General features: G+C 36.5%; 7 protein-coding genes and 2 pseudogenes across 9 annotated transcripts; 5 read left to right on the top strand and 4 right to left on the bottom strand.

Annotated features, from left to right (window-relative positions):
- Window positions 1–19,214: 19,214 nt before the first annotated feature.
- LOC125186766 (alpha/beta-Hydrolases superfamily protein) lies at window positions 19,215–21,827 on the top strand. 2 transcript variants are annotated; one of them, XM_089058362.1, is made up of 5 exons: window positions 19,215–19,591; window positions 20,022–20,218; window positions 20,318–20,351; window positions 20,425–21,056; window positions 21,352–21,827. In XM_089058362.1, exons 1-5 carry the CDS (start codon window positions 19,261–19,263, stop codon window positions 21,601–21,603), a joined length of 1,446 nt encoding a protein of 481 aa, XP_088914488.1. In that variant the 5' UTR covers window positions 19,215–19,260; the 3' UTR covers window positions 21,604–21,827. The 2 variants fall into 2 exon arrangements, with proteins under 2 accessions (XP_088914488.1, XP_047939168.1); XM_048083211.1 differs by having other exon boundaries at window positions 20,004–20,218.
- Window positions 21,828–25,646: 3,819 nt separating this feature from the next.
- Window positions 25,647–26,192, top strand: LOC125186412 (small polypeptide DEVIL 22 pseudogene; annotated as a pseudogene).
- Window positions 26,193–26,215: 23 nt separating this feature from the next.
- LOC125186411 (Calcineurin-like metallo-phosphoesterase superfamily protein) lies at window positions 26,216–29,582 on the bottom strand. Its single transcript, XM_048082771.2, has 13 exons — window positions 29,289–29,582; window positions 28,987–29,046; window positions 28,718–28,896; window positions 28,213–28,348; window positions 28,023–28,119; window positions 27,789–27,848; window positions 27,608–27,708; window positions 27,477–27,511; window positions 27,329–27,386; window positions 27,177–27,251; window positions 26,942–27,099; window positions 26,601–26,855; window positions 26,216–26,538 (listed from the first exon to the last, which is right to left on the bottom strand). Exons 1-13 carry the CDS (start codon window positions 29,418–29,420, stop codon window positions 26,319–26,321), a joined length of 1,566 nt encoding a protein of 521 aa, XP_047938728.2. The 5' UTR covers window positions 29,421–29,582; the 3' UTR covers window positions 26,216–26,318.
- A 9,214-nt stretch (window positions 29,583–38,796) lies between these two features.
- On the top strand, window positions 38,797–40,090 carry LOC148926376 (protein FAR1-RELATED SEQUENCE 5-like). Its single transcript, XM_089059106.1, has 3 exons — window positions 38,797–38,854; window positions 38,897–39,641; window positions 39,769–40,090. The coding sequence occupies exons 1-3, from the start codon at window positions 38,797–38,799 to the stop codon at window positions 40,088–40,090; spliced, it is 1,125 nt and encodes a 374-aa protein (XP_088915232.1).
- Window positions 40,091–40,226: 136 nt separating this feature from the next.
- Window positions 40,227–41,065, top strand: LOC148926375 (protein FAR1-RELATED SEQUENCE 9-like). The gene is made up of 2 exons (XM_089059105.1): window positions 40,227–40,787; window positions 40,961–41,065. Exons 1-2 carry the CDS (start codon window positions 40,227–40,229, stop codon window positions 41,063–41,065), a joined length of 666 nt encoding a protein of 221 aa, XP_088915231.1.
- Window positions 41,066–41,873: 808 nt separating this feature from the next.
- Window positions 41,874–53,918, bottom strand: LOC125187718 (uncharacterized). Its single transcript, XM_089057909.1, has 11 exons — window positions 51,775–53,918; window positions 44,979–45,693; window positions 44,216–44,791; window positions 44,047–44,112; window positions 43,843–43,972; window positions 43,735–43,805; window positions 43,299–43,600; window positions 43,052–43,232; window positions 42,860–42,982; window positions 42,642–42,785; window positions 41,874–42,465 (listed from the first exon to the last, which is right to left on the bottom strand). Exons 2-11 carry the CDS (start codon window positions 45,168–45,170, stop codon window positions 42,037–42,039), a joined length of 2,214 nt encoding a protein of 737 aa, XP_088914035.1. The 5' UTR covers window positions 45,171–45,693; window positions 51,775–53,918; the 3' UTR covers window positions 41,874–42,036.
- A 3,787-nt stretch (window positions 53,919–57,705) lies between these two features.
- LOC125187451 (tyrosine-sulfated glycopeptide receptor 1 pseudogene) lies at window positions 57,706–61,442 on the bottom strand (annotated as a pseudogene).
- A 3,075-nt stretch (window positions 61,443–64,517) lies between these two features.
- LOC125191370 (mitogen-activated protein kinase kinase 5-like) lies at window positions 64,518–65,941 on the bottom strand. Its single transcript, XM_048088917.2, has one exon. It carries the CDS (start codon window positions 65,735–65,737, stop codon window positions 64,772–64,774), a length of 966 nt encoding a protein of 321 aa, XP_047944874.2. The 5' UTR covers window positions 65,738–65,941; the 3' UTR covers window positions 64,518–64,771.
- A 1,431-nt stretch (window positions 65,942–67,372) lies between these two features.
- LOC125187800 ((R)-mandelonitrile lyase-like) lies at window positions 67,373–69,566 on the top strand. Of its 2 annotated transcripts, XM_048084440.2 has the most exons (3): window positions 67,373–67,644; window positions 67,720–69,223; window positions 69,305–69,566. In XM_048084440.2, exons 1-3 carry the CDS (start codon window positions 67,566–67,568, stop codon window positions 69,363–69,365), a joined length of 1,644 nt encoding a protein of 547 aa, XP_047940397.1. In that variant the 5' UTR covers window positions 67,373–67,565; the 3' UTR covers window positions 69,366–69,566. The 2 variants fall into 2 exon arrangements, with proteins under 2 accessions (XP_047940397.1, XP_047940396.1); XM_048084439.2 differs by having other exon boundaries at window positions 67,373–69,223.
- The last annotated feature ends 1,585 nt before the right edge of the window (window positions 69,567–71,151 follow it).

Raw genomic sequence — 71,151 nt, 5'->3', positions numbered from 1 at the left:
AGGACCATTTTCGAGATAAATCCCTAGTCCATGGATGTTTGACGATATTTTTAAAATACAGGGACTATGAGCGAGATAAACCCATAGTCCAGAAATCATTTTTATAGTTCACTCAAACTTTAAAGTTTCGTAGTAGTACTAGATTAACTTTAGAGGTTAATTTGTAGTTTATCCTCTTTTATCTTTTCTCAACGCAAGTCTAATATGTATGGGATAATTTGACCTAAACAGATTCGTCTTGTCCTAGTTAATTAATGTTCTTGATGTATATTAATAATATTAAAAGAAAACCGTTCAAGGAAAAATCTTGTATGATTTTCGAATTTCAAGTCACCCACTCTTCTAAAGATGATTAGGAATGATTTCGCAATAGAAGGATGTATTGGAAGCACGTTACAAATGAAAGCAAATTAGACATAAATTATTCGCAATAGTATTAGTAATTTTTTAAGTATATGCAGATGCAATATGCAAAGCCTGGGAAATATCAAGGATTTGACCAAGTAGCATTTGGGGCTGTACTTCACTAGCTATACAAAGATTAGTGGGTAGCACATTGAATTCAAATGAGAAAGAAAAAGAGAATGATCCAAATCCCCAGCTGTATCGATAGATAAAGATAGGATTGTGATTCCTTCACCAATGTATAGTCGAACGCGTCAAGAGATACACTTCGACATGTCCATTTCAAACTGCCCAGTGCTATCTTTCTCTCCTTTTTACATTTCCTTTTTATGTTATTTTTCTTTGCCATGCTATAGCCTATATACACTCAATGTTGCTTAGTATTTTACTTTTAACTGAAGATTCGTTTTATAAAGAGAAATTGATCTCTAAAATCATGAACTTTATCTAAAATTTGGTATTTTTCATAAACTTTGAAATTGGTATATAATATCACGAACTTTGCATTTTGTTTGGTATTTCTCAAACTCATTCAAATAAGATATTTTCATCAAAATCTTATTTAACGTAGGCAACCGTGATATATTTTATAATATTTTGAACCACTTTTTAAGTTCATAACATGTAGGATAAAAAGTTACGTTGAAAATCACGTTGATTTAATTGTGTGAAGTATGATGAAAAGCCTCGTAAGTTAGTCAAATATAGTAATAGACATGCCGTGGAAAATACCAAACAAAATGCAAAGTTCGTGATATTATATACTCCCTCCGTCCCGGAGTATTAGACTCACTTCTTTTGGGCACATGATTTAAGGAATTGATATTTAAATAGTTAAAGTGGAGAGAGTAATGTATTAGAGAGTGAAAAAGTAGGGGAGAGAAGAGAGAAAAAAGTAGGTGGAGAATAAAATAAGATAGATGTTTTTTGCTAAAAAAGGAAATGAGTCTAATATGTTGGGACATCCCAAAAAGGAAAGTTGGTCTAATACCTTGGGACGGAGGGAGTACCAATTTCAAAGTTCATAGGAAATATCAAATTTTAGGCAAAGTTCATGGTTTTATAGACCAATTTTCCTTTTAAAAATGGTTTGTACAAAATATTATTGTACTACTAATCCTAGTTAGTGAAATGAGTTATTGAAATATGAGATATATTTTCGAAAATAACAAAATTAAGTGGGCATTTAATAATTACATTTCAAATTGGAAAAGTGGGAGGAGGATGAACGAAATAATAAATAGCCGTTTAATGGTTTGATTGCTAGTAAAAATGTTATCTCGCTCCGTCCAAACAATGGTCTATTTTACGGTAGAGTGTACTAAAAGTGTATAAAGAAAAACATGTTTTTAGTTGCGTTGTATTATAAATTTCTTAATTCTCCAATGTATATGAAAATTTTTATTCATCACATAATTTGTCATTTATTTTAATACATAATGAAATAAACAATCTTTTATCAACATCTTTTAGACTGCTCGATAGACTTATGGTTCCAGAAAATTTTCAAATCAGTGTCATGTAGAAGTAAGTAATTAGTGTTCTCAGCCTAGATTAATATGGACAACCTTGTCGCGAACAGTTGCTAGTGTTGATCTGAAGTCATTTTTTATATTAGATGATTGACGACATTAGAGCATGGTATACTTCTTGTTTGATTAAAAGACAGAGATCTAAGTGATGATTTATTTCTTAATACAATAACATTGAACATACAATGTTAGTTATACTCTAATTTGTTTTGGCAATATGTGCACGTCTTTCATAATCCAATACCATATCATCATGAGTAGTGGCGATGAACATATGAGAAGGGCTTGTATTGTTACTTTATAGACTAAAGTCCATTTTTGGTCCTTAACATATGACGATTTTTTGATTTTGGTCCGTAACATTATCTTTTGAATTTTTCGGTCCTTAACAAATAAAAATCGATCACATTTGGTCCGAAATGGATGGAGCTGTTAAAAATTAACAGTCAACTAAGTTTAAATCAATTTTGACCGGATTAAGACTTTTGATTATATTTAATTAATGTATAATATCTAATTAGAAAAAATCTGAAAAATAACACAATTTTAAGTAAATAATAATAATAACTATTACAATATAAAATTAAACATAAATTGATATAAGAAAAGAAAGAGGAATCGCGAAATCGAAATCTCCCCCTTCTCTCTGAATCGCGACTTCGCTCCAGCTCACAATCTATCTCACTTTGCAAACCAGCGAAATAAGCCTAGTTTCGCCGGCGAATCGGAGTGAGGTTCTCGCCGGCGAATCGGAGTGATTCGCGGTGGCGATTTACATACAAATCAACCCTCGATTAAACCCTAGCTCTCGCGAAATCGGAGTGAGGTCCTCGATTGATGACAAAATCAAACTAAAACTCTCACATTCGGTCTCCGGCAGCGGCATTGAAGAAGTCACGGCGTCGTCTTCGTCGATTGGCTCACACCACTTGAAAAATTGGCAATCATTTCTCTCACAAACAAAGTATAGCTTCCCCCTTGTTGGTTTTCCATAGGTGGTGACGATTCGGAGTAAAGCCCGATTCTTGCAATGACAAAATTCGAACCGGAATCGGAGGTCACGTCCACCGCCACTCCCACCGGTCTCTCTGCTGTAGTTCGAACGGTCCATGGTTGGTGAGTTGAGCTTACTTGATGGAAGATGAAGAAGATGGAAGATGAAGAAGGAGGATGAAATGAAACGATGAAGAAGATGGGAGATGAAAAGGGAATTCTAGGGTTTTTAAATGATAGCATTAAATGATAGAAGCAAATAATTTAATAAAATTAATTTTTAATAAATAATTTATTTGAAAAAGAAAAAGAAATCTAATTTTAAAAGTCTTAATCGGGTCAAAATAAACTTAAGTTTCGTTGACCGTTATGTTTTAACGGCTCCGTCCATTTCGGACTAAATGTGATCGATTTTTATTTGTTAAGGACAAAAAAATTCAAAAGATAATGTTACGGACCAAAATCAAAAAATCGTCATATGTTAAGGACCAAAAAGGACCTCTACTCTACTTTATATAATTGTGTCTCGCTTAGTGGTGATCAACATATTGTGTTTTTTTTGGGGGATGGTTAAATAACTTTTAAATTTAAAGGTCGCGTCACGGAGGACTCGAAGCTGAGACCGTTGACCTTAGATATTAACCTCTCTACCGCTTGACCAACTCACACACACCTCTGTCCCTTAAAAATAGAAACTATTTTCATTTTGGTCTATCCCTATAAAGTAGAAATTTTCTAAACTTTGTATTTTTGGAAGTGTACCATACACTTTCCACTAACACTACTTCCACTTAGAGGTACCCACGGTTCCGGAACCGCCTGTTACGGTTCGGAACCACCGGTTACGGTTTTGGAAATTACCGAACTGCGAGGGTGATTCACGGTTACGGTTTCGGTTCCAAAACTGTCGGTTTCAGTTTTGGTTCCGAACTGGTGGTTTTCCGACGGTTTTTTTTTAAGTTTTTCACGGTTCTGAACTGCTGGTTTTTGCGGTTCTGGCTTGGTTTTACGGTTTTCCGGCGATTTTTCGCGGTTCCGGCACGGTTTCGGTTCGAAATTTTTTGAACCTGAACCGAACCACGGTGCGAAAATCGACGGTTTCGGTTCGAGTAAATTCCCACGGTTTTGGTTCGGAATCGTAACCGGCAGTCACGGTTTTGATTTTAACAGCCGTTTCGGTAAACCTTGGGTGAGTCTACTTCCACTACCTTCTCTTCCCCTTTCTTACTTTACCTAATTTTCTTATTAATTGTGCATTAAAACTCGTGTTATTTCTAAAACTTCTACTTTTAAAAAACTGAGATAGTATTATAATATCTCAAATCAGTGTAATTAGAGGTGCCCACGGTTCAGGAACCGGTGGTTACGGTTCGGAACCACCGGTTCCGGTTTTAGAAATTGTTGAACCGGAACCGAACCGCGAGGGTGTTTCGCGGTTACGGTTTCGGTTCCAAAACCGTTGGTTTCGGTTTCGGTTCCGAATCGGCGGTTTTTTTAAGGATTTTTACGGTTCCAAACCGCCGATTTTTTTGCGGTTCCGGCTTGATTTCACTGTTTTCCGATGGTTTTTCGCGGTGCCGGTTTGGAACCGCCTAAACCGGCTGTTCCGACACGGTTTCGGTTTGAAAATTTTTGAACCTGAATCGAACCACGGTTCAAAAATAGACGGTTACGGTTCGGGTAAATTCTCATAGTTTCGGTTCGAAACCGTAACCGGCGGTTACGGTTTCGGTTTTGACCATCGGTTCGGTAAACCTTGGATAGGTCTAAGTGTAATAAGAGAACTGAAACCACAAAAGAAATTTAATATGTCATTCCAATTACTCCTGCTAATTAATTTTATGAAGAAAGAATCCTATAAATATCTTTCATGGTACCAGAGGAATCTCCTATTGTAGACTAAATTTATTAACTTGGTATTGTATTTTTGGATTGCAAAGAGAGACCGAGTAGTATATTAAAGCTTTAAATTTGAGCCATTTTAATATGGTGTTGGTAATATGATTAAAATGTCTAATCTCTCCAAAATCAACCTTGAAGTGGAAGATGTTGACAAATTAACCAAAAATAATTACGTTCAGTATAATAAATATTTATCAAATATACACATTTGTTTTAATTGAGAATGCCCTTAGATATAGTGTAAGAAAAATAAAATTATTTTTTCTCCATACAAAATAAAAATTTATTTATCATCCATATAGTACTAGTAGACATTCAGATGGACTTCTTTTTCAAAGAGCAGACCGTAATGTCTGTCCAATCTAACAAATTTAAGAACAAATGAACGGAAATTACTATGTGCTATTTGAATATTGATGGTGGAATGAGGGATTTGTGACAGATACTATTGATATTATGGTTTCAACTTTCAACAAGTTTGAAGATTATGAATTACTACGTCGAATGCCATTCTCACTTTCTTCGTGGGTCCCATAATGATTAACCTGCAGTCATTAACATTCCCCACAAATCGTGTAAAATGTCAACGGTTACCTCACCTCATGGACTTGCGTCAACGGTGAACCCTTTTTGAATTAGTCAATTCGGATTCACACGAGTTCTGTATATAATTACACTTACTTTTCGAAACTAAGTTGATAGAACTACATTACATTTCATTTTAGCATGAGATTTAAAGAATTAGATCTTAAAATTAAATAAAGTGGAAGATGAAAAGAAAATTAAAAAAAAGAGAGAGAATAAAGGAAAGGATGAGATACAATTTTTTGCTAGAAAAGAAAATGAAGCAGGCTGCTTGAAATAATTCAATACTCCCTCCGTCCTATAAGAGTATACAATTTAGGTTGGTCAAACGTTTTAATACACCATTGGTCAAGTAAGAAAGAAATAGAATGAAAAAATAATTAAAATAATATTAGTGGAAAATTGATCTCACCTCATTAGAGAGCAAAAAATTTCTAAAATTAGAAAGTGCATACTTTTGTTGGACGGAATAAAAAAAAAAGAGTACATGCTCTTGTGGAACGGGAAGAGTATGAAATGTGGAGCTTGAGACAAAGTGAAAACCAATGTTTTAAAAACCGGACCTGACCGGCCGGTTTGACCGGTCGGACCGCGAACTAGCAACTGGTCCTGTCCGGTTCGGCCCCTAAAACCGTTGGCATGTTGAGCCGCCCTGAACCGCCGGAACCGGCCGGTCGGACCGAAAACCGGTTTTTATATTTAAAAGCTTGTTTAAAATATGAGACTAGAGGGAATAGGTAAGAAACTAACACCTCTACCACTCCACCACATGGTCTTGAATGAAATATTGTGAACATTAATTATTGTTATATATTAACTCCATAATTTTTTGTCAACACAAATTAATAATTTGTGTTTAGTTTTATACTTTAAAATAATTTTTAGTTATGATATGTTTAATTTTAATTATAAGCCACTAAATTTTATTTTTATTGATGTAATATGGAGTATATATTATTAATATAGTTTATTACTCCATATTTACTAATAATTCAAGTTTAATTTTATGTAATAACTAATAATACTATTATAGTATATATTTATCCAAATTAACTAAAAATTGATATTTAGTTTTATATATTGTCTATAATATTATTTCACCATATAAATGTTTTGAGATAATATGAATTTTATCTATTTATTATATGTAAAATATGTACTTTTTTTGGCTACATTAATTAAAAATTTATATATTTAATAAATATTTAAATTTTACCATTCACTTACTTTAAATACTCTTAATATTCAATTTACTTAAAATGTTTAATATATGTTTTTGTTATATGAAAATATTAATTGTAATATATTACTCACTAAATTTAATATATTTTGTAAGAACATATTTAATTTTATATTTGCAAGGTAAAACGGTTCGACCAGTGATTGAACCGGTCGGATCGGTTGAACCGTGAACCAGTAGCCTCACCGGTTCACCGGCCGATCCGATTTTTAAAACATTGGTGAAAACTAGTAATTTATATCTATAATAATATAAAACTAGAGAGGTTTAGAAGATCATAAATGCAATTGTACTCAGTTTTGGAGGGAAATAAAATTTCTTGAAAAACCTTGACTATTATATTTGAAATATATTGTATAAATTTATTTTGAAGTCTAAATAAATTTGTCAAAAATAGGAGTAGCATCTAATTATTTAGCACACATTTGCGGATCTCTGTGGATTGTAGAAATGTATTGTTATATAATATTAGTAGTCTAATGGTTTGGTTCTTGGGATTTTAACTAAAACGTCATGCGTTTGACCCTCAACAAAAACATATTTTTTCCATTTGTTACTTTTTAGTTTTATCAATTCATATTTATTCTTATTATCAAAATAATTTCTTACTTTATGAAATCTAAACTTTTACTAATTTGCACTATGTTCTTATATTTATTCTTTAGTTAAATCATTTTTAATCTAGTATTACTGTCTTTTTGTCCTAAAGTACTTATAATTTGTAATCCATGCATCTTAATTATTCTCTATGTAACAAAATAAACATTTTAAATATTTTTGAAATCTAAATATTTACTACAGTACTCTGCTTGTATCAAATTTGTATATAATATTTACAATGATTTTGAATGTATAAAATATGTACAATAATTTTATACTTTTAAATGAATAATACACATTTGCAAGCTAAAGCATGTTTATATTTTATTAATGAAGCTAGTGCTACTTAAATATTAATATAAAATTATTTATTTTATTATTAAAAATAATATTAAATTAAATATTTAATACTTAGATATTAAATTCTGCCTCTGCCATTTTCGGGGTCTGGATCCGCCACTGATTTAGCATAAGTTGTACATAAGAAATATGTAAAAAACTATTGGGCAAAATCACTATTCAATAGTACTATAGAGAGGTAATGCCATCTCAATCAAGTTTTAAACCTCTATAAATATTATTTACAGATTGCATCAAAAAAACTAAAAACAAATGAGAGATCAGAAACAAAATCAGTACAAACAAAAACACAACAGACCAAAAACTTGAATTGAAGGAGCGTTGGCTAGGCAATGCGGTGGAGCGATGAGGTTAGCGATGCAGGCGGGTGACAAAGCAGGGAGCAAGGAGAGTCGATGAGGCAAGGCGATGGAGTATTGAGGCATGTTGTTGGCAACAAAAGGGTGAGGTAGGTGGGTGGCGAATATCAAAGGGGGTCTATTCAATTTATCATTCACAGTTTAAATTCGTATCAAGAAGATTATTCAACTTAATATTAATATTTTAGATCTTGTACGAAATGAGTTATTTCAGTTTTTTTTGACAATTTTGACCAGTAACAAACACGTTTTCAATTTTCCATTGACAATTTAAATATGTGTGAAAAAACTAATCTAGACAATTATACTCAACTTTAGGATTCACTTTAATTTATCTTTAATGATTTTTTCTAATGTGTAAGAATCATTTACTCCCTCCGTCCCAGATTTATAGTCACATTTAGTTATGGCACGAGTTTTAAGAAATTGGTGGAGTGTGTAATTAATGAACTGAGATGGTAGAGTGTGTAATAAATGAAGTGAGATGAAATGTGTTATAAATGAAGTGAGTTGGTTGAAGGTGGGTCCCTTTGACTTTTTGGTTTTTTATGTTTGTTTTGATTTATTTTAATGTAGATAATGACATTTTGATGTAATTTTGATTAATAATGGGGTAAAATTGTATGTCCAAATATGGAAAATTCTAAATGTGACTCTAAATGTGAGACGGACTGTTATGGCAAAATGTGACTATAAAACTGGGACGGAGGGAGTATTTACAATTTAAAGTTTAAATTCAGTTTAAAGAATTATTTATTTTTATCCATTAAAGTATGGGTTTTTCTTCTGGTTTGTAAAAGATACTGGACCTTTTTCATTTCTTAAAAAATTGAGAACTAGAGTCCTAGACAGTAAGCCCAATTAATATTTATTTTTAGCGGCCAAGTTTAAGTAATAGCCTAAACCACCCCTCTTAATGCCACCAATAACCAATCCTGTTAGAAAGGCATTCCATAGTCAGGAGATTGATCTCTCCTTATATGGAGCATACTTAAATATTTGGACTAGTTGTTCCATTCTTTAATATGCCTACAAATCAGCATGTGTAATAATTAATGGTCTGCTGGTGAATACACCCTTGATCTAACAATTAAAAAAAAAAAGACTCCCCAAGAGCTCTCAAGTCCCGGGCACGACGTGCTCAAGGTGCCAAGTGAATCGCCTCGAGGTGACTGGAGCGAGCAATATTCATCCGAGGAGCTTTGGGTGGGTGGGTTGGTTGGGTTGCCTAATCCCTAAAGCTTACAAATCTTATCAATTCATCCGTTTTCCCTAAAATAATTAAATAATAATTAATGTTCAAATCTTTTCCTTTAAATCTGATTTTATTTTCTTCAAATTCTCAAAAATATCCTAAAAATTTAAATTCTTCAATTTTTCAAAAATAATAACGTTGCAATTGAAGCTAATTATTCCTTATTCAAATTTTATTTTTTCTCTACCTAATTAATTCTGGCTTCTTTTTCTACTAAAAAGTAATGTGGTTGGGTTGGGCGAATATTGATGATGTACAGGAGATAGAACTTAATTAAATATTAAAAAAAGTGAATGGTTAGGTTGAGTTGAATGGTTATTGATAAACATAGTCTAATAGCTAGGACGCCCCGCACCCGGAATTTTACATATCTTCCCTAACAAGACCGTCCACAATACACTTTGGTTTAAATTTAATGAGCCTATTATTGGGCTTGTTGAGGCCCATTATATAAGGTCCATTCTTTTCTAAAATTTTTACTGAAGAGGCAAATTATATTTAGCTCAAGTAAAATCACAATGCTTTGATAGAACAAGAATATGACGTAAAAATAAAAAAGTGAGTAAAATATGGAAGAGAAACTTTCTACTTTTAAAAATGAAACTATTTTTTTTGAATATTTCATAATAGGAAAAATGAAACTATTTTGTGGACAAGGGAGTACAAATGTGCTATCTTGAATCCCTAACTACTATAAAGTAGGACTCTCATGCTTCTTTCTTATGTTTTTGAGAGTTTGTGAAGAAGTTGGTTTCCTACTACCAACAAGTAGTCTGGCCACTTCTGCTTCACTCGGATTAAAATGTAGAGACAGAAGCAATGCAAGTACTATGTTAGTTGTTATCACGATATAATTGCATTTGTGGGATTTTCTCCCTATTAGTTTTTTCCGATGGGTGAATGTTTTGTTGTGTATTGATTACAACTTCTCTCTTGGAATTTAAGATGCTGTGGGACTATTCTTGGATAAAGGTGTTAAGATGAGCAATGCAGATGTGTGCAAGTATGAAATCTCAACTGGAAAGCATGAAGAAGATGTTACATGCAATATTGCAAGCATGGGAATTGATTCAGTAAAATCCAAACCTGAGAAAGTATTGACTAAGCTGATGAACTGGAAAAGAGCTCTTATGGGCCACCACCAATGTGGCTGAAGAGTACGTGAAGATTCATTAAGATATATCAGAGAAAGCACATTGTTTGTTATTCATATTTGTCTTCTAGTTTAGCTAGGTTTAGCATAGCTAGTTCTAGGAGCTTCTAAAGACTACTATATAAGTTTCCTTATTGCATTGTAATACACATCAGAAAAAGAAATGAAAGCTCATCAGTTCATAGCTATGGATCTAGTTTATATCCTTGGTGTTTTAGCCATTTTTGTTTATGGTATCAGAGTAGGCGCCTAGGCCCTGTCTCTATATCTATATCTTCATCTTCCTATTTTTCTTTCTACATTTCTACTCATTTCTTCATTATGGCTTATGCAGAATCACCACACTCTTCCGTTCAAAATACTGCGTCTCGTTTTCCTATTCCTATTCTCTCATATAATCACCCTATATCAGTGAAACTAAATGATGATAACTATCTCATTTGGAGACAACAAATCCTTGCCACCGTGAGAGGTTATCGTCTGGAGTCTTACCTCACCGGAGAACAACATATCCCACCTCAACTCGTAGCAGTTGCAGGTTCAGATCTGATGGAAATCAACGAAGAATTTTTGTATGCCAAGATCAGCTTTTGTCTGCTTGGATACAAGGATCACTCTCTGAAAGTGCCATGGTGCTCGTAGTTGGGCTGGAAAGCGCCAAAGACATATGGAAGGCTCTTGAAACCAATTTCTCGAGTCAATCAAAGGCAAAGGTCATGCAACACAAGCTGAAATTGCAGACCATGAAGAAAAATGGGCTCCCCATGACGGAGTACCTCAACAAAATGAAGTCTTGCTGCGATCTTCTTGGAGCAGCTGGTTGTAGAATCCTTGAGCAAGATCAAATATTGCACATTCTGTCAGGATTGGGACAAGAATGTGATCCTTTGGTGGTCACTGTCACCTCTCGAAATGATACTTGGACTATTCAAGATGTGAGTGCTCTCTTATTGAGCTTTGAAGCACGAATGGTAAAGGCCAAACATGAGGTTGTAAACACTGAAGGTTCTCAACCTACAGCAAATTTGGCACACGCAAGTAACCAGAAAAGAGACTACAATCCTCAAAATGTTCGTGGTGGTTACTTTGGCGGAAATGAAGGAGCAAGGGGAGGCTTCGGTGGTAGATCTGCGAGAGGAGGACGAGGTGGACGGAGCTCGAAAATTGTGTGTCAGCTCTGTTTCAAGCCTGGCCATGGAGCAGACAGATGCTGGTACAGATATGAACAACAACACACCAGCGCTCAGCCACATCAAGGAAGGCAGTAACACCCTATCTCCACTTATCAGCCAAGCTTATCAGCAAATGTTGCTCAAGTGCGAATGCAGCAACCACAGACTCTGCCTCCTCCCACGAGATCTCCTTCAGAATATAGCTTTGAAGGAGGAAGTCAAATGACATCTTGGTACCCCGACTCTGGTGCTACTAACCACCTTTCCAGTGATCTATCCAACCTCAATATCAGTAGTGAGTATCATGGAGGTAATCAACTTGTCTTGGGGAATGGATCAGGGGTAGATATATCTCATGTTGGGGAATCATATATCAAATCTGCTACACATAAAACTCTCCTTTTGAAAAACTTGCTTCATGTTCCTGCTATCATTAAAAATTTGCTTAGTGTTTCTCAATTTGCAAAAGATAATGATGTGTTCTTTGAATTTCATTCAACTCATTGCCTTGTTAAGGATCAGGTCAGCAAGCAAGTCATCCTCAAGGGTTCCCTTGATCAAGGATTATACCAGTTCATTTTGCCCAAGTCTGTCAAGACATCATCATCATCATTTCCTGCTTTCAATCAATCTGGGCATTCTCTTTCAGCATGCTCAGCCTCATTAGGACCTTCTGCTTCAAATCAAGTCTTTAGCATCAGCTTGTGGCATAGAAGACTAGGACATCCTGATTTTAAAATTGTAGAACATGTCTTAAATAGTTATAACATTCCCTTTGATTCAATGAAAACAAGCATCCTTTGTCATCCTTGTTGTGTTTCTAAGGCTCATAGACTATCCTACACTGACTCTAATACTGTCTATTCTCAACCACTTGAATTAATTCATAGTGACTTGTGGGGACCTGCCTCTAACACATCAAGAAATGGATTTTCTTATTGTGTAACTTTCATTGATCAGTTTAGTAGGTATACTTGGATATATCTGCTGAAGTTGAAAAGTGATGTGTACATTGTGTTCAAACATTTTAAAGTCATGACAGAAAATCTCTTGTCTACTAAAATCAAAGTTTGCAAAGTGATTGGGGAGGTGAGTTTCAGGGATTGTCTGGTTTTCTGAAGGAAAATGGTATTCATCACCGGGTCTCATGCCCGCACACACCCCAACAAAATGGATTGGCAGAGCGCAAGCACCGGCATATAGAAGAAACTGGTCTTGCTCTCTTATCTCAAGCTGGAATGTCTCCCTTCTTTTGGGATGATGCCTTTGTCACGGCAGTGCATCTGATCAACAGATTGCCCTCTCAAACCATCAACATGGCTTCACCATTTCAGAAACTATACAATAAACAACCTGACTACTCTTCTCTGAAAATTTTTGGATGCCTTTGTTATCCTTTGACGAGACCCTATAACAAAAGCAAGCTTCAATTTAGGTCTCAGGCTGCTACTTTCCTTGGCTATAGCAGCACTCATAAAGGGTACAAAGCACTCCTTCCTCAAGGAAGATTAATTATATCAAGAGACATCATTTTTGATGAAACATATTTTTCTTTTCAAACACCACATCTCAAAGGCACTCATTCACCTCCTGATCTGTATGCAGTTCCATCTCCTATTGTTGATACTCATGTTTCCCCTGTTGTTTCATCTCCTGGGGTTACTGATACTCCTTGCACACCAAACGATTCACATATGTCTACTCCCAATCATCACTCTCCTGTCATTAATGATCCTCCTGGGCACTCACTTCCTAACTCTCCAACCTCACCTATAATTAACACTAACTCTATTACAGATGTGATTCCGACCTCAGAATCAACTCCTGATACTCCCCCACAATCTCAGAATCAGCCTCCTACTGCTCCCTGCCACAAGATGATAACAAGAGCTAAAGCCGGGATTTTTAAAGCCAGAGTTTTCACTATCATTTTGCCTGATACTCTGCCTCGATCTGCCTTAGCTGCTCTCCTTATCCCACATTGGAAGCAGGCTATGCTTGATGAGTTTCTTACCCTCTTGAGGAACAAGACATGGACTTTGACTACACTACCACTTGGAAAGAATCTAATTGGCTCAACCTGGATTTTCAAAATAAAAAGGCATGTTGATGGATGCATTGCTCGATATAAGGCCAGATTAGTGGCTCAAGGATTCTCACAACTACCTGGATCTGATTTTCATGACACCTTCAGCCCTGTTGTGAAACCTAGTACTATTCGGTTGATTCTTGGTATTGCCATCTCAGCTGGATGGTTCATCAATCATCTTGATATTAACAATGCATTCTTACATGGAGATTTGAATGAGGATATTTACATGAGGCAACTAGTTGGCTTTGAACAAGGCTCTCCCTCTCTTGTTTGCAAATTGAACAAAGCAATCTATGGCCTCAAACAAGCTTCGAGGGCTTGGTTTCTCACTGTGTACTCAGTTCTGATTTCTCTTGGTTTTGCTCAATCGAAGTCTAATGTCTCCCTCTTTCACAAGAGTTCTAAGCATGGTATTGTCTACATTCTCATTTATGTGGATGATATGCTCATCACGGGCTCTAGTCCTACTTCTGTCCGAGCAGTAATTCAGCAAATCAGCAGGCATTTTTCTTTGAAAGATCTAGGGGAGGTTAACCATTTCTTGGGGATTCAAGTCTCAAAAACCAAACAAGGAATGCACCTTAGCCAAGCTGGATATATTAAAGATCTTTTAAAGAAAGCTAAGATGGATGATGCAAAGGGATGTCCGACGCCTATGATCTCAAATTGTGAATTGAGCAAAGTTGTTGTGAATCCTACTGTGGACTGTAAAACCTATCGGAGCATTGTTGGAGGATTTCAGTATGCAACTATAACATGCCCGGACATCAGTTATGTTGTAAACAAGGTTAGTCAATACATGGCAGCACCACTCGACACTCACTGGAAGGCCGTGAAAAGAATTCTAAGGTATCTTGCTGGTACATTAGATTTTGGGATTCATGTCAAGAAAACAGTTGGAGATATAATAGCATTTTCAGATTCTGATTGGGCATCCGATGTTGATGATAGGAGATCGACGACAAGATATTGCACATACTATGGGTCTAATTTGATATCATGGTGTGCGAAGAAGCAATCTGTTGTTTCGAGGTCGAGCACTGAAGCGGAATACAGGAGCTTAGCGCATGTTGCTTCTGAAATAACGTGGATGCAATCCCTCTTGTCAGAACTGAGAATCGAGTCAAAGAATATACCTACAGTGTGGGTTGATAACTTGAGTGCAATTGCACTTGCCTCCAATCCGGTGCTTCATGCGAGGACCAAACACATTGAGATTGATGTACACTTCGTTAGGGATAAGGTGATAAGGAAGGAACTCGACATAAGGCATGTTCCCTCAACTGATCAAATTGCAGACATCTTCACCAAACCACTAAGTTTGCAATTCTTCTCGAAGTTGAGAAATAAACTTGGAGTGTGTTCTCTAACCTCGCTCGAATTGAGGGAGGATGTTAAGATGAGCAATGCAGATGTGTGCAAGTATGAAATCTCAACTGGAAAACATGAAGAAGATGTTACATGTAATATTGCAAGCATGGGAATTGATTCAGTAAAGTCCAAACCTGAGAAAGTATTGACTAAGCTGATGAACTGGAAAAGAGCTCTTATGGGCCACCACCAATGTGGCTGAAGAGTACGTGAAGATTCATTAAGATATATCAGAGAAAGCACATTGTTTGTTATTCATATTTGTCTTCTAGTTTAGCTAGGTTTAGCATAGCTAGTTCTAGGAGCTTCTAAAGACTACTATATAAGTTTCCTTATTGCATTGTAATACATATCGGAAAAAGAAATGAAAGCTCATCAGTTCAAAGTTATGGATCTAGTTTATATCCTTGGTGTTTTAGCCATTTTTGTTTAAAAGGTTGTGCTATCATCATCTTTTAGGCTTCTACGTTTTTTACTCGACATGAATTTTAAAAAATATGAGTGAAAATAAATTAGTGAAATACGACATTTATTATTAAAAATAGTAAAAGTGAAATAGACAAACTCTTAGAGACGAATGAGTATAAGAAAAGAGCAAGATGAAAATTTTAAAAATGTGAGTGAAAATAAATTAGTAGAATATAACATTTATTATTGAATATAGTAAGAGTGAAATATGACAAACTCTTAGAGATGAAGGAGTATAAGAAAAGAGCAAGAGGAAATTTTTTAAAATGTGAGTGAAAATAAATTAGTGGAATATGCCATTTATTATTAAAAATAATAAAAGTGAAATATGACAAACTCTTATAGACGAAGAGTATAAGAAAAGAGCAAGAGGAAATTTAAAGACCATATATATTGCTGGGTAAATCATTTTTTAGGTTCATTCTAGATATACTGTTTGTTTAATTAAATTTAGTTCACAGTCAGCAACCCGCTTTGATACCTGAGTAATAGATATCTATATAGTTTTATTATAAAACCAATTAGTGAAAGAAGGTTTAATCCATTGAATTCTTATAGTGATTAGAACTCTCTTCTTACACCAATGTTGAATATTAATTATTTTTTGTTTAATTTGTTAACAGTGATCATTAAAAGCTCGACCGAGCTAGCTAATGAAGAAACCCCAGAAGTTTGGCCAATAATTTCGAACAACTATTTTGCCTCGATAATTAATATTGCAAAGTCATACACATCTTTATGTGTCCCACTACTTTTATTTAAAGATTATTGCTGATTGGAAATTGATTAGCTTAGCTACCTAGCTAGCCTGAACATTTCAATTTAAAAGTAAAATGGGTCACCAATAATTGTTCTTGGATTGTGACAGCTAAACAAAATTCACAAGGCTAATGGAATTCTAACTCAAGAACTTAATGTAGTTTGTAAATTAAGTTTGCCAAAAAAATAAATAAATCTGGAGCATGAAATAAATAACCCTGCATTTTGATCACTTAAAACCTGCGAGCAGCCCCTTTTCCTCATTGATGAGTTCTTCTTCGGGTTTGGGTTTGGATCCCTTGTTGCGATGAAAGCCACAGCAGGGTGTGCTGTTCCACACCGCACAATATATAATTCATAATAATTATTAAAATTTTAATTAAATGTGTGGAGCCGCGTACCCTACAGTGGCTTTGAGCATGACACGTGATTCAAATCCGTTTTTATTCAGTGGAGTGGCGGAACATTAACATCAATCACCACCATCTCATTCCCACCGCTAGCCGTGGCTGACGTGGACGGCTGATCCTCGTCGTCCACACAAGGACCGAAAAACAGCACGTTTGCGGGCAGATTTGGAGCCTCATCCTCATCATGCAACCTTGATTTGGAAACAGAGTTTCTACAGAGAGGGCAAGTAGCATGAGAATGGAACCACATATCAATGCATTCCACATGAAACCCATGCCTACATTTGGGCAGAATCCTCGCCTTCTCACCTTCCAACACTTCACACAGACACACTGCACATTCCAATCCATCTTCAAATTCCTTCGCATCGAATGCAACCACAGGTATCGATTTCAGAACAGAGGCTTCCAGGCCAATGCGGGAGCTGGGAATCACTGTTACATCTTCGTGGCCGCCGGAGAAATCGAGGCGCCGCCGCCGCCTGATTGGGGTCTGACGGTGGAGATAGAACCATCTGAAGTAGAGATGGAGACAGACGAAAAAGATTGCAACGAAGAAGAGGAGGATGATTCCCACCACCATTACTTTCCCTGCTAGCTCAACCACATGATCACCTCCTTTTCCTGACGAATCCACCATTATTTTCTTGAACAAGGAAAGAAGAAGATTAGTTTTATAGTGGTGAGTGGCCAGTCAAGATTCACTGATTCTTGAAATTCTATGGAGAATTGGGATTAGTTTGCAGATATCGAACGAGAGATCTCTGGGGATATGAAAATTGTGGGTTAATTAAATATATAGAAGAGATCAATTTTAATTTTACAAGATGAAGATGAGATTGTGGTCCACGTGACGTTAAAATTGGGGAGATGCGATGTAGGAAAAAGGAGTGGTCAACGGCGGAAGACGGCGGGGGATGATTGGATTTCATTTCACGATTGACTGGTATTGTGGCTTCAGTTTTGGTTATGTGGGAACTACTTCTTGACTTTTCTTTTGGTTTCAGTTTCATATTTGTAGGAATGGATTGTATTGATGTGTTCCACATTCTGTACTAGTTGCTGGGTTGAAAGAATATTAATATGGTTTTGTATGACAATATTAGTGCTCTTAATAAATTGTAATAAAAAACTGAACCACCTAAATTAGATTATACTATCGTCTTAGATTATCATATTTACGAAATTTAGCATACTTTGGTAGCTATATGACGGTGGATTAGATTATTTAATCTACATTATTGATCATTTTATAGTATAGATTATTTATTTCTAAAGCCTAGGATTAAGGACGAGCCCAATATAATAAACTCTCATATCATGGATAAGATTATCTGCTCTCCATGATCTGACTATTTATCTCCGTCAATTTTGAAATCTGACAAAAAGATTTTTTTACGCAAATACCCTCATATTAACATATTTTTTACACAAATATCCTTATTTTTTATTTTTCTACATCCGTTTCATCATTCACAAAAAACTGATCACAACTCCACGACGAAGAATGTGCAAATTGACAAAAAAAAAAGATATATGAATCTGCACCATAAACAATCGCAATTCTGTCAACCTACGCCTGTAATTTTAATGGTTTTTTCTAAATCATGTTCCCTGATCAAGTCCATCATAAGCAATTCTGCTTTATGAATTAGGTTTTCTAAATTATCATTAATAAGTAATGGAGATTAAGATAATTTATGTGATGATAATTTGACTTAGGATAATTTTATAAAAATACCAAAATATGGGTAGATTAGTCATTTAAGGGATTTTCATTTTACATGTCATCATGTCTAATAAACTAAATAGTACTACTAACTCGGATAGTAATGACTAAAGAGGTCATGTGTGGTATTGCAACATTCGGTTGTTATTCAAATGTGAGAACAGAATGTATAAGGCTTGTTGTGAATTGACCAGGTCATCGCTATTTTCTTCAAAGAGGAATTTTCGCTTAATGGAGTTGTGAACTCATTAAATTCCATAGGGTGAAAATCTAAACGTGCACATATCTCTAACAATAACATCACATAACATTAAGCAGCAATCAATTCAGTTACGAAATTTTGCAGTCTAAGTCTAAGGATTAGATGATGTATTTTAATTGTTAATAAAAGGAGATGCAATTTTAGAAAAAAATAAAATAAACGCGGAACTACTTGGGTAAACGTTTGATGAAGTAGTAATGCATCGCAATCGACATGAAATTCCTGGCACTATCTCGACGAAAACGTGTACTACTACTAATTAGTTTATTTGATGAATTAGATGATATAGTATAAGTTAAAATAATTGATACAGTACTAAATTAGATGATATATAGGAGTATTTAATTATTATGACCTTCTCTCTACTAAAAGAAGTATGTGTTGACTTTTGTTAAACAAATTGATTCCGTGGGTTGGTTGTATTTTGGTAATCTTATGTTAATTTAATTTGGTGTGGACACTGATGACGTGTATGGTGGCAAGAGATGGATATGGTGACATGTGTAATCCGAAATGAACATTTATTGCACCAGATATACATGCACAGGCACACACTTTTCAATTACTTTCACCAATTGCAAATTCTCACACCTTTGAAACGGTCGAAAAACGCATGGCCATGGATGGCGTTGGTTCCGAGGCATCAAACGATTTCTTGATTGTGAGTGATGAAGGTGGAGGAGTTTTGGATTTGTTCAAGTTCTTTGTGTTTAATGATGCAGGAAGCGGGTCTAAGTTTCTTGGTTCATTACAACAAAATCTTGACCATGGAGGTGTTGGGGATTCTGATCACAGGTGGATCATAGTTGTCTCCATTTTAGTCAGGAAAATTATTAAAATAGCTGGTAAGCCCATGGAGTGGACTGGCTATTTTATGGAGTTTATTCTCAATCTTCTCTCTCTCAATGGCAACCTCCTTGGACTCATCTCCAGAATCCTTCATGGTATCACCCCTCTCTCTCTCTCTATTTAATCTTGATTTAGATGCACATCACTATGATATTGTCAATTTTGGGCTAAAACCCTTACTAGTTTTGTTTTTGGAACACTCTCCAAAAGGCTCCCTTCCTTGTTAATAGATCCATTTCTTTTCGCCTTGGAGTTAAAGAATTGTGTGTTAAATGGACAGTAAAAAATGCTAAGACAATAAGAGAAAATAAAGTAAAAAGTGAATTTAAAAAATAGAAATGACTCAGTTAACTTGGAACTTCAATAATAGAAAAATGACTCTATTAACATGGCACTGAGGGAGTACTATTTATATTATTTTTTTTGCAAGCTTTACTTATTTTCTGAGGTGGGATGTGGTTTGCACCTGAACACTTTTGAATAATGAGAATGGATAATATTGGCAAGGTAATGTGGAAATGCCAGAAAGGGACTCAGAGAGATTCATAAGCGCAATTGGGCATTTAGATGGACGAGTAGATCTGATGAAGATGGAGAAAGAGAGTAGGAGTTGGCGAGTCGAGATGGGGGATCGAGCGTTGATGGATCTCTGTATGATGAGCTCCAAATTAGCTTATGAAAATGCCAAGGTTGTTCAGAATGTTGTAGAGCTTCATTGGAAGGTTAGATCATACACGTCGTGCCCTGCCTCGTATTAGTACAAAATTAACCTCGTTATTAGTTCGTGCTGAATGATCATCCGTTTTTCCTCGTGAATGCAGATGCATTTTGTGGGCTTTTACAACTGCTGGAATGGTGAGTTTCTCTCTCAGCATTCATTTTCTTGTAGTTGGAAGCTTATTGGTTTTGCTTTGATTTGCCTTTTCAGAATATCAGAAAGAGTTGGATACACAAGTTTTTATTATGTGTGATGAAGCTGAGGATGCAAATCTGATAGTGATTAGCTTTAGGGGAACCGAGCCATTCGATGCGGATGATTGGATAACCGACTTTGACTACTCGTGGTATGAGTTCCCGAACCTCGGAAAAGTGCATATGGGATTTCTAGAGGCACTAGGCTTGGGAAACAGAGAGAACACCTCCACGTTCCAGATGCATTTGCAATCGACAAACGCTGATGCAACGGGAGGAGGGAAGGCGACGACGGCGTACTATGCTGTGAGGCGTAAACTAAAGGAGCTCCTCCAACAGCACAAGAATGCAAAGTTTGTTGTGACGGGACACAGCCTAGGAGGGGCCCTGGCCATACTGTTCCCGACTGTGCTAGTGGTGCACGAGGAGGAGGAGGTGCTGCAACGGCTGTTGGGCGTCTACACCTTCGGACAGCCTAGAGTTGGCAACCGAGAGCTAGGTAGATACGTGGAGGAACGCCTGGGGGAAAGGTACCTGAGGCTCGTTTACTGCAATGATCTCGTGCCGAGGCTGCCTTATGATAACAAAACATTCTTGTACAAGCATTTTGGAACCTGCTTATACTACAACAGCCTCTATGTTCACAAAGTAAGCTATATATATTGTACAAACTCTATATATTGTACAAACTCCAAATTATGATATGCACCATTAGAAAATGTCATCAGATTACAACAAAGTTGACATTTTTGTTGATGTTATTTTGTCATCGGTTAATATTTTCTAATGGTCCAGATCATAGGTTGAAGTTTGTACAATATATAGAGTTTGCATTTGATTACATTCCTATATATACATACATATCAACAGTTTAACATCATCATCATCATCATCATCATCATCATCATCTTAATTTTGAAAAATATGTTGTTTTTGGGTGCAGACGGTAGTTGAAGAGCCAAATAGAAACTTCTTTGGGGTGGTGTACTTGATCCCAGAATATGCAAATGCTGTGTGGGAATTGGTGAGGAGTTTGCTGATGGAGTATGTGTACGGCCCCGATTACCGGGAGTCGTGGGAATCGTTTTTGCTGAGGTTATGTGGACTTGCGATGCCCGGTATTTCTGCTCATAGTCCATTAAATTATGTCAATTCTGTTAGGCTAGGAAGACAAGCATCTCAAGTTGATGATTAATTGAGTTTCCGTCCTTGTATTAATAAATCAAATACTAGTTGTTTTGTTTGTCAAGTCATGTAAAGTTGTGTATGTTGCCTGGTTTTGAGAATAGCTTTTGCACAAACGCAAGAGTCCCACAAATTATCTTCCACTTCACAATATAACTAGCGTGTAATTCCAGGGAAAACTACTTTACTATATGTAGTCTCATTTGGAGTATAATTTTCTCATTTGTAGTCTCATCCAATATTGAGCTTTGGATTTTACTTCATAATATTGATTGATGTGGAGGGTTCTTGCGTTGTTTCTTAATCAATCATTGAGCTTGACTTAGAGTTTGATTATGGAGATTCATTTGTGTCGCCGTTGGAAAACAACATAGATACTTTGATTATTTAAAATGAGCTAATTACAAGAATTAGAGCTAAGAAAATATTCGAGTATTGGCTGCATTTTACTTGCTTAAAAAACTTTGATTATGAATATTAGTCTACAATACATTGATTATGAGTGGCCTACTTGCTAAAAAAAAACTATGATTATGAGTGGCCTTTGGAAAACAACATATGTACTTTGATTATTAGTCTACATTGTACCAAATTATGAATATTATTCAAATTGATGAGCTAGATAATACATGAAGTGTGTGGGCTCATGAAATGTCAAATTTTGGAGGTCCAACTTAAAGAGAAGAATAGCTCAATTTTGTCCAAAACAGAGCAGCCAAAATAAAGACTCAGTCTAGGCTAAGTTTTGAAGAACATAAAGGGAAATATATGAATCTGTGGCTGGAGTTTGAGTCCAACATTGTGGATGCTGTGAGTAATGTGGGACGAATGAATTACTATAAATCATCAAATTCTCTGAATTCTGTTTTCAATCACGCAAACAACAATATAAAAGTGTAATTAATCAATACAGTATAACATCAATAAGGTATGATAGTCCATAACATCAATAAAACATTGTAATTTGAGGGGAGGAATGTTCTAGGAAACTAGTTGGTCTATATTCATTCATTGTATTTGTGCAATTAGTGTTTCTTGGAGGCTTTGTTATCTTTAGACTTTGATTGTTTCAGTACATAAATTACCACTTCCAATTTTATAGGGATCCTCACCATTCGGTAACTCTTAGAGAAAGCAATGATTCAGATTGAAGTTTCCAATAATACATTAATATATGCTTGCATACACCGACCGTTATTAATTAATATGGACACGAATCAGACTAATATTTTCAAGAAATTTTACTAATGAATTAATTATAATTGTCAACAGATCACTATCAGTTAATTAATCCAACTAGTACTATAGTAGGATATACACTATTGATCGAGTTGATACACAATCAAAATATTACTATCCGTTTTATTAGAATATGTGTCATTCAGCAACAATTTTATGTACGAATAGATTAATATTTGTTAGAAGTAAGGATGATTATAGTTACAAAATATATTTATATAATAAAGAGAGATATTGGCTAAAATAAAAAATACTGTAGTTCATATTATGATAAAGTTATTGCATTTATTCGTTAATTTCACAATACAAAAAATTACTTTAATTGCTACCTTAAGGAATATTCTAATTAACCAATTATCTGCATAATCCATCAACGAGATGCATCATTGTGATAATTGCGTTTCAAAGTTTAAATTAATTCTCAGGTTCTCACGATAAGAAGGATTGAACCTCCAGGCCCAATTAAAATATACGCAAAATTATTACTGAAATCTCTTTAATTTTTATAAATATTTTTATAATAATTTCATAAACTTAAACTTTTGGACACAAGTATATTTTTGGTTAATTATGATGTAAAAGTGTGTGAGAGTAAATATTAAGGTATTGTATCTGTATGTTGGCATGTTTTGACTTTCAATCTTTTTTAGTTTTATAGTACGGAGTAATATTTTAGTAGAACGTACGGTAGGAAATATTTTTGGTTAATTATGATGTTAAAGTGTATAGATATTTTCTTTGTATTCATAGATTTATGTTGTAATGAATTTATCATTTGTAGTTTTCTATAGAAGATTGAATGTAATTTTCTTGTGTTTGAAAGAGACTCAATGTGGAATGATTTTTTTAATGAAATTGGCCGTGATTGGGATGAAATTGGCTATTCAAGGGATTGAATGCAACTTTATTTTGTTTGTAGCAGATTGAATGTAATTTTATTCAGTTTTTTTATAAATTTCGATAGTAATATGCAGAAGAAAACTGAAAATAATTAGTAGTAAAAGAAAGCCTAAAATCAGGTTTTGATAGCTATCAGTTAAAAATTGAGAACTTGGTCTTTAGAAACAAATTTTGTAGAAAACTTTATAGGTTCATGGATGAGGATGAAATTGGTATGTAAGTACTCCTAATCCTAATCCTAATCCTAATCCTAATACAATGCTATTGAATCCTAGCTAATCCTATAATGTCTATCGTTGTCAAAAAGAGAAATAAAAAAATGTTTATTAGCAGTATTAATTAACATCACTGCTATAATGTAGTACTATTTCCTTAAATGAGAACTACTTCTTCCTATGGAGTGAGAGAGAGCAAATTGCGATGCATTAATTTGCACGAGATGAGCACAAGTGAATCAAATAGGGATCTGAGGTTGTCTTAGATTAAGACCAGAATCACACTTCACATGCCAAATATCAACCTTGACAGATTCTGCAAATCACCATTTTAATTTTATTTCTTAGTTCCTACGTCAAAAATTCAGAAACAAACATGAACATTGAACATTAACCATATTATTCTTAACATGTAGATTTTGTGATCGTGGTACTCAGATTCTTCAAAGATTGTGAATTTCAATTAAACCCAACCTGTGATACTAGAATATATGTTTGTTCAATATAATGTACTCTTGATTGATTCGTACTCTAATCCTTGAAGAGAAAATAAAAAACACATATAAAAAATTAATTTAAATTAAATATAGATACTCAATTTTGGAAGAAATGTTAGTGAATCTATATGGCAATTTTGGCGGACATCTGGCCCTCCAAATGTTTACATCAATATTAATATTTCAAACTATCCAACTTGATATAGCAAAGAAAGAAATGTTGAAAGCATGAATAAAAATTATTATTGGCACCTAAATACATCAACTTGGGGCTATTTTAATTTTTCTGAAGAACTTAGAGAGTGGTGAATAAAGACATGAACTTTGAGGTTGTGTATTTTACCCAAAGTCTGTTTATGTCCAAGGCTGAGGAAGGTGCGAGTAGAGTCCTTGGCGCTGCTGCAATGCATGTGCAGCAGCAGCCCGTGGCCGTTAATGAAGAAGCTACAGAAAGAGGAATACGATAGATAGCAGAGGAAAATAAAGCGAGAAAGAAAAACATAAATGTGAAGTCTAATATTTGGAAAGTTATTGTAAATTAGAAATTAAGAATTCATTTTTCCATTTCTATTTTAATTTACCATATCTATTGAATTGTTATGTTATGTAATTCCTTTACTCTGGCAAGTCAGATTTAATTTTGTCAGCATTATAAAACGCAAGAAAAATGGATAGTATGTATTTGGCAATTTTTTTAAGCCAGACATTAATAATGCTAAGAGAACAAACTTATTTAGTTTTTTGGGTGAAATTACATAATTGTATCTTAATTTATGCAATTATGCTAGTGGCTATTTAATTAACATGTACGCATAATCAGATCAGATAAGCTTGATATTATGTTGAAAAATAGAAATAAATTCACATTTATGATTGCAAAAGCAATGACTTAGGATTCCGATTTCCGACCGAGCAGCCTCAGCAAACTCGACACACTACGCGTAATACTTTTATTAATTCTTTATTAATTAATAATTAATGATCCCTCCATTTCTCATATCCCTTAATTTATAATCCGTTGCATTCTTCAATCCCAATTCACCTCTCTCTTCTCTCTCTCACTGCTGTAACTAAGTGTTTCGTTTTCCCATGCAGGGATCCCACAAATTGGACCATGTTCACCCCCTCAAATTTTCAACTATATCTCTATCTACTATAAATATAGATTCAGATTGTGTTTTTCAGATTAGGGTCCAGCTCCATTCATTTGTGAGCTTTTTTACCCAACCTTTGATTTTTCTACTATTTCTCAAACAAAAACAAAAACAAAATGGTCCAAGTGAAGAACAAGAAGAGTGCATCAAAAAGAAGATCAAAGAGCAACAATGGATTCACATCAAAATGCTCTTGTTTAGTTAAAGAACAACGAGCTCGCCTCTACATTCTCCGCCGCTGCGCCACCATGCTCCTCTGCTGGTATATTCAAGGAGACGAATAACTTACCCCCCTACATATAAAAATAGTTTTCCCTTATATATATCCCCTCTCCATAAATGCCACTCATTTTTCATGTTTTTTAACCTATATGGTGACATTCCATTGGGTTTTTTTGGCAAATTGTGGGAGACGGTTCTATGTATGTGGAGATCTTAACTGAGAGAAAATTGTGTCATCTTTATTTCAATCTATTTCTTTGTATGTTGTACTTGTGTACGTACTTTTAATTTTTAATGTAATGTTGTATTATTCGAATAAAGGATCTACTACTTTAATAAAAATACATTTCTTATTATGCTCTTGTTTCTCTAATTGTTTGCTAACCAATGAAAACTGCTCAAAGTTACTTGGATAAAATTCAATTTCAGACCTCAAAAAGTACTACAAAATGTGATGTTATGTCACAACAGACAACACAGGGCTCTCAAACTTTGTAATCATTTGTCGATCCAATCTTTGAAGACGAGCAACACGTATAAAGGAACGTTGAAAGCAGCAACGATAGTCACTGCTCGTAGCGCTCGCAGCAATCTCCACATTATCACCTTGCCTCTCAATCTGTTCATTCTACCTAAACCGATATGTATACTCACATCCTCACTCGTCGCTGCCTCTGCATCCTGTTTTCGAGCTTTTGACCGCATCACTGCATTCCCCCTGTACATGAGACAACTTCAGTTTTACAAATCTGATTAATAGAATACAATACGTTGTTTTACCTCTCGACCGAGCTGCTCTCATTCACGACTTGAACCTTTTTGGTTTTCTTGATGAGGTGCATTGACCCTTCTGCATCCCATATCTCTTCATACTCAACATTTTCATCTTCATTTTTCACTTTCACAGCACTGCTAAAGCTTTTAAGCACCTCTCTGATAGCAACCATGAGACTACCGAGCTTTCGTGTTATATGGACTTCATTGGCTGGCCAAATGAGGACAACAACAAGGGTCATTGCAAAGAGAGATAAATACCTGAGACATCCCATCAAATTCATTAAATTTCAGTAAAAATAATAATTACTATATTAGATTGAGTTAACCCAAGAAGAGAATAGAACCATATGTAGATGTGAAGTTGCATAGGGAGAAAGCAGAGATTAGTCAGAACAGCGTCTTCGTGCGTGATTCCATCTGAAACCGACGAATTCTTTGCAGATAGTAGCATAAAAGAAGGGTACAAGTTTCCTTGTTGCCAGCTTACAGTTCCTACAGTATGCTGCATAATTTCATTAATCAAATGCGAACATGGTCCCCAAATTTGATCATATCAAGCGTAGAAATATCCGAGTTTACCTCTGTTGCGTGACCGTTGTTATACATATGGGAAACGGTGCATTGATCATGATCATGACCAGAGAGGACTAGTGCCTGGAAAAGCACAAATTAGTTCCTACTCATATTTAATATTGTTTCAGAATAAATTGAGAAAAAAGTAATATACATACAGGTCTGATTAGATCCAGTAAAGAATTTGATGATTTTTCAGTGACATAATTCTGATACCTGCACCACACAAAATAATTGGATTGATCATTGTAAAAATGGAACTCAAATACTTCAAGTATAAGAAGAAGAAGACGAAAAGTAGCTTACACAATCTCTTGATGATGATCAACACGGTTAATTCGCTGGAGAGTGATATTACACAGTTAGGAAGTGACTCATTATGACACTGGAAAGCAGTACAGTAAAACTAAGGCACGATATAGTCTTAAAATGTTTACTTGATTGATGACTGGCGAATATCGGTGGGGGCCACAAGGAGTCCAGTCCGGCCGATATAAAGGGATGTGAGTCAATAAAACCCTTGGTGTAGAAGATATATCTACAAAATTTTAAATAATGTCAAGGGGGCATATTCCCTGAACTTAAATGATGTTTATAACTTGAATCGTTTTTCGATACCTTTAGACACATTTTCTATGAAGCCCCAGGTATCTAATGTGAAGTTTCCTTGTTGATGACCTGCAGAAAAAGAAATAAAACAATAAATAGGAAAAAGTCTATATCAATATACAGGTTAATTAATACCAATAGAAAATCAATTTCTAAATTAAAAAAAGATGACAAGATTAGTATTGTTTTACTAGAATATAGCTGTAGCTAACAAGTGATCAAAGCTGTGGCGGGGTGAATTACCATCCAATGTCTGCGAATCGATGGCAATGAAGTCCACCTCTCCGATTGTCACTTTAAAGTTCCTTGCACCAAATTCACTCTCGTAGCGTTTTATGATCTGAGTAACATAGATGATAGTATATAGTATCAAGAGCAAGTGCTATAAATCAAGAACGGTTTGGAAGGGACAACATTTGAGGACGATATGTACCTCTGGCTTTTGGTTGTAGGAAGCTGCGTATCCAGTGTCGTGGTTTCCAGGAATGTAGTATATTTTTGTTTTTGAGGTTTTCTGAATCATATTCAGGTTGAAAATATGCCTGAAACGACCTAAGGATTCCTGCCATCTAATAGTAAAACAAATCAAAACACCACGTCGGAGCAAGCACGAGTTAGGTTCAAAAGCAAACATGATAAGAAGCACCAAACATCGATCATCACATATAGGAAAGAGGGTTCGGGTTGTTTAGGTCTCTTATCTGTAAACACACTTACACCAAAGAGTATCATATTTGGACTATCTTTTATACAACGGGGGCACATAGCCTTTGCCGAAAAATACATGATTATTGGCACTATAAATAAACCAAGCAAAGTGGAACTAGTCGGAAAATAGTCTCTAAATAGGGGTGGCAAACATTTAGACAGTACAAAAGTGAAATCCGATGCATTTGTAGCGTGGTAACAATAATAATGTTTCAAGATACGAAACTTACTCTTCATCGGACAACCTATCGCTCCCATCAAAATAATCACCCAAAAACAGAATGACATCGGGATTGAAGGGCAATACAGAGGAGAGGAATGCCCTACGCATGTACAAATCAGTATAGAACTGCACAACCTCCAGAGCAAGTGATCTCGGAGCGAGTGGAAGCGAAGTTTTATCCATGAGCTACCAACAAAAAAATGGTCAATCAGTGGAGTGAGTGGAACAGAAACAATGCCAAGAAACACAATCCTTTTCCCGTGAAGGATTGATTACCTGAGGATCTGTAATCACAGCAATTTTCACATAACTACTCGGATAGTCAACTCCATTTTGCTGAGATATTCAGAGATTGCAAAGTCAGATTTCATCCTTTTCAATTATTATCACTCAGACACATGATAATAAGCAAGTGCATTATAATTCTAGCAAATAAAAGGGGCTTAAACATAAGATAACTCAAAGAGTTGAAATCAAATAAAGGAATTGAAGAGCTCCATCACAGTACAAGATCTAGAGCTAAATACACAAGGTCAAATAAGTTTGAAAGATGATTGAAAAGGGATTTAATTTCTCACCGGAGAGAAATTAGAAGGGCGTTGAAGATGAGGCCAAGAACAAGTCCACTGGGAAGGCACCAAATAGGCAAACCACTCTCCATAGAGTAAATTCAACGCCCAAAACAAGCTCAGAAACACCGTCAATTTCATCCTACTCTTCAACTTCTCCTAATTTCTTAGCTCATCTTAACTGTAGCTTGCATTTCAACTCTTTTCACGGCAACTCAATTTTTCGAATATTTTAAGCAACGATCTGGAGAATTAAAGGTTATTTACAGTGCAAGTGTTTGTTGGGAAACATCCCTAATTACATACAACTGCCGTATTTTGGATGTATACGATTTAGTACTGATTTAGTACTGATTTAGTAATTTAAAATTTCCATGTCAACCCAAAATTATTTACAAAGTACACTGTTCCAGTTGTAACATTATTAGATCTTGAAAAAATTTAGCACTACTACTTGTTTAGGAAATAAATGCTTTACTAATTCACTTCCATTTTGTTGAATTTACTACTATCTTCTATATGAACAAATGCTATTTTTACTGATAAATCGTTGTACAACCATTGCGATTCACTATCCATTTATTAATTTATACTCCTTCCGGATATGCCCAAGGTTTTCGGTTCCGGCGGTTAACCGCGGAACCGGAACCATGACTTTTTTCTTGAATCGGAACCGCCATATTTTGAACCGTGGGCTGGTTCCAGTTACAAATTTAACGAATCGAAACCATACCAGAACCGTCGGTTGTGAAAAACCGTCGGAAAACCGTGAAACCGAGCCGGAGCGAAAAACCGGCGGTTCGCAACCGTGAAAAACCGTAAAAATTCGCCGAAAAAACCGGCGATTCCAAACCGAAACCGGAACCGTGAAATAGCCTCACGGTTCGATTTCGGTTCCGGTTCCACATTTCCCGAAACCGGAACCGGCGGTTTACGAACCGTGGGCATGTCTAGTAGATGTCACACTTGGAATTGACACGGGATTTTAGAAGGTGTTGTTTTGTATGTTAAGTGGAAAGAGAAAAATATATATTATATTAATATGAGAGAGAACATTTTTCAAAAAAAGAAATGTGACATCTTTTGTGGGATAAACTAAAAAGTAAAGTGTGACATTTATTATTGGACGGAGAGAATAGTATTTAATTATTAATGTGCATGTGGACGTTGTGGTATAATAATTACAGTGCATTAAAAACTACTCCCCCCGTCCCGGCTAAGATGACACATTGCTTAGCCGGCACGGGATTTTAGGAGTTATTGGTTAAAGTGTTTAATTGGAGAGAGAGAAGGTGGGTGTAAGTATTAAAGTAGAGAGATGAAGAAAGAAGGATATTTTAATAGGAGTGAGAAAAAGTGGTTGAGTGTATTAATTGGAGAGAGAAAGTTACCAAAAAAGGAAATGTGCCATCTTAGTTGGGACAAACTAAAAAGGAAAACGTGTCATCTTAAGCGGGACGGAGGGAGTATATTAACAGCATAAAAAATTTATATTTGTTATATTAAATATATCTACAAAAATCATGTAACCATAATCAGTAACTATAATAAATATATTTGCACATAAATGTAATTTTTTTTATCTAATTTCAAAATTATTTTAGAAATATATTAATCTATTATAATTATAAATCTTTATCACCATAATTATCATGATTTATATATTTATTTAAACAAATTCTTAACTAAGTTGTCTTGTATAGTTTGTGTGATATATTCAATTTGTATTTCAGTTAATATTTCAAATTTATTTTATATTTTATATATTAAATAAATCTATGTATAAAAATTATATAATCATCATTAAATACAATAAATATATATGCAGATAAATTTTAACATAAATTAAAAATATTTTACAAATGTAGCAAATCTATTATAATTATAAATATTCATAATTATATATATATTTATTATGATTAGGTCATTATATATTTACTTAAACATAAATTTTTAACCAAGTTGACTTATTTTATTTCATTTTAAACTTAAATAACATGAATATTGTCAAAATTTATTCTTTAAAGTATTTTGAATTTTTAAAGAACATGATTGAGAATAGAATTATAAGATTTTCATCTTTCATAAGAAGCAATCATCTATGTAATTACGATTATTATTTAAAAGAAACTTCATTCACAATTTAATTTATGTGATAAATCTTTTCCATTCATTATGATGACAGAATGACAAGTTATTAATCCCCCATTAATTAGCACCAATTTTCATTTTTATCGTCCCTAATTAACTAATACTTTTTTTTTCAATTTTTTTAATGGAACTCACATTACACTAACTCGTTCTATACACATTTTATTATAAAATTTATATATAAAAGTAGGACCAACGTTCCACTAACTAGTTTCACCAAATTTTCACTACATTGCTTAAAACTCGTGCTAAGTCAACCAGTGTCAATTAATAGGAGAAAGAGAAAGTACTAATAAAAAGTGCATCAAAATCATTTTCGAAAGTTGTCCCATCTTGATTGGCTTGATCTGAGACAATGCTTCAACGTAACATCAGGTATTTGTAACTGATAACTCTGTTGTCCATCATAGACTAAAAATATTCTTTAGTCCTTCTAAGGTACTTAAGAATAGTCTTAACAGTTTTCAAAGGTTCCTCACTGGGATTTTGCTGAAATCTTTCTATCATGCTAAGTGCATAGGCCACATCTGGCCTAGTGGATAACATGGTATACATAATAAATCCTATAGCTGAAGCATATGAGATCATTTTCATGTTGTCTCTTTCTTTGTCATTAGAAGGACAATCCTTCTTTGACAATACGATATCATGTCCTATAGGAAGAAAACCTTTCTTAGAATTCTCTATTGAGAAATGCCTTAGCAATTAGACCTAACATCTTATTTGGTCTATCTCGATAGATCTTAATTCCAAGGATATAGGAAGTATCACCGAAATCCTTCACCACAAAGGAACTAGACAACCACTCTTTCAGGATTGCATCATGGAACGATCGCTTCCCATAATTAAGATGTCATCAACATATGTGATAAAGTAGATGACGTTTCCATTCTCACGTTTACTATAAACACATGGGCCATATTTGCTTCTGATGAAACCAAACGATTTGATTGTTCTATAAAACAAATGTTCCAACTACTCCAAGCTTACTTAAGTCCATAGATGGACTTCTTTAGCTTGCACACTGCATTCGACCTTTCTTTGGATACAAAACCTTCAGGTTATGTCATATAGACATCGTCTTCTAGTTCTCCATTGAGAAATGCGGTTTTGACATCCATTTTCCAAATGTCAAAATTGTAGTAGTATGCAACAATTACAAGTACTCCCTCCGTCCCGGTTAAGATGACACATTCCTTAGTCGGCACGAGATTTTAGGATTTATTGATTAAAGTGTTTACTTGGAGAGAGAAAAGGTGGGTATAAGTATTCAAATAGAGAGAAAAAGAAAGATGAATATTTTAATAAGAGTGAGAAATAGTGGTTGAGTGTATTAGTTGGAGAGAGAGAGTTTCTAAAAAAGGAAATGTGTCATCTTAGTTGGGACAGACTAAAAAGGAAAACGTGTCATCTTAAGCTGGACGGAGGGAGTAATATCCTAATGGACTTGATCTTAACATTTAGAGAAAATGTTTCATCATAGTCAATGCCTTCGCGCTGACTATAACCCTTTGCCACTACTAACCTAACCTTGTAGGTTTGTACTTTGCCATCTGCATCTCTCTTCTTTTTGAAGATCCATTTGCAGCCTATGGGGTAAACCTCATCTGGCAAATCAACTAGTTCCCTGACTAGATTGAAGCACATCAAGTCCATTTTAAATAATAAGGGTTCTAGTCACTTCTCTCGATCGGTTTCTGACACCACCTCAGTATAGGTCTTAGGTTCATCGTCATCTGAATCAACTTCATCATCTTAGTTCTCAACCTTTAGATTCAGTCTCTCAGGTGCACGACGAATCCTTCTAGGCCTATTGAGTTGGTTTTGCTCTGGTTCTGGCTGTTCATTCTGAATGTGGAAAGGTTTGGGAATATCACTATGATCTTCTTGAGGTGGAGGTGATACAACAATTACGTCATCTTGTCTTTGATGCATCTCATTGTCTTGAGGTGGTCCAACGAGAGTCTCTCTAAGGTTCTCCCTAAGAGTAATTTTTCCTCCCAATAGATCATCAAAAATTCCCACTGAGTTATTGTCCAATCTAGTGGATAATAGCTCATCCTTATTGTTATCTCATGGTTCTTGAATTTCTTCAAGATCTATTATATTTCGACCTTGTTCCTTGGAGACATAATCGTCTTCATGTTATCACCTTGTGATTTTCATGACAGTAGAAATCATATCCTTTGGTTTCTTTAGGATATCCCACAAAGTAACATTTCTCACTTTTAGTTTCCAATTTATCACTCATCATTTTTTAACAAAAGTTGGACAACCCCAGGTCCGGATATGTTTAAGACTTGCTTTCTTGCTACATCGGAACTCATATGGTGTTTTCTCAACTGATTTAAAAGGAACCATATTCAGAATGTAGCAGTTGTTAGTAGGCATGACCCCAAAGGAATAAAGGGAGACTGACGAAGCTCATCATAGATCGAACCATATCTAAAAATGTATGATTTCTCTTTTCAAATACTACATTCATTTGAGGCGTACCAAGAGGTTTCCAGTCCGACTGGATTCCTTGTGACTTCAAGTAATCAAGAAATTCTCTGCTGAAGTATTCTCCTCCCCGATCTGATCGTAGATTCTTGATGCTTTTTCCAAGTTGTTTCTCAACTCACACTTAAATTCTTTAAATTTATCGAAAGCCTCAGATTTATGCTTCATAAGATACACATATCCATACCTTGATAAATCATCAGTAAAAGTGATGAAGTACGAATACCACCCCTTGCTTGAGTTGTAATGGTCCGCACACATCAATGTGGATCAACTCTAGTACATCATTAGCACAAAACAATTTCCAATAAAATGGTTTATTGGTCATTTTTCCTTTAAGCCAGAATTTAAAAGTACCAAAATTAAATGAATTTAGATAGTCTAGCTTTCACAATCTTGCTATTCTTTTCTCATTAATATGACCAAGTCTGCAATGTCAAAGATAAGTTTCATTATTCGTATTACATAGCTTAGGCCTTTTGTTTTGCACATTGAGAATGTTTTAATTGTATTCAAGCATATATAATCCATTTTCAAGAGACATTTCCATAAAACAATCCATTAAAAGAAAACGAGCATCTGTTGTTTGCAAAGTGGAAGGAAAAACCTTTAATGTCTAACATCATAATGGAAATAATATTCTTAAAAATAACTGGAACGAAATGACAATTGAACAATTCTAGTCTATGTCCCGAGGGAAGATCCAATCTGTAAGTCCCCAAACATTCGGCAACAACTCTTACTCCATTTCAACACGCAAATCAACTTTCTCAGTCATCACTTTCCTGTTGTCACTTAGACCCTGCATATTATTACAAATGTGTGAGCCACAAGATGTATCTACTAATACCCAAGATTGTGAATTATCCATAGACATATTTATCTCAATGACAAACATACCTGAGCTCTCATTTTCTGCACCTTGTGCCTTGAATTTTGGGTAGTTTCTCTTCCAATGTCCTTTCTCGTGACAGAAAAGACACTCATCCTTTGATAATTTCGACTTCTTCTTAGTCCCTCCACTATTAGCCTTTAGGACAACATCCTTAGATGTTTTCTTCTTCTGTTGCTACTTATTCTTCCATTTTGAAGACTTCGCAGAAGAGCTCACCAGATTTGACTTTAGCTGCGGAAGACTCATACGTCTTAAGCATGTTATTCTAGTAGCCCAACCTTCATGTTGTTCATGTCGAAGTTCACAATGAAATTCTCAAAACTATTAGGAAGAGACTGCAGAATTAGATTTGTTGAGACATTTGCGGGGAGCACCATTCCAATTGATGCTAGTCTCCCAATCAAACCAATCATTTTCAGCACATGCTTAGAAACCTTGTCTCCATCATATAGTTTGCACTTGAAGAGATCGCGAAATATCTCATACTCCATAGTTTGCGGGGAGCACCATTCCAATTGCGGGGAGCACCATTCCAATTGATGCTAGTCTCCCAATCAAATCAATCATTTTCAGCACATGCTTAGAAACCATTCCATCATATAGTTTGCACTTGAAGAGATCGCGAAATATCTCATACTCCATAGTTTGAGCTTGTGAAGCATACAAACCCTCCAAGTGTTTAAGCATCACACACTGAGCATCACTTGCATTATCAACACGTTTCTCATGAGCTGCAGCGTCAAATGTAGGAGCTCAGGAGATTTCTTACTGGGATGACACCGCTTGGTTTGCCCAAAACATAATCAATTTTGTCATGCCTTAGCACCAAGCACAAACAATGGAGCCAATCCGTGAAATTTGACCCAGTCAACTTGTGTGTTTCCACCAAACACTTGTAAGTCAAGTTTGACATTCTGAAGAGAAACATAAGATGAAAAACAAATTAGAAAGCATACAAAGATCACATTCGTATCATTAACCAAAAAAGGGTTTATTGTATTGATTTGCTCTCACTAATTTTAACATATATTATGTCACTCAAACATAAAATACGAATTTATATCAAATATAACTTTTAGTGGTCCAAGATCAAGACTATATTATTGCAGTCCCTACTTTGGCTGATCCAGTGGCGGATCCAGGAGGGGGCGGTCGCCCCTTCCCGACGGCCAAGAGCGTCTGAATTTTTCTAAGGGATGACCGGAAAAAGCCATAGTCACCCCCTCCGCAAAAAAAAATTGAGGAAGAAGAAAACCTATGATGAAGTGAGTGACGGTGGTGACCTTCCAAGATGTGAAGGGGACTTGAGGTGAGAAGGTAATTTGAATAGATGATGCCGGCGGAAATGGCGATTGGGGTTTGTTCAGTTAATTGGGGAAGGAGGCGTTGGGAAGAAGAACCATATTGGGCTTATTTGGGGAAGATATATTGGGCTTAATAAAGTAATCATTTGTTGGGCTAATATTTTTTCATTGAAATATGTAGAAAGGAAATAATTTACTTATTAAATGTAGTAAAGTATAAGTAATTTATAAAATTGGAGATACACCTTTTTACATATATTACTAGTTATTATTGAACATGAAATGCACATTTTCTAATTATACTTTACTTGGATAATTATATATACTATATTTTGGAAAATTTTATTGAATTATACTAGTATAAGTTTTATTTAGAAAAGAATAGTGATACCTCAAATTATACATTCAACCCAATTGTAGTAAATATATTGTGTATTCATATCTTTTATAAATATCATTACTATATATTTTGATTAATTTTTTAAATATAATTTGGCATTTGATATTCACGTAATTTTGTGACATACAAAAAAAGTTTATTCTCCAATTATTTATAATAAAAGAATTTTAAAATAGTTTCAAGATATGGATACTCCTAGAAACTAATGCCGCAGAGAGATAGTACTTGAATATTAATATACACCCTCCATCCCAATAAATATGAAATATTTGAATTTTGGCATAGAATGTTATGTATTGTTATTTTGTGAGTTAATGAATAGAAAGTAAAGTAAGAGAGATGAAAAACTAAAGATGATGTTGTTTCTATTTTAGAAAACGTATCATTTTTAATGGAGCAATTCAAAAAAGAAAATTTTTCAATTTTAATAGGAAGAAAAAAATATTATTTTCTTATTAAAAAATATTAAATAATATATTTAATTTTTATATACTATTAATAAATTCCGCCCCCTCCTTTTCGAGGCGCTGGATCTGCCACTGGGTTGATCACCACAATAATATCACAAGGTAGGACTCCAAGCCAATTACAATAACTATTTTACGTTTCTTGGTTTATTGATCCGCTTAATATGCATCCATAAACTATTTAGGTCGCTTTGGTGTCACTAAACAAATTAAACAAGTCAACCCCATCACACGATGCCAACCATGCTTCTATGGATGAGCCTAGGCCTTGTGAATTTAGAGTAAATGCTTTGGCGTAAAACTCGTGGTCGAAAAGGCTAGGAACATCAAACAATTATGATGGACGATGTATTTGTTTCAAATAAAAAAACAAGACTGATATTTTATGGAAAAAAGTGTTATACTGAATATAATATCCAATATTAAATCTCAAATAATTACTGGGTGCCGCCTACTCAGACATAGTATAACACGGATTACACATACTAGGCGCCACCCCCCAACAATAAAACGGTTTGTAACTACTATAGTTAAATAAATAAGTATAAATAAAATAGAATACTTGTCACACCTCAACCCTTATGACGTATGCACTTACTATAAATAAATTTTAAATATTAAATAAACAACCAAACTTCAAGTACATAAAACACACATATTATATAATATAGTTATTCGTTTAACTAATTCATCCCTTGTACTAATTTCTTTTTCTATTATCCCCACTCAAACTATATCTATATATATATATATATCTAGAGGTGTGATCAAATACAAACTCCCTATTTATAATACAAACTACAAACTTTAATCATACACCATCATTGTAACTAATCTACGGTTGTTAGGAGGTTACAAAGTCAATGTCACCGGGTAGTACAATTTATGTCAGCGGGGGTGTATATGGAAATCCTTTTTTTTTTTTCAGTTACATACATCCTCATTTCACTCCAATCTGGTATAATCATTTCCAGAATTGTTTGTAACCGATTTTAGGCGTGATTAGTCAATAATGAGGCCCTAATTTATCTCTACTCTCCAGTTGACGTAAATATCATTTTTTGGAAAGAGTTTACATTACTCATTCAGCCATAAAAAATAACACATCTTAATTATTCAACATTGCGATATCAAGTTCAATCTCCAATTGAAATTCATATCCCAAATCTTCTCCGGCGTTCTTCTCCGGCGTAAGGTCAACGTACACATTTGTGTTGAAATGGAAATGGATTACGAAGCTCAAGGTTTTTTTCTTACTAATTAGAATAATAGGTGTAACATAATGTTGAAACCAATGACGATTATGTTCGATGTTTTTATGTGTGTTCGAGGTTGAGTAGTAGGTTATATTTCGAAATGGTTGATGTCACTGTGATAAGTTTGCTGTCGTTTTTATGCTTGTTCTGATGCTCTGTAATTAATCTGCCAGCATTGTTGTTTATGATGATATTCTCATTTCGGCCGCTGACATTCCGTGATGACATTCTTCGATGACATTCTGTGTGTGTTTCAGTATAGGTAGAGTAGAAGACATGAGCATTAGGTTATATTTCGAAATGTTATCTGTAATTAATCTGCCAGCAATGTTGTTTATGATGATATTCTTATTTCGGCCGCTGACATTCCGTGATGACATTCTTCGATGACATTCTGTGTTTCAGTATAGGTAGAGTAGAAGACATGAGCATTAGGTTATATTTCGAAATGTTTGATGAATCTATTTTAGAAATGTAGATTTTGTTCAGTATTATCTAATTTTTTATGCTTGTTTTGATGCTCTGTACATAATCTGTCAGCAATGTGCTTATCTGTTATAGTTTGCGATGATATTCTGAACATTCGGCAGCTGACATTTGGTGATGACATGCTTCGATGATGATTCTCTGTTGTGTGTACAGCTGCAGTTGTTCCAGATTGCAGACCCGAGCTGAAACCGTACGTTGGTCAGGTGTTTGAAACATTAGCCGAAGGAATTTCCTTTTATGAAGCATATGCCAACGACTGCCGTTTTGATACTCGAAGATTTGGACACAAATACGCAAATGGTATCAAAACCTGGCAGACCATTGTGTGCAGCAGGCAAGGTGAAAAGTGGGATGTCGACGAAGAGGGTAGTTCTACCAAACGTAGACGCCGTTCTAGCAGATGTCATTGTAATGCCAAACTTACGTTGAAGTATATAACCGATTCCGGCAGTGCCCGATATGCTGTAAGCAACTTTGTAGACCAACACAATCATGATATGGTCGATACAAAGCATGTCCGATACATGAAATCCAACCGTAACCTTGGGGATATCCATTATAAATTCCTGCAGGACTGCACAAAGGCCAACATTGGACCTACAAAGACTTTCAATATATTGAAGGAGTTATTGGGTGGTTATGATGCTGTGGGTTGTACCGTTACTGATCTACGGAACGGCAAGCGCGACATATTGCAAGAGATGAACGGCGCTGATGTCCAAATGATTTTAAATCAAATGGAGGAGAAGAAGAACACCAGTGACGGTTTTCATTACAAATTCCAGCAAAGTAGTGATGGAAAGTTACTTAGTCTTTTTTGGTGTGACGCTGTGTCGCGAAAGAACTACAAGATGTTCGGTGACATTGTATCCTTTGATACTACGTACTCAACAAACAGGTAATCTCACGTGTAGATAGTGTCTGACATTTTTTATATTTTTTTATTATGCTCACAATTCAGGTGTTGTGTTGAGCTCTTGTTGACATTTTCCGCGCGCTCATTGCTTGCTATGCTCGTTGAATAGGTATTGCATGGTGTTTGGGCCATTCACTGGAAAAGACAACCACGGATGCCCTGTTACGTTTGGTGCCGGTTTCTTGTCAAATGAGGGCGCTGACTCATTCTCTTGGTTGCTCAGTGAGTTTGTAGAATGTATGGGTTTCGCGCCTAAGTTGATAATAACTGACCAGGATTGGGGGATGAAACTTGCCATAGAACGTGTGCTAACTAGTACTAGGCATCGTTGGTGCATGTGGCACATTATGATGAAGCTTCCTGAAAAGGTTCCCAAAAGTGTACTTGCCAACGAAGAGTTGAAGAAGGATTTACTCTTGCATATGGTCTGAATTGTTGGAGCCAGAGAAATTTGAAGAAACTTGGCTGACCATTATGGACCAATATGGTTTACAAAACGAATCTTGGTTCACAACTATGTTCACACAACGAGAGTATTGGATTCCAGCATATATTAGGGATTTCCCAATGGGGTCGTTGTTAAAGACAACATCATTCTCTGAGTCCGAGAACAGTTTTTTCAAAAGGTACACAAAACCACACTTTAATCTTGCTGACTTTGTGATGCACTACAACAGCGCGTTGGATGCTCAACGTAACATATTAGAAAGACTCGATTTCTCTGATGCTACAAAAGTCCCCATCATGTCAACGGAGCTCTTATTTGAGAAACACGCAGCGGATATGTATACAGATCGCATCTTTCAGCAAGTTCAAGATGAGATCGTCGAGGCGCATCGACGTTGCAGAATGACTCACTTTGAGATGGAGGACAATACTGAGATATACACAATAACGGACAGCCATCGAAACAAAGGTGTTGTCCGTCACGAAGTTGGCACTGAATCGTACCACTGTGATTGCAAGTTGTTTGTGCGGCGTGGAATATTATGTTGCCACATTTTTTGGTTGTTCAAGAACCATGACGTGAAGGAATTACCAGAACCATATATTGGTACAAGGTGGTTGAAGACGCCTTTGTTGAAATCAGTCCACTGTGATCCTAGTGACGAAGCATCGTCGACACAGGTTTGTATTCTACATGATTCAGTTTAATTTCTCCATGATTTGTTCATATATAATGTCAACATATTGTGATTTTTTACTGACATTGCCCGTATGTAGTTTCACAAATGGATCATAAACGGGTTGTAGCAACCAAGCTACATTCGTTATACTTCCGTTTATTCCAACGAGCACAGAGCAATGAAGATGACATTGTTGCGTTATTCGACGGAATGGAAGAACTAAGTGAAAAACTCTTCGGGGATACAGTACCTTCAGTGTCTTCGATGAATAAAGCATAGAGGATTGAGAATCTGTATGGGTCAGCTCGACCGAGTGTTGTTAGCGTGCACCCTCCCAATGTAGTCAGTACAAAGGGTTCCGGCAGCCGTTCTGGAAGAAGAATCAAATCAGCATTAGAGAAGGCTATCATACTACAGAACAAACCTAAGAGGCGATGTGCAAAGTGTGGAGAAGTGGGTCATCACGATGCAAGGAATTGTGGTAGGGAGAAAGGAAAGTCCAAGATGTAGGATTTTTACTTTTAGTTTCCATACTGTTTTAAAGAACAGCTGAAAGTGAAAGATTTATTTGTGATAGAATGTAGAAGAAAGTCATAGATACATCTCATGTCAACAACTTGATGCTGTGTCAATTTTTTCAAAATTTTGTAAGCAACCAATGTCAATATATTATTTAATTATGTTGTTTATATGAATTTTACTGAACAAGGATTTTTCTCTATAACCAATGTAAGCAATGTCAACAACAGTAGCAAATGTCAACAAGGTTACTCAATGTCAACAAGGTTAAGCAATGTCAACAACAGCAGCAAATGTCAACAAGGTTACTCAATGTCAACAAGGTTAAGCAATGTCAACAACAGCAGCAAAAACACGACACCAACAGCAAATTTCAGCAAACTTAGACCAGGTTAATCAATGCCACCAAGAGCAGCAAATGTCAACAACGTTACTGACTGTCAACAAGGTTACTCGATATGTAGATTATTCATTGATACCAAACAACAGGTCTCAAATGTCAACAGGGTTTAATTATGTTGTTTCACCGAAGTTTTTCCATCAAGGTTTTTTTTTTCCATAACACACAATCACCAAAGAATGGAGAGAATACCAATAACAAGTTTCATAACTTGAAACAAATTCCTAATGTTTATAATTCATTTAACAAAACGACAGGTAATCAAGCTAAAAGTTCCCAATATCAATATCCAAAAACTACCATTAACGGCTAACAAACAGATCACATCAACTCATTTCAACTTGCTTCTCTTCCGAGCAGGCTGATTGTGTTGCTCGTTGCTGGGAGCCTTGTTCAAAATGCTATTCACTTGTCGCACATAATCTGTTCTGAAGTTAGGAGTCACGTTGATGTAATTACTCATGAGGGACATGAACCTTTCTTTGGCAATGTTGAACGGTGCAAGGAGCATGTTCTTACAATACCTCCCCCTCAAAATCTGCAGAATCCTCACACTAGCTCCTTGAAGACCAATAGCCATTAAATTGTCAGGGTTACCCTTGTAGGTCTCCATGTGTCTCATCAGGAATACTGCCGAGTCATTAGTGGTCTGGGCTGTCTTCCAGGGCAAGTCTAGCAAGCGCGTTCTTTGCTCATTGATTATTACTTCAGACATTGCGTGCAGTCCCTTCGACTTGAGATAAATACCCAGAAAATTCCTCTGCAAAATAAGGTCAGGAGTAATGTAAGGTCTTTTATGTCAGCCTTGATCCATTGGAAAGTTGGGATGTCAGTGTAAAATGTCAGCATCATTCTCACACAAAATGTCAAAATGTCAATGTAAACAACATGTTCAAACACATCCAACATTCAATATAGTGTCAACAGTGTACTTACAAGTAGACCCAAATCTCTCCCATATTTGGTCAGATCTGGAATACCGTTCTCAGACACACCAATGTCTAGCACGTCCGCAAGCCCAGTCTTAAAAGAAAAGCACACCAAATAGTACTGCCTATTTGCAAAGACTGGGAAAAAAATCTGCACATATAATACACTTGCTTCAATATTCATTTTCGAGGATGTCACTTTTAGTTAAACAAGAGAACAATTACCAAATCATATTCTGTGAAGTCAAAGTTTCCATCGCTGTTGAATTGACCATCCATCTCCTCACAGAATGAATCCGCAGCTTCAGAATCTACCCAACTAGTTCTCCTTTCAACCACGTTGAATGTCTGCAATAGTTACACAATGTCAATAGACATAAACTAAATCAAATTATATCATATTAATAGTACGCTTACCGTGGGAGATGTTGTGGCAAACAATCTCCTGAGATTCTGTACTGATTTTTGCTCTTCCATGCGATTCAGATATCCAGCCCAAGCATCAACAATTACAACATCAACAGCTTCATGTGGCTTCAACGTGCTGAATTTTTTTTTATTAAGTTCCACCATATCATCATCGTAGACAACATAATCCCTTGATTTCAACCATAAGTTATTCAAGTCACCAACTTTTGTTAAAATAATACAATTTTTTGCTTACGTCCACATGTAGGGAGTTGCAATTAGGAATTGATAACAATCCCTCTCTTCTCTAGTCCATAAAGGGCTGATGCGCGTTGACATCGATCCCCCTCTTCTACCTTTAGGCAATCTGAGTTTCTTTGCTGGAGCAGGTTGTATGTCCGCAAACGTGCTCTCTTCATGATGAATCTCTACATATCCACGTACAGGTAATTTACCCTTGTCAACGCCCCCCCTAACAATTTGTGTCTCGAAAGCAGCATCACCTAGCTCATATATTGCTTCCACAGCAGAACAAAGGGCTACATTTGCTTCGTCGTGCTGCATTAAAAAAAGAATACAATGTCAACAACTTATGCCAAATGTCAACAACCCTACCCAGAATCAAACATCTGGTTGCAAATGTCAACAATAATACCCAAAATCAACTTATACCAAATGTCACCAACTAATACCTCCGACTCAACATCACGCGCTATAGCCATAGCCACGTCGAGTGCATTCTCCTCATTCACAACTGCCCCTACTTTCGCAGCACATTGGCTCTCTCTCAATGTCAATACCAGTGACAAAATCCAGACCGTCTCCTCCCAATTCAGCAGCGGACTCTCTTTCCCCGTCTTGGGACACAACTTCATCCCCACTTAAAAATAGGTCGGCTGGCTCCCTAAGCTCGTACTCCGAAACATCATCCTTCACGAAAAGTAAGATAGGATGATTGAGTAAGCAATCAATTTAAACCAAAAAAAAAATGTGTGCCATCAAACCTCTTCAGCATTGGCTGGATTGTCCTCCTGTCGACGTTCTGAATCACGGTGAGAAGCGTCACCATCCTACAATATACAAAAAAAGTCACACTTCCATTAAGTATATCAACATATTTTTAACCTGGGAAGTGTTATTCCAACAACAAAAGTTGTACAATATATACTTAACCTGGCTGGAATCAAAGCCAAGGCTGAAGATTGGATATTCGTCCTTATTTTCGAGTATATCCATTTCATCAGCCGCGTCCAATAAAGATTTCAAGGCTGACCAGTCTTCCGCTGAACTACATTGGGCAGATTGCGTCTGCGTCATTGACTCAACAGGGTCTACGTCTTTGTCGTCCAGCCTAAATGCTCTCCTAAGGGTGTCACATGTTATTCTAAAGCTGTCCATTTTCCTTATTTCTGTAGGCGCTTGGTTCAATTCCTTTGCCAGCAGCTTGAAACCATCACCAATGTGTTTGATTGCCCCCCAAACACCCCTCATATACACAGATTCTTCCGAACCATCTCTATCTTCAACATCATCTTCAGTAACCGTTGGATGCTCCATTCCTGTTGACATTTTTGCACTACCAAGTTCATTCTCATCATATTGTGATGCCACTCGTCCAAGTCCGAAATCATCTTCTTTCATTTCCTCTTCCTCTCTCTCTTTTAACAGTTCAGCCGTCCAGCTCTTTATCCTAGGAATGGCACGTTGCACACATCTCCTACGGTGCACAACTCGATCGATGTAGAAGGCCTGCAGTAAATAAAAAAATATATATATATATATACAAAATGTCAACAACAAACCCCATATAAATAAAAAACAGTGCTCTAAGCTCAAGGTAAAGACACGAAAAAAACAGATTCATATTCACACACAAGACCATGTCAATTAAACATCAAATAGTAGACAACATTACTGCGATAATTGAAGGACATACCACTAGAAAGACTATTGGCCCGCTGAAAACTTTCGACCTGTTATTCTTCCACAGCTCGCGTGTCCTCAACAGATTGTTGAGCAAGTACCCGCACCAATCATGCTTCTTTACCTTCTGCAAATCACCGAGAATGTCAACAATCCGAGGTCTGACATAGCCACAAGGTGAGGTCTCAATGAGTGCAGTTTCCATCAGCAGTAAGAATATCTTCTTAAACAGTGCACCCCCCCCCCCCCGGTTTCTTGTAGCAACTTAGTTTCTAGCACCTTCGTTTGCATCGCATTAATATCAACCTCCTCTTCGAGTGGAATAGTTTACAGGTATTTGATGCCGGTGTTTATGTCACATCGATCAATTTTAAGCCCCCCATTTGGGAAACCAAAAACAAGCTCAACGTCTTTCGTGTCAACCACTAACTGAACATCATTAGGCAGCATAAGACTGCAACGTAGGTGGTCAAAATGCTCCAATAGCCAATATGCTAAGGTTCCTGGAACAGATGCCATGTCAAAATCGAGAAGTCCACCGAATCCGAGCTGCCTTACAGCAGTTTTCTGCCTTTCGTTCATTGACTTCAGGATGCGCAAGAAAAAACGAGTTGTTCTCTTGATTCTTAATTGAAGTCTCTTTGCTTGTGCAAGGACGCCAACCACAGATTTCCGCTTCCCACTTGCCTCGCCATCGTCTGCAGCTTTCCCTTTTGCTAGACGACTCACTGATAAAGTAGCAACCATAAATACGTTCAGTCAATGACCAACAAACAAAAAAAATGTCAACAACAAATTCAACCGCTCACAACCAGGATGTCACTACCAACATATACAATGTCACTGCATCCAACCATTTCAACAACATCTTATTTCCTCGCAAATCACATAGTATTTAAATGTCAACACCATCTTATTTCCTAACAAACTGAGCAGCATCTAAACACCCATAGGCAAAATATCACTTGCAATCCAAACAGGTTCTTAATTCCACACTCATCCAAAAATTTCAATATCTTTGTGAATGTCAACATTAATATCAACCAAGTCTTATTACTACCTCAAAAACAAACTAAGCAATATCAATGTCACCATAACAAACCAAGCAAACGTTATTCAACAGCACGCCATCCATTACCATATTACTATAGATCAGGATTTCTTACCAGCTGCTCTAGATCGTTTCCCTCCCTCACCATTTGCTATTGCTTTGCCCTTGGATTGACGTATTGCTGATACAGGTAAAACACCAAAAGTTGCAATAGATCAATAAGCAATGTCAATAAAACGAACAAAATAAACATTTCCAGAACTTACAAAACAATGTCAGTAAGTAATGTCAGTAAGTAATGTCAATAAGCACTGTCAACAATCAATGTCGATACGTAATGTCAAAAAGAAATGTCAACAACCAATTTCGATAAGTAATGTCACTAAGCAATGTCAATAATACGAACAAAACAAAGATTTTCAGAATGGTGTGGATATCTCAAACAAACAGTGTGGATTTCTCAATAAGCAATGTCACTAAGCCATGTCAATAAGCCATGTCACTGAGCCATGTCAGTAAATAATGTCAGTAAGCACTGTCAACAATCAATGTCGATACGTAATGTCAAAAAGAAATGTCAACAACCAATTTCGATAAGTAATGTCACTAAACAATGTCAATAATACGAACAAAACAAAGATTTCCAGAACGGTGTGGATATCTCAAACAAACGGTGTGGATTTCACAATAAGCAATGTCACTAAGCCATGTCAATAAGCCATGTCAATAATCAATGTCAATAATACGAACAAAACAAAGATTTCCAAAACGGTGTGGATTTCTCAATAAGCAATGTCACTAGGCCAAGTCAGTAAGCAATGTCCATAAAACGAATTATGCACTCTCAGTATGAATGTATCATTAAAACTTAAATTGAAACCAATACCAAAGGTGTCACTACCAACTAAATAAGGTCGTGTGCTATACTAATTCACAAACATAATGAAAAAAAAAAAAAAACAATTCATAACAGGGTTCCTTGCTTGGTAATGTCAGTAGAAGCTCATACACAATTCATAATGTCAGCAGCAAAAGAAATCAACCTTTACTACCCAAATGTCAGCAACTCAAAATCACCGAGAAGGTCTACAATTCATAGTGTCAGCAACATAAAATAAACCATTAATATCAAAATGTCAGCAACAAAATCTCACCTTCAGTTGACGGCGCCGAAACTTGCCCTCGTTGTCGGTGAGAACTCATGATGCAGCCGCAGATGATAAGCTTCACGGCGACGAGGAGAGACAAAAAGTTGAATTGGGAGGAAAAGAAGAGAGAGGGAGACGTGATAAATGAATAGACGAACTTATCGGGATTCCTAAATCTAAACGGATTTAGTGATTTCAGCTTATATTTTTTATCTCTAAATTAACCTTTGTTGACCAATTTTACATAACATGTTGACATTTATATGGACCATATATTAAAATCGTTGATTAATTATATTTAGTGGATGAGATTAAAGTTTGTATAGTTTGTATGATAGGGGGTTTGTATATTATCATGATCCTATATATATATATATGATGCAATTAATTACAAAAATATGCATTTGCGAATGAAATATGTAAATATGCAAAATGATGTATTTTTTTTTTTGGATCAGGGATGTCACAATACTTATCACATGAGATATCAAATAATGCTAAAAAAATAAAATCAAATTTTATTTCTAATTCCAATTAATATTAAAAACCTATTTGCTATTTTATTCCAAAACAAGAATAATAGTAAATTGTGATTTACATAATCAAATTAGTAAGTTTTGTAATTGAGGTTTTATATTAATTCTAAATTAATAATAAAATATACTCCCTTCGTCTCACTTAAGATGACAAATTTTCCGTTTTAGTTTGTCCCAATTCAGATGACACATTTCCTTTTATTTTGAAAACTTTGTCTCTCTAATTAATACACTCAACCACTTTTTCTTACTCCTATTAAAATATTCATATTTCATTTTCTCTCTATTTTAATTCTTACATCCACATTTTCTCCCTTCCTTCAATAAAACATACTCCTTCCGTCCAAAGTTACTTGAGTCGTATTCCTTTTTGGCTTGTCCGAAGTTACTTGAGTCATTTTTTTTTTGACTAAAAACAAAACATCTAATCCCAACTACTTTATTCTTTCTTTTACTTTACCCTCTCTCCTCTCTCTTACTTATACTCTCTTCTACTTTATATTATTATATTTAACTCACTAAATACAACTTTCTTAATCTCGTGCAAAAAATAAACGCCTCAAGTAACGTAGAACGGAGGAAGTATTAACCAATAACTCCTAAAATGTCGTGCCGACCAAGAATGTGTCATCTTACCCGGACGGAGGGAGTAATACCAAAGGCTGTTGATTCTAAAATTAACGGAATCAAATATCAAAATTAGCGCAACAATTTCCAATCTGCCTTTTCATCTCACACATTTTCCCATTAATTGCAGATTCATACTTGTTCCCCACATTGCCCAGCAACTTCTCCGGGAAGTGATTCACGCCGTCGCCAAGAATGGCTCGGAAATGAATTCGTGAACAGACGCAAAATTGCTCGCACGGCAGAGTGGAAAAACGCTACTCGACTCGTGCTGAATGTTAGCCGAGTATTGTTGCAGGAGGTTAGATTTCCAAAATCCATGAAATTTGTTTCAAAAACTTTGAAACCCATTTTGATCATGAAAACCAAACCAATTTTATGACAAGATTTAAACTAAACATCAACTTGAAAGATTTTCAATGAAAACAATTTTGCTTTGATAAAATTTTCAAAGATAGGTTTCAATTAGCAGATTTTTCCAAAAACTGAAGTTCAGTTTTCTCGCTTTTGCCGAGAAAACTAATTTCGACCCCAATTATAAATTTTAATTTCTAAAATTTTCAAACAGAGCCAATTATGAATTGAGCCCCAAACTCTGATAATTCTTGTATTATCTAATGAGTGCAGCGGAAATAGCCTGCAAGAATAATAGATCTAGATCATAATCCTATTGCAAGTTGAACATGTAAAACACAACGTAATTAAATCTTGTTGTGTTGTTTTCTTCGATTGATTGAAACCTGCGGGGTTGAAAATCTCTCTACAAAGTTTTTACGTATTATTTGTATTGTGACTCCCCTATCTCTACTGTTACACTTATATTCATTCTCCATAACATTATTAAGTAGATGAAGACTTAGATAATTGAATAGTCACTTGAGCTCTATAATTGTTAGGCTCATGAATTAATATAATTATAGTCCAACTATAATTACTTAATTCATATTAATCCAAATCTAGCTCTTTTCTTTTTATTTTTTGTATTCTTAAAGCATGTGTTGGGACTAAACGTGACTCTTGTTATGGAACAATGAAATATATCTTTGTAAATACGTATATTCAGAATCACGTGTGATTCAGAACTGACTAATTCAAAGGGATAACAGTTGACACGAATCCATGAGGTCACCGTTAACCCAACTTGTGTGGAAATTAAGAGCACTAGCAATGGAGGGCCGATGGGAGGGCCTTTCCCATCGGCCTCCATTGGCCCCCCATAGTGGAAAAGGGGCCGTCGGGCGCCCCTTCCTTCTCTCCCCCATATGGCCGATGTATCGGCCCTAGCCGTTGAGAAGGGCCCTCCGATCGGCCCTCCATTGTGGAGGAAGGGCCGTCGGTCGGCCCTCTCACCTAATTTTTTTTTTCAATTTTTTTTTATTTTGTTTTTTATTCCATTGCTTCCACTATAAATACACCTACCATTCTTCACTTTTCCACACCAACATCTTAAATCTTCTCTCTATTTCAATACATTTTCTCTCTCTAAATACATTTAATCAATGTCTTTCGGTAGCGATTCCGACGATGAAGTCATAAACCGAGTGGTGCAACGAGTCCTTGCAAGGGCAGCTCGACGTCAGGAAGAAGCGAACCAGGAGGCAATTCCAAGGCCAATCCATCGCCGTCAATCTGTCGACCGTGACCACACTGAGGCTCCCAACCGGCTCTGCGCAGATTACTTTGCCGATGACCCACGGTGGGGCCCGGCGGTTTTCCGTCGGCGTTTTAGAATGCGGCGAGAGCTATTCTTGCGCATTGTTAACGGGTTGTCGGCGCGTTTCCCGGACTTCCAATAGCGTTGGGACGCCACCGGAAAGCTTGGGTTGTCACCTCTACAGAAGTGCACGACTGCAATTAGGCAGTTGGCATACGGAGGTTGCGCCGACATGTTCGACGAATATCTTCACGTCGCCGACACAACTGGTCGTGATTGTCTGAAGAAGTTTTGTAAAGGCGTGATTGAGACTTTCGGCCCCACCTATCTGCGGAAGCCGACCGCACAAGATTCTTGATTTGCACTGGAGGCGGCTTCCCGGGTATCTTGGGAAGTATAGATTGTATGTATTGACAGTGGAAGAACTGTCCGACCGCTTGGAGAGGCCAATTCACGAGCGGGTTCAAGGGCACACACCCAACCATCATTTTGGAAGCCGTTGCCGATCAGCGCCTATGGATTTGGCATGCTTACTTCGGTGTGGCCGGATCGAACAACGATCTTAATGTTCTGCAATCCTCGCCTCTGTTCAACGACCAATGCCAGGGAATAGGCCCCTTGGTTAACTTCACCGTGAACGGCAACCAACATCAGATGGGGTAATACTTGGCGGATGGCATATACCCAAAATGGCCCGTTTTCGTGAAGACGATTAGTTGTCCAACTGAGGAGAAAATGATTTATTTTGCCCAACGGCAAGAGGCGGCGCGAAAGGATGTGGAGCGGGCTTTCGGTGTGCTCCAATCGCGTTTTGCATTGGTCAAAGGTCCGACGCGATTCTTCTACAAGGGTGATATCACTGATATCATCTACGCCGCTATCGTATTGCATAACATGATAGTGGAGAGTGAAGATGAAGATGTCGCCGACGTCCCCGTCGACAAGATGTCGCCGACGTCCCCGTCAAAGACATTGCAGGCTCCAGCCACGGTGTCGCTAGAGAGTCCCACCGGCAGGGTGTCCCTCACGGATTTGCCGATCGTCTTCGGGTATTTGTTGATATACGCCAAAAAGAGGCCCACAATCATCTACAACACGATATGATTGAAGAAATTTGGGGACAGAGGGGTAGGCGCTGATGCTTTATTTTTATTTTTAGTTTTATGTAAAATTTGCTTCTCGTTGTATTCTATTTTCCAATTTTGTAATTGTAACACCCCCTACCCGACTAATACTCAGCCGAATAGGTGACTGTCACAAAGAGGTACCATCATCTATGGTGAACTAAATATCCAATGTTAACCCATTAAATTATTTGTGAGAATTCTAAAATAATTTACAAACACAGTGGGAGTTAATACAAGTATTCAAATTCAATGCATGCCACACCTTACAGAATTAGACACATACAATGCAAGGCATGATCAGTAACACTCTGAGTTTGCAGCCGCTATACTAATCTGATATAAGGGAATTTCAATTGCCATTCTTCGAACCAACAAAATAGCAGAACTTCTAAGACATGCCATAATCCACTACAAGTAATAAGCACATTGTCATATTCTTTTAAGTCTTACATTACCTATTCTATTTATCTATCATTCATCCTTGTAATATACTTATTTATCAATTTAGAACAGAATTTGATATCATATTCCTGATTACTATTATATACTCAAAAACCAACGGTGAACAACATGACAATAGAATATCTAAATCAATCAATTAATCACAAGTTCAACCATCAGTTCAATAACCATTAATAGACACATAGTCATCACAAAATCACATACCACAACCATAGCCCCGTCATCATGCTCAGTTTAACCTCTTGGATGCAGATAATTCACCAATTCAAATGAACATCGACCGATCACACGTAATCAAGTTCATCATCAGCACAGACATCACCATATTAAGCCCTGATCCACGTGCTTGGCAACACCATGGGTACCATGTCAATATATATACGCCCCCGCGTGAGACCCGATCGAAATCATATAATATTTCCACCGCGTGTGGACCGATCGAATAAGCTGCAACACATAACTCTCATACATGTACCATCTGGCCTTATAGCTCATGGGGCAATTCATCATATATCAACATGAACCGCCTGGCCTTATAGCCCCATGAGTGAACATAGTGCACCCACATAACTACACCGCCTGGCATTATAGCTCATGGGGCAATTCCGCATCAAATATTATTAACCGCCTGGCCGTATGGCCCCATGAGTAAATGTGGTGCATAACATATCATTGCCACCGCGCGTGGCCCGACCGAATCAATCACATCACATCACATCTCATGCTGAATATGCCCAATGACATCAACCAAGCACGTGGCATCACATAAGTCATCATGCTCACCCATAATTCCATCTCATTCCCAGTCCATTAGTCAAGTTATTTCATTACCATATTCCATCCAATATTTCCATATTTTATATGGCATGTCCAACTATGTTAATATATCACAGATTGCATAAATAATCATACGGGATCAAAAGTATACGATCATCACATAATAGCACATAGCACTTATATGGCATGTCCAACTATGTTAATATATCACAGATTGCATAAATAATCATACGGGATCAAAAGTATACGATCATCACATAATAGCACATAGCACTTATATGGCATGTCCAACTATGTTAATATATCACAGATTGCATAAATAATCATACGGGATCAAAAGTATACGATCATCACATAATAGCACATAGCACCACACATTTCATTTTCATACTTATTTCACATCATTAAACTATCTAACTAAAATGCATCAAGTTTCTGTTACTATTCACCCAACACTATTTACAACCAATATTAGTAAACTAATCAATTCATTACGAATACCATATGATTATAACTAGTTCTCAATTTTATTATACTCATTCCTTATATTATCATTTATGATATATACTCACTTCTTATCCATTTGACCTCATTAGCCTTTCACATAAAATTACCACAATTATTCTGTTACCATTCACAAGTTACTGCTCTCAACTTATTTTACAAAATAAATGTTTATGATTATTAAACCTTCTCAGAAGATCCTCATAAATGTATATTAACTCTTATATCTATTCTAAACCAGATTTCCAAAACCGGAACATCTAATTTATTTACTATATTAATTTATTTTCCCTTTTAACTCCATTATTATAACAAATTTTGCAATGTATCAACAATCTTTGTAACCATTAATAAAACTACCGTATGCATTTTATCATTTCTAGATCACATATATGCATTCCAATAATCAAATAAAATTCATAGCATACACATGCCATATATCCGATCACCTAAATCTTCAACAAATGTTCATTTCCTAAACAATTCTCCCTCTAATTCATGTTAACTCATCATATGATCACCTCAATCTTCACCATATAGTTCATTTCCTAAACAATTCTCCATCCAATTCATGTTAACTCATTATATGCGAATTACTACAGCCTAAATAGCATCAAAATTCTAAGATTCAATTATGAATATTTTGGGGACTTTCAATCTTATCGTGCTAGAATTTTATTGCTTTAACTCAATAATTAAAACATTTTATGCACATCCTATGATTTTATATTCATGGTTAACTCAAGAAATAATCTACATAGCATAAAAATAGATGAACATCCAAATCCTTCAATCTCAGTTTTTCATCTTTTCTTTTTGATATAAAAATTAGTTAAGATTAGAGTATTACCTTATTTGCTAAAGCTCTCCCAATCCTTGTTGATTTAATAACGACCGATTGTGCAAGACAACAATTGCTTGGTTTCTAACGGCAATGAGCGGTGGTCGACTTCCGGTGCATCAAGTAAGACGTCGACTTGTAGAGTGTGTGTATTTTAGGTGTAAGTGCAGAAATAAGAAGAAAGAGAAGAAAGATGATTCCATTTTTAACCCTCGGTTTTCCTCTCCCCAATTAGTATCCAAAAACAAGAATATATAGGAGAAGATATCCTCTCTCTAGAATCGTCCCCTCCTTACCATTAAACTATTACTCCCTCCGTCCCAAGGTATTAGACCAACTTTCCTTTTTGGGATGTCCCAACATATTAGACTCGTTTCCTTTTTTAGCAAAAAACATCTATCTTATTTTATTCTCCACCTACTTTTCCTCTCTTCTCTCTCCTACTTTTTCCCTCTCTCATACTTTACTCTCTCCACTTTAACTATTTAAATATCAATTCCTTAAATCATGTGCCCAAAAAAAGTGAGTCTAATACTGCGGGACGGAGGGAGTACTAATTTATTGTGCCTAATTAGTTTCTAAAATATTCTAGACTATTCCGTCAAGGCTTTCCTTAAGATTTTTACACGACACCTCCTTTTAATTTAGATATATGTATTTTAAATGCTTATTTACTCAACATGTGGCACCATTAGAGTTAATATATTTATATAATAATTCCATCTTTCAACACTTATGGAGACACAAATATCTTTACTGACAACGCCATAAAATATTGGTTTAATGTAATTATTTGCACAGCCTTTATTTCCTTTTATTATTCTATAATAGTTTTAAAATCACTTTCTTTTAAATCCTTAATATCTCACGGTAATCAACTCTCTACTTATTCTTACATGTACTAATACTAATTTTAGCATTTCATAACTATAAAATGTAAGTCCTAAAAAAGAATCATGAAAAACTATTTCAAACTTTCCATAGATTTACACTAATTTGATAACTCTTTTATTTTTTTTCTTCTTAAATAAAATAAATATGTCTAGCCCTATTTTCAGGATGTTACAGTAATACAACGAAGATTTGCGTATTAATATTTTTGGTTCTTATTTATTTAATTTGATAACATATTAAATATAGAAGTGTTAAAAAATTAAAATAAAATAGTGAGATGTGGAAATGAAATGGAATGGAAGGATCCTTCTATCGTAGAGAGATAGGTCCTTTGGACAAATGCTGACGTAGAATGGAAGGGTCCTATGGGAGGGTCCAACCATTGCTTATGCTCTAATGACTGCAATGAAAAATTTACATAAGTCCGGCCATGGGACCCACGAAGAAAGTGAGAATTGGTATTCGAAAGTGAGTTGTGGGCTCTAATTAAGCTCCTCGAAGTTATTCATAATCTTCGAACTTGTTGTAACCACAATATAACACAAATCCCTCATTCCACCATCAATATTCGAATAGCAAATTAATTTAACACTTTTATAATATTGTTCCATGCCGATGTCGTCCTCTCTCTCATATACTCTTCTTAAATTCTCTCGTTATGCATTTAAATAGGATGATACGTGGGGGTTCCGTATCTGACGCCGTCGACGGGAAATACCGAGGGGGAGGTTCGTTCGCGGAGTCTTCCTCCGTCGAGCAGCCGCCGTCCGCTAGGGTTTCACCTGGAAGATTTTGTAACTTGAAAAAAAAAGGAAGGAAATGAACGATAAAATAAGGGAAGATTTCTGATATATTGATAATCCTTTTCAATGTACAGAATCCCTTTATATATAACTAAGGACCCTAGGTTTGGTTCGACTCGATCAATTCCGGGAAAGAACCAACAAGAAAACCCGAAACGGAGCTTATAGATACGGTCGACTCTAGAATAATAAATAATCAAGAAGTCTCAACAAAAAGAAACAAAAATAACTTAACAATTAAAATAAATCTCAAACAGGCCGTCGGGATTGGCGTTTTGGAAGCTCTGGACAGGGTTCACTCGGTCTGATTTCCTCTGTTTCATTGGAGTCTGCCTCTGTTTCACTCTCTCCCGTCTCTAGGTGATCTTCTTCCTGTGCTCTCACCATCTCCTCCTGTGTTGTACTCACAATGCCCGTATCAATATCAGTAGCCATACTTGTAGTGGCGATATCGATATCTTCATCTAGTGGCTCCTGCAATCAGCTTGACCTGGATTCGTTATCCTCGTTCAACCTCAGCATCTCTGCCACGCCTCCCCTCAACTGGTCTCTCTCCGCAGACTGCTGCACCTGGGAAGGTGTTGGTTGTGATGGCTCGAGCAGAGTTACCACTCTGTGGCTTCCGTCACGAGAGCTAAAACGGCGTTGTATGGTACTCTATTAATCAGATTTGTAAAACTGAAGTTGTATCGTGTACAGTGGGAACGCAGTGATGCGATCAAAAGCTCGTAAACAGGATGCAGAGGCGGTGACAAGTGAGGATGTGAGTATACATATCGGTTTAGGTAGAACGAACAGATTGAGAGGCAAGATGACAATGTGGAGATTGTTGCGAGCGCTACGAGCAGTGACTATCGTTGTTGCTTTCAACGTTCCTTTATACGTGTTGCTCGTCTTCAAAGATTGGATCGACAAATGATTTCAAAGTTTGAGAGCCCTCTGTTGTCTGTTGTCACATTAACATCACATTTTATAGTACTTGTAGCTCAAATTTTTGAGGTCTGAAATTGAATTTTATCCAAGTAACTTTGAGCAGTTTTCATTGGTTAGCATACAATTAGAGAAACTAGGGCGACTATCTTAATATTTCACTTCATCAAAATAACACTAAAGCATAAGAAGAGATATTAGATCCTTACAATAAAAATTAAAACTACGTACACAAGTCATTGATCAAACTGCATAAACGTACATGATCAAAAAGTAAATGTGATCTCTCTCTTATTTTATTATTTCTCCATTTTAATTATTTATTACTATTAATTTTATAAATTGAGTGTAGAAAAATAAATGTGACTCCTAATGCAGGACAGAGGTAGTATAAAATTTTATTTTAAAGATTATTTAGTACTTTGTAAAGGTAAATAACATATAATTAAAATAAATGTTATTTGTATTTTTTAAAATAAGTAAGTTAAAAATTGAATAGTGTTTTAAGATGTACTACAATTTAATGAGGTATATAGTTATTTGTCATATACAGTATTTTGCATCCCGAGTCAAATACCCTGGGTACGCCACTGTTTCTATGTTCCTCTTTTGTGGAGTCTCTGATGTGGCTCGTGGTGGTATCAGTGGGGGTGACTAATAGAGTTTTTCTTGGAGCAAGTCATTGTTTTTTCTTTTGTCGAGAATGTCTGGGAAATTCCGGGGAGAATTGAGCATGATGTGGAATAAATGTCCGAAGAGAATTAAGCATGACGTGGAATAAAAGTCCGGCTTATAAATACATTCCGGGCATTCACATCATTGCCAATTCTCCCCAAATTCAAATTCATGGGACAATTCAGAAAATCGTCAAGGCTATAATTTAATCGGTCATTTTCTAAAGTTATGGAGTAGAGCATAATTTGGCCAAACTTCACGATTTTTCTTCGCTATTTATCCTAAATAAATTCCTGAAAATGATTTAAAGAGTTTGAGAAAGTAGACTTTTTTTAGAAGAGTAAGAATAATACATTGAAGAGCATATAAATGAAAATACTTTTTTGGTTTTTGTTCATTCGTAGTACTCTTTTCGTTCATGAAATAATGTTCATATATACCTTTTTTATATTTTTTGGTAAATGGTCGTTCATGAAATAATGTTCATATATTTTACTAACCTATCACACTCATTATAAAATTAATACTCTATCTGTTCTAAAGTAGATGTCACACTTTTATATTTTGTTTGTTCCACAAAAGAAAAAAGTTCTCTCACGTCAATATATAAAAATATATTTTCTTTCTTTATTTAACACACAATATAGATTCTTAAAATCTCGTGTCATCGTTCAAATGTAAACATTAATTGTAGGACGAAGGGAGTATATATATAAAAGTAGAACTCGTATTCCACTAACTTCTTTTCACTTACTTTCATTTACATTTCTTAAAAATTCGCCCCAAATAAAAGTGAAAGTGTAAATAATGAATGAAGGGGTAGCATTTTAATACTAATAAAAAGTACATCGACAATTTTTGAAAGTTGTCCTCATCTTGATTGGCTTGATTTGAGAAAATGCTTCAACATCCATCTCAGTGGATGGATAAAACAGACTATGTACGCGAAGGTGTCCCGTGACTTGGCTTATGACCATCATTTTGATGCTGAGATATAAGTATGATTATGAATCTGAAGATGGTGAATTTAGTGATTGTTTGGACGAATAATTTAATTACCAATCATAGTACTATATTATAGAATGTGACAATCATTAACGTGCAAGACAATGGTGTGAGTTTGATCTCCCGACATCCTTAAGCCAATCCACAAGTTGATCCATGGTTGGCCTCTCCATATCATTCTGATTGAGACACAAACAAGCAATCTCCACAACTCTCCTCATCTCTCCATCAAACCCCCCCTCTCTGATCGCCGCATCAAACACCTCCCCTGCCTCCACCCTCCCCTCCCTCCTCATCTCCATCACCCACTTCACCACCTCCCTCTCCCCCTCCCGATTCATCACCGAGAACGGCCTCTTCCCCGTCACCACCTCCACCATCACCACCCCGAAGCTGTACACATCCCCTCTCCGCGTCGCCACCCACGACCCCCCGTACTCCGGCGGTATGTACCCCAGCGTCCCCACCACCTCCGTCGTCACATGCGTCCTGTACGGCTGTATCAGCCTCGCCAGCCCGAAATCCGCCACGTGCGCCTCCAGATTGTGGTCGAGCAGAATGTTGCTGGATTTCACATCTCTGTGCACTATGCCTTTCTCGTGCATGTACGCCACGCCGCCCGCGGCCCCCACTAATATCTTCAGGCGGTGCGGCCAGCTCAGGCTGGCCACGCCGCCTGGCTTCTCGTGCAGCCAGTAGTCCAGGCTGCCATTCTCCATCAGCGGATATATGAGCAGCCTGTAGCCATCGTGGACGCAGTATCCCTTCAAAGACACGAGGTTTTCGTGTTGGGATGTGGAGAGGACTTCCAGCTCTGCTTGGAACTCTCTCTCCACGAGGCATGTGTCTCCTGAGAGCCTCTTGATCGCCAATTTCGTCCCGTTTTCGAGAACTGCCTTGTATACTAGTCCGAAGCCTCCTGTGCCGATGATGTTGGATTCGCTGAAGTCCTCTGTGGCTTCCAGGATCTCAGACATGGACAGAGTGTCTATCTTGTTGCTGCTGTTGTCAGGGAATAGTGTGACTAGGCTTTCTGTGGTGCTGCTTGCCTCGACGTCGATGTTTGTTGTCTGATCAAGGCCTTGTTTCTGATCCATCCTTCTCCACCTCTTGTCTAAAAAGCAATATATAAGTAAAGAGATGGTGAAAATGGATGAACATATGGCAAGGACTAGTACAATCACTTTCTTCTTCCCTGTCCCTTTTGCCAGAGGTGAATTATTCGTTGGCGCGGTGGCTGAGCAAGAAATATTCAAGATACGGCCGCAGAGCTCTGGGTTTCCTTGGAAGCTTGAGGGTGGGAAGGTGTCAAACTGCCCTCCTGTGGGGATTGGCCCTTCGAGATTGTTGTCTGCGACGCTGAAGAAGGAGAGGAAATGGAGGTTTTGGAGTGATGTTGGGATTTGGCCGGAGAAGTGGTTTCTTGAGAGGTCTAGTCTCTCCAAGTTGGTGAGATTGGACATTGCACCCGGGATTTCACCGGTGAAATGATTGCCGCTGAGATCAAGGGCTATGATGAACTTGAGCTGGCCGATGGCGTTAGGGATGGTGCCGTTTAAGCTGTTATTCCCTAGATACAGAGCTGTTGGCAAGCTTGTGAGTTGATTGTATACTTTGTATTGATGACTGGAGACATTGTCAGGTGTGACAAAGACAGGCAGCTCTAAATAGCTGCTATCAATTTGGTGAGAGCTCTGCTGAAATGCTAGCCTCTGCATTGTTGTGAGTTCAATAGGGAAGTTTCCTGATAGTTGGTTATTTGACACATCTAAGTAGAAAAGCTCTTGAAAACTCCCAACCCAACCAGGAATTGTTCCTGTGAGAAAATTGAAGGATAAGTCTATAACCTCGAGATTGGGTAGCTTCGACAGCCAGAGTGGAAAAGAGCCGCTGAATCCGCAGGCACCAAGGGCAAGAACTCGGAGATTGTCAAGGCCAACCAAACTCACATCGCCATCGCTAGGAAGTGTTTCGCCTTTGAAATTCTTTGAGAGTGTTAATGTGGTGAGATTTTTGCAATCTCTTAAGATTGTAAAGGCAGCTGTGATGTTGGTTAGGCTGTTGTGTGAAAAAGAGAGGAAAGACAAAGATGGCAGGGACACTAAGCTTGGAAGAATCTGTCCACTGAGATAGTTAGAAGCTAGTCGAATCGCGGTCAGTTTTTGGCAGCGGAAGAGGCTCTCTGGCAAAGTTCCTCTAAATAGATTGTTGCCTAAGTCAACTGATTTGAGGTGCACAAGTCTTGAGAAATCATAAGAGGAAAGTTCACCTTGTAAAGAGTTGACCCTTAGATTCAGTGTGATCAGACTTGTGCAGTTTGTAATAGATGTTGGGAGGGTTCCGTTGAGACGGTTCATGTGGAGATGCAAGTGTTCCAAGCTAGAAAGCCTCCCGATATCTTGAGCAATAGCGCCTGTCAGCTCATTGCCACACAGATTGAGGATCTTGAGGTTGATGAGGCTGGCTATACTCGGGTTGATCGTTCCCGAGAGCTTGTTTCTAGGTAGGTAGAGCTCTTGCATCGTCGACAAACTGTAGATATCATGTGGGATCTGTCCAGACAAGTTGTTGAAGCCTGCTCTCAGGCTCTGCAGCTCAGAGCACTGTCCGAAACCGGGAGGAATCTGCTCTGAGAATTGATTGTTGGAGAAATCGAGGCGTTGTATTGAGGGTGAAGAGGTGCAGATGAAGGATGGGAGTGATCCGGAGAAGCTGTTGTTGCTGACATCAAAGGCTTGCAGCTTTGACGCCTTGTCAAGAAACGAGGATTTGATTGTGCCTTGAAATGAATTGCAAGACAGGTTGAAGGTGGTGGTGGTGTTAGGCAGATTTTCCGAGGCTGAGAGGGCGCTGCCTGAGAGGCGATTGAGGCTCAAATCGATCAGCTGCAGGGTGGTGAGTGAGGCGAAGAATTTATCCGGAAGAGGGCCAGAGAGGGCGTTGCGAGAGAGATTGAGGCGAGACAGAGTGGTTAGGTTGATGACCGAAGGCGACATGGTACCAACTAGGCCTCGTGACGGAAGCCATAGAGTGGTAACTCTGCTCGAGCCATCGCAACCAACACCTTCCCAGCTGCAGCAGTCCGCAGAGAGAGACCAGTTGAGGGGAGGCGTGGCCGAGATGCTGAGGTTGAACGATGATAACGAATCCCGGTCGAATTGATTGCAGGAGCCACTAGATGTAGATATCGATATCGATATCGATATCGCCACTACAAGTATGGATACCGATATATTTAAATGCATAACGAGAGAATTCAAGAGCATGACTGCTTTAATTGTGCTGCAAAGGTCATGATTTTCACTTCTTGATTAGAGTATATGAGAGAGAGGGGATGACATAGGCATGGAACAATATTATAAACTCTAGGTCTAAACAAAGAAATAAAGTGTTTACTTTGAAATATAAATTCATGGACTACTGTTTGTGTGTGTTTGTCATCATTCTTGGGAGATTATTTTCCATTTTTAGGAGAAAAGAGACCACTTTTTTTTATATTTATGAGATGGAGAAACGATAGGGGCGTGTTGTTGAGTGTATCTGTGGATGACCATGTCACAATTTGTTGTCTTTTTTGTCAAATTTATATCCACATTGATGCTGATGGAATAAGTTAAACAAATGTTCCTTGTCATCAAAGAGGAAAATAATAATGCAATTTCCTATGTGGATTTTTGACTAACTAATTTTATTTTTTTCACACGCTATTTGAATAGAAATCATAGTAAAAGAAGCGCGTTCATGAATTTATACTAAGATTTATATAAGCCAAAGTCAGGTCTTGGGAGAATTCTTGGAAATAGCACAAGAAGGAAGGCAGGAAGGAATTACTAAGATTTACAAGAAAAAAAAATAGGTTTGTGAATTATAGCACCTAAAGAATTCACAGTCAACTGCATAAACATCGAAAGGGAACGTTGAATATTTTCTGAAATGAGGTGGTCAAATCATGAACGACGACTCTCCACTACCAGGACACATTGAACAACAATTCTCTACAAGAAATACAAGTCTATAATTAAGCATGGCATAATTTATTTGACTTACCCTCTCTAGAGATTGCAAAAAGCAAAATTAAAGCTGAAAATCTGAATGAATTTCATTGTATAGTTAAAATCCAAGGATCATCTTCAACCAATTGTCTTTAATTATATTAGTATAATAATACATATTTGAGGGAAAAAAGATCATCGTATTTTTGTTTCAATTAATTAAGAGTATAATTCATAGTATAATAGTAGTATTCATTTTGGTTTTGGAGAAATAGTTTCCGACTTCCACTTCATATACTCCCTGCATCTTATGCTACTCGCATTTATCTGTTTCGGCTAGTCCCAAGTTACTTATACTAAGTAGTATTTTTATTTTAAGTAAGAATTGTGATATTTAATTTATACTTCATTATAGTTAATTAAATATTTTCTTATTAAGTGATCTTCAATTACATTTAAAATACTAATTTAGTTACCCTAAAAAATCAATCATAAATTTACGATCTAAAAATAAAAATGCGAGTAACATAGGACGGAATGAGTATTTACGTGTAATCTCTTATTAAGAATAGTGTCTTGTATCTCTCTGACGATCCATCTCATCTTTGTTTAATAGTGAAGATCAACTAACATCCTAATGGTTTCTTACGTTTTAAAAAATCACATTTCTCCCGAACATGATTTCTCGTCAAAGCATTCATTTTCATCTTCCATTGTTTCTTTTTGGTGTTTGGATTTCATGGTCAACTCAAAAGTTTGTAAAAAAATCTCTTTCTTCATAAGGACCTGCTTCGATCATTGTGACCATCTCAGCAAGTTCGCTCTAACACTATTTTTCCACTGAATACCTAGAATTCCGATAAGTCATCTCACATATACTCTCTTCATTCTGTTACAAGTGATTGATTTCTTTTAGGCACGGAATTTAAAAAAGTTTTATTGAGTTTTGTGGAGAAAAAATATATAGAAGAGATAATAAAATATAAAAATAAAGACATAATAAAATAAGAAAGGCAATAAATGTGTTGATTTTTGAGTAAAATATAATTCAATCACTTATAATAATGAGACGGACTAATGTATATCTTTTGGGTACAATCTCTTGTTAGGTCTATGAAGAATAATATTGTCATGTAGTATAATGTCATGGGATGTATATTAATATAGGGGTTAGTTTGGTGGTATTGTTAACCTTTTATGTTAAGCCACTTCAAGGCTTGGACAGTTGTTGGACTTGTCATTTGCACACTCACTCTCCGAACTGCTAAATTGATATATTAGTAGTTTATCATTATTGGGCCTTTTGGAATTACAATTGCTTATATTTTTTATTAATTGGATTTTTAATTTATTTAAACTTGATTTATTATTTTACGGGCTAATTGTAGTTTATGGCCTCTAGGCCCTATTTTAATGTCATTTGTAAATGTAGCATGAAGTTTTAAAACCACAAATAAACTACCTATATTCTAATAAAAAAATCATAAAAATGGCTATCACTTTATAAAAATCAAAATGATTTCAACTTTGATGAAAGTTGTAAAAATGACCCACACATTGAAAAATTTAAAACAGAATTTATCCACAATTTTGACTTTTTGAGCGTCCGTCTATGTTTTTTCTTTTCTTTTTTTGTTTTTAGGTTTCATTTTATTAATTAACTTCTTTTAAAATTTAAATCATACGAAGTAGTACACAATTTTTTTTGTAGTGGGCAGTGGGTAAAAGATTGAATATGCCTTTCTTTTTTTCTTACCATGGTGAAAAGTATAAATAAATGCACAAATGTTTTCAATTTCAAACTTCATCCGTTACTACCGACAGTACTATCATCAACTCAACGCTAAAGTAAGAAAGAATATGTAAGAAAAATGTTAATATTCGTCCAAGAGTAAAACAAAAAATGGGATAGAAAATCCGAAAACTAGACAGATTATAATCCATTTATTTGTTATACTATGTTATAAACAAACAAAGAAAGTACTACAACACTATATCATGATCGGAAAAGGATTCATGTAATGCAAGATCGGAGTGGTTATTATAGGATGAAGATAAAAGTAGGCATACAATGATACAATCAATCACATGTGCATAGCAAAATGTTACTAGTATTTTCATAACTGGGATAAAATAACAAGTCAGAAAGGGGGTAATTACATAATTTCCACAAAATGTTTAATCTTTGTTACATACTACTATCACTAAAAAAAACTTGAAGTTTGCATAAATTACAAAGAGTTTTATCCGCATTCAATTTAAAATCATGTGTTTGACTTTGTATATATATGGCATACTATAGAACATGAAATAATAATGAATTTTTGTATCAATATAAAACAATGGTGTAACGTTTTGTACCTATATAAAATAATAATGAAACATTTTGTATTTCACATAGCTTTTAAATTAACAATATCCAAATAAAAATATTGAAATATATTAATAAAATACGAGTGAAACTTTTTGTTTAATATAAAAAAAAAGTGATACATTTTATATAAATTGAATATTTAGGCCGTTGGAAATACCAAGATTTAGTGGATTGTATAAAGTGGAAATACCAACATCTTCATACAAATATAGCAAAAGAGATGCGATCCGATCCTCAATCTCAGAGGGAGGATAAGGATTCCATGACAGGCAAAAGGAATATGGTGCTTATCATTCATTATCTCTTCTTCTTTTCCACAAAGACAAAGACATGATGATGCAATGCAATGTCCAAAACAGATTTTAATTAAGTATCCAGCAATGTCTACCACAATCCTAAACATGATCTAACGAGGGGTAGCACAGTTGGTTCCGGAGGGGATGTAACGATTAGCGATGAAGGGATGCCTCAATAGCTGAGGCGCCGTCCACCGCTTTGCCGGATCCCTTTGCAGGCAACAAGCAATGAAATCCCTAAACTCCCGGCTCGCCGTGGCCGGCGCCTCGGGCGGCTGCGACATACAAATCGCGCACATTAGACTCGCCCAATCCCCCTGCCTCCCCACGGAAAAGGGGAATTTCCCCAAATAGAATTCCAGAATGCTGACCCCCAAACTCCAGATATCGCCGGCGTATCCGTCGTATCTCCCGTGATTGAGATCGGTGTTGATTCGCTCGGGGCTCATGTACGCAATCGTCCCCACCGACGAATTGCAGTTGTCCATGGTCTGCGCCAGGATTCGCGACACTCCGAAATCGGCAATTTTCACAACCCCTCGCGAATTGATGAGCAAATTGGAGGGCTTGATGTCGCGGTGGACGATTTTGCGGCGGTGGAGGTAGTGCAGGCCGCAGAGGATCTGGCCGGCGAGGTCGGAGAGGGAGGATTCGTTGCGGATGTGCGTGCCCTCCAGCGATCCCCTGTCCATGTACTCCAGCAGGACTTGAATCTCGCCGTTGTGGTCGATTAGGTTGTGGCAGTGGACCACGTTAGGGTTGTCGACGTCGCGGAGGATCTGGATTTCGCGGCGCATCTGGTTGCGGACGGCGTCCTCGTGGTTGCCGTAGATCACTTTGAGGGCGTAGATTTTGGCGCTGGGGCGGTGGAGGACCTTGTACACGGTGCCGCCGGCGCCGCTCCCGATGCGGCTCACGCGCTCCAGCTCCGAATGCTCGAATTGGAGATGGGAGGAGCTCGGCGGCAGGGGGAGCGGGACGGCCAGGGAGGTGTCTCGCTGCGGCATCGGCAGGGTTAGGTCAGGGCGGCGACGTTGCCGGCTAGGCCGATTCGGCGGCGGCTGTAGAGGCCTCATGACAAATTGAGTAGAAATTGATTGAAATTAGGAATTAATCATAGGATTATTATTGAGTAGAGAGAGACTAGTAATAGTAGAGTATTGGTGTGGAAAGCAGACGAGTCCAGTCCATGGATATTCAGCAATGAAGCTTCTCAGAAGGAGGAGAGTTCCGTTCCCAAACTGGGGAGAAAGGAAAGATTTATATATATGCTCATTTTGTATTTCTATATATATAAGTATTTTAAATACATCGAATCAACGTCCGCAAACGCACTACTCACTAATAATTGTACCCTTATATTTATTGCTCTTTTATGTCTCAACTTTTATGGAATCTATTCCTTTCCATTTCTTATCAACAATTACACAAATATCTAATACTCCCTTCGTCTTAAAATAAGAGTTACACATTTTGCTATTCTAGTCCATTCTAAATTAAGAGTTCTATTTTAATTTTTTTTCATAATTCCTAAGTAGATTTCATATTTCATAACTCGTTTCATTCCTATTTTATCATAAAAATAATATGTAAAAGTAGACCACATATTCTATTAATTTTTTCAATTATTTTGATATTTTGAAAAGTAACAAAATAATTGAATCATTTTTATTTTTGACAAAAAAGTAACTCTCTATTTTACTTTATTTTTTCTCTTACTTTATCCACTTAACACATTATATTTAATTTTTATGCTAAAAAGAAGTGCATTTATTAATAAAGAATGGAGGGAATACATTTTTTAAAATGCATGCTTACACTTAGTATGACTTCTATTATATAACGGTGGTATAAAACAAATGGGGAAATTAGTATGTAATCATACCAGAATAAATAGTATGACGTGTGATGATAAAAAACAAAATAAATTAAAAGATGCCCTTTGAGATAATCTAGTCTATGGATAAGCCAAATTTGTGGGATCATAAATTGGATTTGTCATTGTCCTGGAAATGGACGTTGTATTTTACTTTCCTATTTACAAACATTGAACCCACATTTATCATATAAGTTAGTAATAAATCTGTTGAAACAAATTGGGATAATAAATACGCACACCGTTAAATAAAACAATTTAAAAATAGATACATCCCTTCCCTGTTTATGCTCAAAGAAGAGAAAATAAATGCTTCACACCGCATCGGGTAATATTTTCATTTTGAATTGAAAAGTAGGCATGTCACTTTAATGAATGGTTTTGTGGTAATAAATTACTTTAAATGAATAAATTTAGAAAATCACTCAAATTTAATTTTCAAGTATTTTATTGAAATATGGAGTATATAGTTTTGAAAAAATACATCAATTCAAGTGAGGCGTAATATATATTATCCTCAATGCTATAAAAATTGATTGGTATTAAAAATTGAACACGTCTCATGTATCAATATCAAATCAATTAAGATTGGTGGTGGCAACTCGAAATTCTAGTTGGGCTTGAAGAAGACATGGAAACAAAATTTCCCACTTCTCAAAGAATAATCCACTAAAGTTTGGACACAGTGAATATTGTCTGAATAAAAAAAAATTAAGTTCACAAAAGTGATTTGAGTTAGGTAAGTTGCAGTTAGATTTTAAAGGAGTTGTTTTTAAGGGAGTATATATTCCAACTTCACTCTGTCTCTAATTTATTACTCCAGTAGTACTATATGTATTACCGGATTATAATAATCAAGTCCTTAAAATAATTAATAGAAACATGCAATTATTCAAAGATGATGATGGAAATATGGAGGGAGCACAGTTTCCCAACCATTATTCTAACTGAATTTCCCACCAAAACTCTCTCTACTTCTTCTGCAACCATCACTCTTCTCACCCTACACCAAGAAAATCCAAGCAGCAATGCCGGAAAGATTCTCCACCACATTTCTTATTCCCTTCGCAATCCTCATCTCTCTGCCCCTATCACATTCTCAACAAAGTACCATCACCGATTCCGATTTATTCAATCGATTTTTTTATTTTTTTTTTCTGATTTGGGGGTTGTGTGTTGCAGGTCCGGCGTATTTGGGGGTGGTGTCGAACGCCACCGAATTTCCGGCGGAAGACTACTATGACTACATAATTGTAGGCGGCGGCACAGCTGGCTGCCCACTGGCGGCGACGCTTTCGGAAGGGTTTAGGGTTCTCGTTCTGGAAAGGGGGGGAATTCCGTTTGGTCTCCCAAATCTGATGAGCCGCGACGGTTTCCTCACAACTTTAATGGAAGTCGATGCCCACGACTCCCCTGCTCAAGCCTTCACCTCCGAAGACGGAGTTCCCAACGCCAGAGGCAGAGTTCTCGGCGGAAGCAGCGCAATCAACGCCGGTTTCTACAGCAGAGCCAATTTTGATTTCTACGCCAAATCGGGGATCGATTGGGATCTTCAATTGGTGAATCAATCTTACGAATGGATTGAAAAGGCGATCGTGTTCAGGCCGGAGCTGAGGATTTGGCAATCCGCCGTTCGCGATGCGTTGTTGGAGGCTGGAATTGATCCCTACCACGGCTTCAGTCTGGATCACCGCGTCGGCACAAAGATCGGCGGCTCCACCTTCGACAGCTCCGGCACAAGGCACAGCGCCGCCGACCTCCTCAGCTACGCCAATCCCCGCAACCTCAAGGTGGTGGTGCAAGCTAGCGTGGAGAGGATTCTGGTTGCACCTAGTCCATCAGCGAAGCAGACCGCGATTGGAGTCGTTTTCCGCGACCGGGATGGGGGCTTTCACCACGCGATGGTGCGTGAGAGCGGCGAGGTGTTGCTCTGTGCAGGGGCTCTGGGAAGCCCTCAGCTGCTGCTGCTGAGCGGCATTGGGCCACGGCCCTATCTTGCATCTTCGGGGATCCCGGTTGCGCTGCATTCTCCTTACGTTGGGCGGTTCTTGTATGATAACCCGAGAAATGGGATCTCGATCGTGCCACCAGTGCCTTTAGACCATTCTCTGATTCAAGTCGTTGGCATCACCAGCTCTGGTGCTTATCTCGAAGCAGCATCCAATATTGTGCCCTTCCTCTCCCCTGCTCGTCCCGTCTTCATAAGGCCGGCTAGCTCGTCTTATGTCACAGTCGCCACTCTAATGGAGAAGATAGCCGGCCCCCTTTCCGCAGGCTCTCTGAGGCTGGCTTCCACGGATGTGAGGACGAATCCCGTTGTTCGCTTCAACTACTTCAGCAACCCCACTGATCTCGAGCTCTGCATAAATGGCACGAGGAGGATTGGCCATGTGCTGAATATGCGTGCCATGGATAGGTTCAAGGTGCAGCAGTGGTTCGGAGGGAGGGGGTTTAGGTACGTGGGAACACCACTGCCGCGTGATCTGCTTAGCCACGAGGCGATGGGGGAGTTCTGCAGGCGGACGGTGAGCACTATATGGCACTACCATGGCGGCTGCCTCGTGGGGAAGGTGGTGGATGCGAATCTCAAAGTGGTCGGCATTGATGGCCTTAGAGTTGTCGATGGTTCCACGCTTACCGTCTCGCCTGGAACCAACCCTCAGGCTACACTTCTCATGATGGGAAGGTGGCTTACCCTAATCTAAACTCTTTGCTAATGCAATTTCATAGTGTTTGATTGATTGTGTTGTGTTGTGTTGTGTTGCAGACATTTTGGCATGAAGCTGCTTAGAGAAAGAGAGAACAAACGAGAGACAAGTTCAAGGTAGAGTGGATGCAGCAAATGCAATCTTAAAAAAAGAGTGTTTGTTTTGTAAATGTAGGTAGCATCATCATGTGTAGGAGTAGGATAAGAAGCACATATACTTTTTATTTTGCTTCATTCTTTCAAGGTCAAAGTGAGAATGGGAAATTAAATGAATTCAGACACTCGTTTGTACTACTTATTAAAGATTTGATTGTTTGTTTAAGTGATATTGAAATCTAATATCATGAAACTTTTACAAATTTACAAATTTTAAAATTGATAAATAATATCATAATTTTATTCCGATTTGTTTTTTTCCATGAATGAAAAAATTCCCACAAATAATATTATGATACTGATTTGTTTTCGTAATTTTTCGACAATAATTTTGAGAGCATCAAGTTTTTCAATCTTTGAAGATAGTTTTTCTTGAAGCATATCCTCCAAAATTGTTCTTCATTCTATTAAATAACATGAATTTTTTCATTTGTGAGAAAAAAAACTCGAGGTAAAATTAGTGATATTATTTGTCAATTTTAAAATTCGTAGAAAAATTCAACTTTTTGAAAGTTTTTAATATCCCTTTGTTTAAATGTACCAACTTCTGTTTTCCAATTTTGGTTTTTAGATATTCAACAAACAATAATGCTATGTGACCACAATGTGGCTAGCCACACGGTGGCAGTTTTGTAAATAGTTGAAACAAATAATATTATAAAATAATAGTGTTAGACAGTGCTCAAATATTTTTACATAATTATCCTTATCCTTCCAATTTTGAAGAGAGAATATACATTTAATTTCAAATTAAAATTAATAATCAATCTCACCCTCTATACTAATTACGACTCCATTTCCCAAACATAGTTATTATCGGAGCCTTAAAAGCAATGACCAATTAATCCTCAACTAATAAAGTAGGAGTATGTAAGTTTATTGCATATATCAATTTTTTTCTCTTTAAGTCATATTTATATTTTTCAAGTAATTGATAACATCAAAAGTACTAGTCATATGTAATTTGTAAAATAATAAAATAATTTTAAATAATGAAATGTGATATACTAGTAATTATTATTATCACTATTATTATTAATATTTATTAATGTATTTGCTATCGGCGTTGAGTTTATTATAATGCAATAGTATTTTTTAAATTATCATCAATTTCAAATGTTAAAATTTGTATTTTACTTTATATCACTAAATTTATATTAATTTATCATATACTATTAGTATTACGGAGTACTCCTATTATTTAATTATTAGTGCAAAACGTGACACACACTTTAGACCTGTACAATAAAAAGAATTTAAATATTTAATTATAATACTCCTATTATTTAATTATTAGTGCAAAAAGTGACACACACTTACGGAGTATTATACTACATGTCTACATTTACTTAATATTGTTAATTTTTATTATAAATAAAAATATGAGTAAATAAGAGTGATAAGTATAAAGGGATCGAAAGTTGAGGAAATTATTGATGGAATAATTAAGGCCAGGGGTAGAATAGTCTTGAGAATTTTGATTCTTTCTAAGTGCATTAAATTTAACTGAAAAATCTAATTATGGCTGGCCATAATGTGGCCATTTAGCATCACTCTTCGACAAATTAATGAAAATGGCATCCTACTCGCTCGCCCATCCGGAACAACTTAATCCCTCCACGTACATAAACTTCGCCATGTTGGAGTGAATGACATACAATTGGCAAGTCTGGCACAAAAAGAAGAAAAAAAGAATTGGACGAATTGCGCTTAGGGTTGTTGCTGTGGAGACATGGAGACACGTGGCATTT

This window comes from Salvia hispanica, chromosome 5 (assembly GCF_029641045.1).
Source record: "Salvia hispanica isolate PSC_SH4W2 chromosome 5, Shi_PSC_v1, whole genome shotgun sequence".
Taxonomy (NCBI): domain Eukaryota; kingdom Viridiplantae; phylum Streptophyta; class Magnoliopsida; order Lamiales; family Lamiaceae; genus Salvia; species Salvia hispanica.
This window is presented reverse-complemented; position numbering and strand designations above follow the sequence as displayed.

What these genes read in the sequence shown, in the direction of transcription:
- LOC125186766 (XM_048083211.1), top strand. Translation starts at nt 19,261, where the DNA reads ATGGCCATGGATGGCGTTGGTTCCGAGGCATCAAACGATTTCTTGATT. An exon ending in CATCTCCAGAATCCTTCATG is followed by an intron (nt 19,592 to 20,003) that starts GTATCACCCCTC and finishes AATATTGGCAAG; the next exon opens with GTAATGTGGAAATGCCAGAA. An exon ending in TTGTAGAGCTTCATTGGAAG is followed by an intron (nt 20,219 to 20,317) that starts GTTAGATCATAC and finishes TCGTGAATGCAG; the next exon opens with ATGCATTTTGTGGGCTTTTA.
- LOC125186411 (XM_048082771.2), bottom strand. Translation starts at nt 29,420, where the DNA reads ATGAAATTGACGGTGTTTCTGAGCTTGTTTTGGGCGTTGAATTTACTC. An exon ending in ATTCGCCAGTCATCAATCAA is followed by an intron (nt 27,512 to 27,607) that starts GTAAACATTTTA and finishes ATCACTCTCCAG; the next exon opens with CGAATTAACCGTGTTGATCA. An exon ending in GATCATCATCAAGAGATTGT is followed by an intron (nt 27,387 to 27,476) that starts GTAAGCTACTTT and finishes TGTGTGGTGCAG; the next exon opens with GTATCAGAATTATGTCACTG.
- LOC148926376 (XM_089059106.1), top strand. Translation starts at nt 38,797, where the DNA reads ATGTGCTTATCTGTTATAGTTTGCGATGATATTCTGAACATTCGGCAG. An exon ending in CATTCGGCAGCTGACATTTG is followed by an intron (nt 38,855 to 38,896) that starts GTGATGACATGC and finishes TTGTGTGTACAG; the next exon opens with CTGCAGTTGTTCCAGATTGC. An exon ending in ACTACGTACTCAACAAACAG is followed by an intron (nt 39,642 to 39,768) that starts GTAATCTCACGT and finishes CTCGTTGAATAG; the next exon opens with GTATTGCATGGTGTTTGGGC.
- LOC148926375 (XM_089059105.1), top strand. Translation starts at nt 40,227, where the DNA reads ATGGGGTCGTTGTTAAAGACAACATCATTCTCTGAGTCCGAGAACAGT. An exon ending in ACGAAGCATCGTCGACACAG is followed by an intron (nt 40,788 to 40,960) that starts GTTTGTATTCTA and finishes CAACGAGCACAG; the next exon opens with AGCAATGAAGATGACATTGT.
- LOC125187718 (XM_089057909.1), bottom strand. Translation starts at nt 45,170, where the DNA reads ATGGAAACTGCACTCATTGAGACCTCACCTTGTGGCTATGTCAGACCT. An exon ending in GGCCAATAGTCTTTCTAGTG is followed by an intron (nt 44,792 to 44,978) that starts GTATGTCCTTCA and finishes TATTTACTGCAG; the next exon opens with GCCTTCTACATCGATCGAGT. An exon ending in TTGCCACAACATCTCCCACG is followed by an intron (nt 42,983 to 43,051) that starts GTAAGCGTACTA and finishes TAACTATTGCAG; the next exon opens with ACATTCAACGTGGTTGAAAG.
- LOC125191370 (XM_048088917.2), bottom strand. Translation starts at nt 65,737, where the DNA reads ATGAGGCCTCTACAGCCGCCGCCGAATCGGCCTAGCCGGCAACGTCGC.
- LOC125187800 (XM_048084439.2), top strand. Translation starts at nt 67,566, where the DNA reads ATGCCGGAAAGATTCTCCACCACATTTCTTATTCCCTTCGCAATCCTC. An exon ending in ACACTTCTCATGATGGGAAG is followed by an intron (nt 69,224 to 69,304) that starts GTGGCTTACCCT and finishes GTTGTGTTGCAG; the next exon opens with ACATTTTGGCATGAAGCTGC.